This window comes from Bos taurus, chromosome 10 (genome assembly GCF_002263795.3).
Source record: "Bos taurus isolate L1 Dominette 01449 registration number 42190680 breed Hereford chromosome 10, ARS-UCD2.0, whole genome shotgun sequence".
NCBI classification, from domain to species: Eukaryota; Metazoa; Chordata; class Mammalia; order Artiodactyla; family Bovidae; genus Bos; species Bos taurus.
The window spans coordinates 26,874,485-26,946,573 of NC_037337.1; the positions used below are offsets into that span (position 1 = coordinate 26,874,485).

The 72,089-nt window shown below is 39.0% G+C and overlaps 4 protein-coding genes and 1 pseudogene across 5 annotated transcripts; all 5 read right to left on the reverse strand.

Moving 5' to 3' along the window:
- Positions 1-4,780: 4,780 nt before the first annotated feature.
- OR11H7 (olfactory receptor family 11 subfamily H member 7) lies at positions 4,781-6,962 on the reverse strand. The gene has a single exon (XM_002690663.5). It carries the CDS (start codon positions 5,723-5,725, stop codon positions 4,781-4,783), a length of 945 nt encoding a protein of 314 aa, XP_002690709.3. The 5' UTR covers positions 5,726-6,962.
- A 5,501-nt stretch (positions 6,963-12,463) lies between these two features.
- Positions 12,464-13,457, reverse strand: OR11H6 (olfactory receptor family 11 subfamily H member 6). The gene is given in 2 exon segments (XM_005211546.3): positions 12,464-13,438; positions 13,440-13,457. Coding segments are annotated over 2 exon segments (993 nt in total).
- On the reverse strand, positions 20,082-21,023 carry OR11H5P (olfactory receptor family 11 subfamily H member 5, pseudogene; annotated as a pseudogene).
- On the reverse strand, positions 36,620-37,555 carry OR11G2 (olfactory receptor family 11 subfamily G member 2). The gene has a single exon (NM_001390380.1). The coding sequence runs from the start codon at positions 37,553-37,555 to the stop codon at positions 36,620-36,622; it is 936 nt and encodes a 311-aa protein (NP_001377309.1).
- A 7,505-nt stretch (positions 37,556-45,060) lies between these two features.
- Positions 45,061-54,745, reverse strand: OR11G2C (olfactory receptor family 11 subfamily G member 2C). Of its 2 annotated transcripts, XM_059890796.1 has the most exons (3): positions 54,732-54,745; positions 51,430-52,316; positions 45,061-45,138 (listed from the first exon to the last, which is right to left on the reverse strand). In XM_059890796.1, the coding sequence occupies exons 1-3, from the start codon at positions 54,743-54,745 to the stop codon at positions 45,083-45,085; spliced, it is 957 nt and encodes a 318-aa protein (XP_059746779.1). In that variant the 3' UTR covers positions 45,061-45,082. The 2 variants fall into 2 exon arrangements, with proteins under 2 accessions (XP_059746779.1, XP_005211594.3); XM_005211537.5 differs by lacking the exon at positions 54,732-54,745 and having other exon boundaries at positions 51,430-52,363.
- Between the last annotated feature and the right edge of the window lie 17,344 nt (positions 54,746-72,089).

A 72,089-nucleotide genomic window follows, 5' to 3' on the forward strand; every position in this document is an offset into this window, starting at 1 on the left:
TTATTGTAAATAATGCTGCTTTGAACATTTGGGGTGCATGAATCTTTTAGAATTAGTATTTTTGCTTCCTTTAGATATACCTGGAGTAAAATTTCTGGGAGACAGTTTGACAGCTTCTTACAAAGTTAAGCATGCGTGTCCCATTTGATAAAGCAATTTCACCCTTAGTTTTTTGCCCAAAATAAAAAATGGATATCCCCCCAAAAGACTTGTACACAAATGTTTCTAGAAGTTTACTTCTAATGACCAATAATTGGAAACAAGCCAATGTCCATCAGTAGGTGAATGGATAAATTCCTCTCTGAGTTGAATCTGTCTTGGGACCTATTGGCTTCATGTACCTGGATGACTATATCTTTCCTAGGTTGGGAAGTTTTCAGCTATTATTTCTTGTTTATAAAATTTATTGATTTATTTTATTTTTGGCTGTGCTGAGTCTTCATTGCTGTACATGGGCTTTCTCTAGTTGTGGCAAGTGGGGCTACTCTGTAGTCGTGATGCCTGGGCTTCTCATTGTGATGGCCTCTCTTGTTGTGGAGTGTGGGCGTAGTTGCTCCACGGCATTTGAAATCTTCCCTGCTGCTGCTGTTAACTCACTTCAGTCGTGTCCGACTCTGCGCGACCCCATAGACGGCAACGCACCAGGCTCCCCCGTCCCTGGGACTCTCCAGGCAAGAGTACTGGAGTGGGGTGCCTTTCCCTACTAGGGGTCAAACATTTCCCCTGCACTGCAAGGTGAATTCTTAACCACTAGACCACCATGAAAGCCCTAGTGTGTCTAATATTTGTCTCAATTGATATCCTTTGCCCTGGGCGGCAGTGACTGGTTAATTTGCCTTTTTGTGTTTTTGAGGAATATCCTCCATGTGGCTGTTTCTCTGAAAGAATTCTAAGTTAGGTGAAATGAAGGCAAACCCTCTGTTGAAATGTTTTAGGGAACCCCTAGATAGGTCAAAACAAACAGGAAACTTTTGAGAATGAGGTCCATTCTGTTTCCTCTGGAACCAGGAATCCCTTCTAGGAATATGGCCTGCTATCTTTAAAATGCTTCTGAGCTGAGGCGATCTGGGCAAAGGTGATGTGGAGAAGGTAAGCTAAAATGTCACAGGGTTCTCCTACCATGTTTTGTTTGCCTTTTTTTTTTTTGATGAGTATTCATTTGGTTGTTGCAAATTTTTGAATATTTTCCAAAATTTTAATAAAGCTGTTTCTGATCATTTTTTGCCTGTATTTTCAGTTTCTCTGTAGAGAATGGGTCTTTGGAGTTTCCTGCTCTATCATTTTTACTGAGAGATGAGTGGTAAAGCTTAAGAAAAGCAAGAGAATTAACAGAAAAATTCTCTTTTCCCCTTTGTTGCATAGGGAGATTGATTTTGGTGACAGGTTCACAGGATGCTAATAAAATGTTGATAATATTCCATGTTTTTCTACTGTGAATAAAGAAATTCAAAGATATTTCTGAATTTCATATTCTTTAAACTTATAAAATTCTTTATAAATTACATAGATGTATATGTATGCATGGCATATCATATAATTTAAAAATGAAATTGTGATAGATTTATTATTGTCTCTAACAAGATCCTTCCTAGAACTGTTTTTTTTTTTTTTTTTTAATATCTTGAACCTATGTGAGAACAAGGCAGTTTAAAAATGAATCTAGCAATAGGGGAAAAATTAATGTAACCGTAGCCCACCAGACTCTGCTGTCCATGGAATTCTCCAGGCAAGAATACTGGAGTGGGTTGCCATTTCCTTCTCCAGAGGATCTTCCCTACCCAGGGATCAAACCTGGGTCTCTAACATTGCAGGCAGATTCTTTACCACCTGAGCCACCAGGAAAGCCCTATTGTTTATTCACAAAGAAGACAATATTAAGTTATGAGGCATATATGTTTGTATTCATTTGATTAGAAAGTTATAAAATTTTAAGAGAATTAAAAATATTTATATATTATAATCAGTTTAAAGAAATTAAAACCATTATATGTGTATGCATTTGCATGCTTATGTATGTTAGAAACTGACCAGTATTAAACTTGTTATTTGTAGGAAATGGGATTGTGAGAAAGGATGGGAACATTTACCCTTAATTTTACACTTGTATGTATTGTTTGAAAATTTTATGACAAGTGTACATTGTTTTGTAATAAAAGCGCACATCAAAATGTAGTTTTAAAACCAGATAGTATCTTAAATATTTAAAATGTAAATAACTAGTTAGCTTTGTGACCAAAACATTTAAATCTAGTGAGGACTGATCAAAAACTAGTTCACTCATCCATTTCCAAAAACTGCTTCTTTCACTACCTGCTTACTAGTTAGTTAACATTCTGATGCTTGGGATAAAAATGAAAAATAGTGTCCTTATCTTCAAAGGGCTTATAGTCTAAGGAAAGAGACACAAACACATAATAGACTTACCTCAAAGCATCTGCAAGTACAATGAGGGAATATGACCTGGTGTATTCTAGATGCATTACAGAGGGACACATAGTTGAACCTGGGGATATTAGAAAGGTTTTTCTGGTGGAAGTGATGTGTGAGTTGAATCTTAATGAAAGATATAAATACACATTCAACATCTAGTAAATTGCAACAGCAGGATACTTGTGACCTGTTGAGTTTTATTTATTTATTTATTTTTTCTCCCCGCCGCGCCAGGGGCAGCGTCCGGCTCCGCGGGGCCGACGCGAGGACCAGAGGCCAGTCGGGCTCCCGCCGCCGCGACACGGTCTCGTCACCAGGTCCGGCTTCCGTGGTTTCCGGGTAGAAAAAAACGCCATGGCCAACGCCGCCTTCACCTCCGACACCTGGCGTCCGACGGCGGCGCGGCGGGGACAAGACTCCTCCCTGTTGCGTTTTATACAAAATATTTCTGTTCCTTCTTCAGCTAATAAGTTCAGCTGAGTCATTAAAATATTGGGGCTCAATTAAGGTAGAACTGTGATCGATATTTCAAGCTGTCTTTAGTAGCTTTCCAAGCACATTTTTTGATTCCTTTTCCTATCCTTTTTTAGATCTCTCTACCCACCCTTGAAGCATAGTGCTCTCCAGTTGCCCAGAAGGACTTTCAAAGAGATACTTTTTGGTCTTCAGGTAAGAGTTTTATTCCATTTTGAAACTACAGCATTGTTTAAATATTTGTACTTGTAACTATTTAATCAGATGATTTGGACACTGGAGAGTATAAACATAAAGAAACTAGTTTTTTTGACCATGTCTACTGCAAATTCTTTCTGATGTTCTGTTTGTTTCCACCTGTGGGTATTATCTGGGACAAATATGATAGTTTTTCTGATTACTTTTAGTGTTAATACATGGATTTTTAAAATCCAGGTACAATCTGAAACCAAATTTTAATTTTTTGTACTAATTAAAACGTATTCCTCAAGACAGTCTGACTCAAGCTTCTACTTCTTTTGATCTGCTTCTTTCCCCTCTGCTCTTTCATCTCTCCCTTCCCACAAGTCTATTCTGCCTCTGGTTACTTTAGGTTTGAGAGGGGAGAGAAGTAATGGTAGAAAGGCTTCTCCTTTACTGGTATTGTTGTATTACAGGCGTGACAAAAGTTTGTATGTTAATTTTCATTTCATGGATTTATTTATTTTTTTGGTGAGGAGGGGAGCACCCTAAACTTAAGTTCCCCGATATGGGCAATACTTCATTGACTGACTACTTATTATTTCTTTCATTACTGGATTCTAGTGACCCATTCCATTTAGACTAACTTTGGGGATTGCCGTACTTCTCCAAGTAGTACTTTTGGGAGAGATCTCTTTCAAGACGTTTCAAATTTGTTACCTTCTATGAGTTTCAACAGCCAAAAATTTCTGTATTTGTGATATTATTGGTGAGAATTCAGTTTCCTCCAGTTATAGCCCAGTTCTTTCTACTTTGCTCTCATAGCCAGCTCTTTTATAGTCTTTACATTTTTTTCCCCCAGGTGTGAACTAGGGACAGAACATGTGTCTCTTAAACTCCAGGGGACAAGGCCAAGCCCTCTGAGTGGATCTCTTGATGTAATTTTAATTTTCCTTAGAGGATTGCATACTGACAACTCACCAACAATATTCTTACTCATAGTTTCAACCAAACTTCTAGCCCTCCCCTTGTATACTATTGATGAAGACGATGAACTAAAAATTGTAACACTGCTTAATAATCTTTTAGTGTATTCGACAGTGATGTGTGGGGTTTTGCCAAAAATTCAGGACAATGGACATCTTATGAGTTATGTGTCTTTAAAAAATGTATATGGTATGCCAGGTCTTAGCTGTGGCACATGGGATCTTTGTTGCCTGGTGCTGGATCTTTAGTTGTGCTTTGCAGGATCTAGTTCCCTGACCAGGGATCTCACCTGGGTCCCTTGCATTGGGAGCACAGAGTCTTAACCACAGGACCACCAGGGAAGTCCCTGTGTTATGTGTCCTTTAAACAAAGTGTTAGACAGCCATGTAAGCAAATAACCAATTTGACTTGTATCTTTTAAAGTTGTGTGGCCAGAGATTTCACATTGAAAAAGTTGAAATCTTCCTGGAAGCAAATATTAAGAATTTTTAAGAGTTATTTTTACCATATGGTCAGGTGGCAGTCTCTTCCTATGGAACCACATTTAGGAAACTAAAAGTGCATCAGAATATAATCAAATATGTGATGAATCTTGCTGTTCACAAAAGTACCATGATGACTATGAATAGAACCAAATCGGTTTGGATTGGAAGAAGAGGATTATTTTACCACTTGCAGGAAGAGAGTCATCGAGTTTCACAAAACCTTTTCATGAAGTTTGCATAATTCTCATTGCACAGAGGACCTGACGGAGGGCGAATTTCATGTCCCTATTGCGTAGGCTGTAGATGAGGGGATTTAAGACTGGTGTCACTACAGAGTATATCAGTGTGATGATTTTATGCATAGTAACTGAGTTGCCAGATGTGGGGCTCACGTACATCACCATAATGGTTCCATAGAACAGAGATACAACAACTAAGTGGGATCCACAGGTAGAGAAGGCCTTTCGCCGCCCAGCTGAGGAAGGAACCCGAAACACAGCTCTGAGCACCAAGGTATAGGATCCAAGGATGTACAAAATGGTCAGAATGATGATAAGAGAGCTCACAGAATGGAATACATGCTCTATTATGGGTGAGCTGGCACAGGACAATGCCATCAGAGGGTCCACATCACACAGAAAGTGATCAATGATGTTGGGACCACAATAGGGTAGTTGAGAAATGAAGAGAATAGGAACTGAATATCCTAAGAAACCAGTGAGCCAACAAAGAGACACTAGAATGGCACAGAGCTTCCCAGTCATGATGGTGGGATAGTGCAGTGGACGACAGATGGCAAGGTAGCGATCATAAGCCATGACACAGAGGAAGAAGCATTCAGTTGTGCCCAGGGAAAAGAAGAAGTAGAATTGAGTGAAGCAACCAGAGAAGGATATGGTTTTGGTTTTGGAGAGAAAATTGACCAGCATATTGGGGACTGTGCAGGTCACATACCAGATCTCTAGGAAGGAGAAGTTGGCCAGGAACACGTACATAGGGGTATGGAGTTGGTGGTGCCACCTCACAGCACAAATGATGGCTATGTTCCCAGTTAGAGTCAAGATGTAGATCAACAGAATCATTGAGAAGAAGATGATCTGCATTTTCCAGGGACCAGGAAAGCCCAACAAGACAAACTGTGTCACAGTAGATATCCCTGACTTATTCATGGTCTCCAGACTGTGGAGAGAAGACAGATAGACAACTCACTTTATTGCTAAGGCATTTGAAATTTTTCTTAGGGCAGGCAGTTTGATTCATTCAGGAAAATGTATCAAATATTCTAAAACATGTCTTGGGTAAATCTTGTCCTATTCTGAATAAGCCCTTTGGCCCTGACTCTTTGTAAATGTATAATTCTAGGCTGCTTGAACTTTTCTTTGCCAGTGGACCAAATCTGTTAAATGTCATCTTCTTTTCAAATAAAGAAATCTTGAAATAGAGATAAAAATTATCTGTCTTATGTCTTTCTTTTTTCAGTAAAAGCTTCATATATAAGGGCAATTAATGCCATTTAGTTCAAAATGAGAGGACACATATGCTATCATTTAAAAATAGATTGAATCTGACACTTCCTACAGATTTAAGTGACTTTAGCTCTGGCATTATTATTTCAGATTCTCTCTCTCTTTTTATTGAACTATTTTCATTAGGAGATTTTCTATCATTTTTTCCCTATGATATCAGAAGAAAATAAAAAAGAATATTCAGATAATAAATTATTTATATATTTTGCGATCTCTTATTTAAAGACAGTTATATTGCACCACAGCTCATTTACAACTTGGTATTTAATCTTTTATTTTTTGCACTGAAAGTCATTATTAATCACCCCATTATGATTAATTTCACATAATTTATCACAGGGCTTCCTTGGTTGCTCAGACAGTAAAAAGTCTGCCTGCAATGCAGGAGACCCAGGTTCGTTTCTTGGGTTGGGAAGATCCCCTGGAGAAAGGTATGGCAACCCACTCTAGTATTCTTGCCTGGAAAACCTCATGGACCAAGGAGCTTGGGTGGGCCATAGTCTATGAGGTCGCAAAGAGTTAGACATGACTGAGCCACTAACACTTAATTTATCTGGTTTCATATACACTTAAAATATATGTCATTAAAGATGAATATTCTTTGGAAGGACTGATACTGGAGCTGAAACTCTGATACTCTGGCCACCTGATGTGAAGAACTGACTCATTTGAAAAAACCCTGATGCTGGGAAAGATTGAAGGCAGGAGGAGAAGGGGATGACAGAGAATGAGATGGTTGGATGACATTACCAACTCAATGGACATGAGTTTGAGTAAACTCCAGGAGATGGTGATGGATAGGGAGGCCTGGCATGCTGCAGTCCACGGGGTCGCAAAGAGTCAGACATACTGAATTGAAGGATGAATATAACATATGAGATGTATTGCAAAAAAAAAAAAAAACAAAACACACTAAAATAACCAAGAGACTTCTAAAGCTCTTCTTATTGCTGTCATAAGTTCCCTTAAAATTCACTCTTTGAAAGATTGTATTTTAGTCTGTTTATTTATTTATGTACGTTGGCCACCTCATGCGAAGAGTTGACTCATTGGAAAAGACTCTGATGCTGGGAGGGATTGGGGGCAGGAGGAGAAGGGGACGACAGAGGATGAGATGGCTGGATGGCATCACTGACCCAATGGACGTGAGTTTGAGTGAACTCCGGGAGTTGGTGATGGACAGTGAGGCCTGGCATGCTGCGATGCATGGGGTTGCAAAGAGTCGGACATGACTGAGCAACTGAACTGAACTGAAAGATATTTATTTATTTGGCTGCACTGGGTTTTAGTTTGGCATGCAGGGTCTTTTGTTTGCAGCATAAGAACTCTTAGCTGTGGCATGTGGGGGTCTAGTTCCCTGACCAGGGATTGAACCCAGGCCCCCTGGATTGGTAATTCAGAATCTCAGCCACTGGGCCACCATGGAAGTCCCACTTTATTTAAACAATATCTCTCAATTTTCAAAATAGCAGAAAACAATTGAATCAAAGATGTTTTTAAAAATAATTACTTACCAACATTCCAAAATTTGCCCTTATTTCCTTTAAAATACCATCATCAAAGAAGATATCTTTTTAAGAATCAAACACAACTCAGAATAAAATTCATAATGATGACTTTAACATAATGAAATCTCTAGACATCTTTTAACAAGATATCTTTACCTTTTTTTTGACTAATAGGAAATTTTCCTTAAAAATGATTTTGGTAAAATGGTATATGAAAGTGAAAGTGAGGTGGTATATACAGAATATTTATAGTATTCATTTAACATAATCAAATAGAAAAAAATTCCTTCTATTCAGCGAGGTTATATATTTAATATATATGTCTTATTTAAAGATAAGCATATTTACAATGATATAGATGTTGCAGGCTCATTAAATTAGTAATGCATAAAGTGAACTATAATCCTCATTAGAAGCAAACATAAGCTTCCCATTGAGCTGGTTGTGTCAGAACAGTTTGTAGTCCTGTGAACAAGAAACCAGGAAGAGAAGGAAATTCAAGGATGGAGGTAAATTCTTTTTAATTTTTTAAACTGGGATGATTATGAAGAGCTAAACTAACTTGCATTGATGCCCATTTTGGTGAGACATTTGAAAGGATGGCTCCCCACTACTGGAACCTGGTGCTTTTTAAGCTAGTGTCCACTCTTCTTAACAACACAAGAAAGTGGTGAAACAAAGAGTAGCCACTTACCTCCGAAACAGCAGCAACAGATGACTTGAATTCACAGTCTGAGTCACAGACTATGACTCAAAAGCTTCAAGTATTTGGGCTACAGACCATGTTTTTGACATTAAACAAAACAAAACAAAACAAAACACCTTACAGAAAACTATCACTCAACTGTAGTGAAAGCATTGTAAATTAATTTCACAGATAATTTCCAACATAATTATGAGAAGCAATACTTAATATATTCACCATTAAACCCTAGGTGAATCTCAGTCTTCATGTACACTGATTTGATTTTATTATTAGAAGAATTTCTTAATGCTACTTTTCCTGAAGTTGCAGATGGGTGGACAAAGGTGGAGAAGCTAAGAGAGGACACCAAGAAAAGCCCTCCACTTCTATTTTCTCTTGGGTTCAGCCCCAGTGGTTGGAGCCACTTTCATACTATTTTGTTCAAAGTATCTATTGAAGTGATACCATTGCTGATGACCCAGCCACTTCCTAAAAAGGGAAAGACACGTGGATGACTTTGGTACCATTTAGTGAGCTTATTTTGGAGACCGTGAGTTCCATGGTGATCTAAAGTCTCTGAGTTTTTTTTTTTTTTGGTTCTTAAGCTGAAAGAGAAACCAATATTCTTTGATACTCAATCTCTTGAGTATATCATATGTATAGATGTATAGGAAAATAGGCCTACCTGTGGTGTGTAATAGCAGCAGTACCCAGCAGGGAAGATGTCTCCTAAATAGAATGACGCTTTCCTAGGTCATCCTGGGGAGTCCATAGGCTCTCCTTCACTGGTCTTAATGTGGAAGCCCTGGGTGAGACCCTCATGCGTATCTTATTTCACTTCTCTTGCACCATGAGATTCTGGTGGTCTGCTTCCTACAGAGTATGTTGTAACTATGTGCTGGTCTTCATGTGTGCATCATTTTGGCTGCTGTTGGGAATTCTCAGTTCTTTCTTTCTTAAATGTGATCCTATAACTTTTCATGTTTCCCCTATGGACCTTCTTACTTCTTTCCTGGAGGTTTGATTAATATTTCTGATAGGTTGGCTCATAGGGATTATTAGAAATAAGGTGCTACATTGACTCTGGGGGGACACTGTAGTCTTCTTAAGTCCGTGTTTTTCAAGCAAGTATATGTGATTTTGTGCTGTGGGATACAAAAAGTGCCTCAATAATACCATCTAAGGAAGGGACAGTTTTACTCAGAGGAGATAATTTTGTATTATGCCAAATATATGTATATGCCATGAAACAAAAAGTATAATTTTTAAGATGAAAATTTTAATTTAAAAGAAATATTGTCTCTATATGCCCCATGTTTTCTGACCACTGGTGCCAAACATGCTTTGGTGGTGGAAAGGTTTGATAAAAACTGCATTAGCATATTTCATCGTCTAGCATCAATAGGCCTATCTCCTTATTCTCCCTATGAACACCTAATTTCATTCCCAGTGTGGCCATAACTAAGGAGGTGTTCTCTCATTTTAAGTAGGTTAGCCTCTTAGTGTCTGACTTTCCTGTCACAGCATGGGGTTTGGGCACAAAAATGGAATTTGTTATCGGTATCAGTTCAGTTCAGTTCAGTTCAGTCTCTCAGTCGTGTCCGACTCTTTGCGACCCCATGAATCGCAGCACGCCAGGCCTCCCTGTCCATCACCAACTCCCGGAGTCCACTCAAACTCATGTCCACTGAGTCAGTGATGCCATCCAGCCATCTCATCCTCTGTCGTCCCCTTCTCCTCCTGCCCCCAATCCCTCCCAGCATCAAAGTCTTTTCCAATGAGTCAACTCTTCACATCAGGTGGCCAAAGTACTGTAGTTTCAGCTTCAGCGTCATTCCCTCCAAAGAAATCCCAGGGCTGATCTCCTTCAGAATGGACTGGTTGGATGTCCTTGCAGTCCAAGGGACTCTCAAGAGTCTTCTCCAACACCACAGTTCAAAAGCATCAATTCTTCAGTGCTCAGCTTTCTTCACAGTCCAACTCTCACATCCGTACATGACCACAGGAAAAACTATAGCCTTGATTAGACGGACCTTTGTTGGCAAAGTAATGTCTCTGCTTTTGAATATGCTATCTAGGTTGGTCATAAATTTCCTTCCAAGGAGTAAGCGTCTTTTAATTTCATGGCTGCAGTCACCATCTGCAGTGATTTTGGAGCCCAGAAAATAAAGTCTGACACTGTTTCCACTGTTTCCCCATCTATTTCCCATGAAGTGATGGGAACAGATGCCATGATCTTCGTTTTCTGAATGTTGAGCTTTAAGCGAACTTTTTCACTCTCCACTTTCACTTTCATCAAGAGGCTTTTGAGTTCCTCTTCACTTTCTGCCATAAGGGTGGTGTCATCTGCATATCTGAGGTTATTGATATTTCTCCCGGCAATCTTGATTTACAGCTTGTGTTTCTTCCAGTCCAGCGTTTCTCATGATGTACTCTGCATAGAAGTTAAATAAGCAGGGTGAGAATATACAGCCTTGACTTACTCCTTTTCCTATTTGGAACCAGTCTGTTGTTCCATGTCCAGTTCTACCTGTTACTTCCTGACCTGCATATAGGTTTCTCAAGAGGCAGGTCAGGTGGTCTAGTATTCCCATCTCTTTCAGAATGTTCCACAGTTTATTGTGATCCACACAGACAAAGGCTTTGGCATAGTCAATAAAGCAGAAATAGATGTTTTTCTGGAACTCTCTTGCTTTTTTGATGATCGAGTGGATGTTGGCAATTTGGTCTCTGGTTCCTCTGCCTTTTCTAAATCCAGCTTGAACATCTGGAAGTTCACGGTTCATATATTGCTGAAGCCTGGCTTGGAGAATTTTGAGCATTACTTTACTAGCGTGTGAGATGAGTGCAATTGTGCAGTAGTTTGAGCATTCTTTGGCATTGCCTTTCTTTGGGATTGGAATGAAACTGACCTTTTCCAGTCCTGTGGCCACTGCTGAGTTTTCCAAATTTGCTGGCATATTGAGTGCAGCACTTTCACAGCATCATCTTTCAGGATTTGAAATAGCTCAACTGGAATTCCATCACCTCCACTAGCTTTGTTGGTAGTGATGCTTTCTAAGGCCCACTTGACTTCACATTCCAGGATGTCTGGCTCTAGGTCAGTGATCACACCATCGCGTTTATCTTGGTTGTGAAGGTCCTTTTTGTACAGTTCTTCTGTGTATTCTTGCCACCTCTTCTTAATATCTTCTGCTTCTTTTAGGTCCATACCATTTCTGTCCTTTATCGAGCCCATCTTTGCATGAAGTGTGCCCTTAGTATCTCTAATTTTCTTGAAGAGATCTCATCTTTCCCATTCTGTTGTTTTCCTCTAATTCTTTGCATTGATCGCTGAGGAAGGCTTTCTTACCTCTTCTTGCTATTCTTTGGAACTCTGCATTCAGATGCTTATATCTTTCCTTTTCTCCTTTGCTTTTCGCTTTAATTTCCTCTAAATATTTTTCTTAGACTTTGTCTGATAGCCTTCTGAGAAGCACAAAAATATGTTTAAGGCATTGTTACTCCATACAATATGTGGTTATGGGATTGTCACAATGGATTTAGGAGGAAGCACTGTGAGTAAAAAGGCACAATTGGGAGAAAGATTATTCAAGGCAAAATAAGATTGATCATTGTGAAGTGCAGGGCCTTTGTGGATAAGCAGGAGAGAAGACTGAATGGACTATCTATTGAGTGAGCACTTGGAAGGCAGGAAGAAGAGTTTGTACTTTATCTGTAAGTGATAGAGGTATGAAGTATACTCTGTTTTTGGTGTGACGACAACCTCAAACAATGGATAATATCCATCACTATGTAGTTTATTTGGTGGCCTGTTGACCCATTTTCTTTAAGAATACTTATTTTCTGAATTTAGAGGATTGCACCCATTCTTGAAAGGCTCCCAGTAGGCATTCATTTGATTCTTTCACCAGATAAGGTTAAACCAGCAAAGATACATCACACTTACATAAAAAAATATCTATATAATAACACCATATAATTACTCAGTGATTTTGTACATGTTTAAAATGTTTATTCAGCATTTATCATTGAAGAGCTGAACTTGAACTGCTAAGGAACTGTGAAAAACAAGACTTTCCCTTTCTTGTGAGCCAAAATATGACTTATTGTAGCCATTCTCTATCATTGTTACTATAAATAGTTAAGGTCAGAAATGACTAATTCTGCTTCTTTTTTAAAGATGTCTCAGTTTTGATTAATTCTTAATCCCAGGACTTTCTTTAGGGCATCTTTCATGTCTTTGTTTCGGAGACTGTAGATAAGTGGATTTAAGAGCGGAGTCACTGCTGAGTATACCAAAGTGATGATTTTTTGCATTCCTGCTGGGTTTCCTGATGTTGGGCTCACATACATCACCATAAGGGTTCCATAGAACAAAGACACCACCATCAGGTGGGACCCGCATGTGGAGAAAGCTTTAGTTCTACCAGCATGAGAGGGAAAACGAAGCACAGCTCTGAGTACCAGGGTATAAGATCCCAAGATGGAAAGGAAGGGGCCAAAAATAATCACTGAGTTGAAGGTGTAGCAAATAAGCTCAGTGGAAGGAGCAGGGATGCAGGCCAGTGCAAACAATGGGCCTGGGTCACACACAAAGTGGTCGATGATGTTGGGTCCACAGAAGGGAAGTTGGGAGATAAGGACAATGGGGACTGGATAGCAGAGAAATCCACTCACCCAACAAACACAGACTAGGACCACACAGAACTTCCCAGTCATGATGGAGGGGTAATGCAGTGGGCAACAGATGGCCAGGTACCGATCATAGGCCATAACTGATAGGAAGAAACACTCTGTTGTACCAAGTGAAAAAAAGAAATAGAATTGGATGAAGCAGCCAGTGAAGGAGATGGTCTTGGTGTCAGAGAGGATGTTGATCAGCATGCTTGGGACAGTGGAGGAAACATACCAGATCTCTAGGAAGGCAAAGTTTCCCAAGAAGATGTACATGGGCGTGTGAAGCCGCCTGTCCCATTTCACTGCACAGACAACAGCCCCATTCCCCAGCAGCGTCAGGAGATAGACCACCAGGATTAATGAGAAGAAGAACATCTGCATCTCCCTTTCACCAGGGAAACCCAGAAGGACAAACTCAGTCACAAAATGCATTGTTGTGTTCTGGGATCCCAAAGCTGTTAGAGAAACTGAAGTTAACAGAGCAGTGAATAATCACGAACATTTGTAGATTTTGCTAACAAATAGCTTGGAAAGGTACAAAGGTTGGGGTTGCAAAGAGTTGGACACAACTGAGCAACTAACACTTTCATTTTTCACTTTCACTTTCAATATCCCTTTGAGCAGCAGGGAGGAGAATGCTTTATCCTTTTTTGTTTGTTTGTTTTAATAGATAAGAAAATGGAATACCAGAGATTTAACGAGTTTACGTGAATGTGCAAAACCAGTAACTTCTAGATACACTGGCCTATTTGGAGACTGGTTTGAAACAAATCCCACTTCATTTCAAATATTGCTATAACCCTGAGTCTTAGTAATGTTTCATCTTTTATGTTTAAATCATCATCCCTTGGATAGCCTACATACAAATATAAACTTTAGACAATCTTTTTTGCTTTGAAATAAAGTTGAGTATAGATCTGAAGCAAATAGCTGTAGAAGTCCAGTTAAAAAGCAGGTAAGAGTGGAAATGCAGGGTGGGAGTCTTAAGCCTGCTTGCTTTTGCTGTTCTCAGGGAGGTGCTGCAGATGCCCAGGATTCTACAAAATGGTTTGAAAACCATCTATCCATTTTTCTCTAGGTCACATTCTATTATGTGGCTTCTGGATTTGTTGAACAGTTCAGCCCAATCCCCTCCTAAGGAGCTGGTTCTCTCAAAGCACTATTTTTTGTTGGGGAAAAAAAAATCTCCTTTATTACTTGGGATTCCCCTTGTTGAAGCTACACAAAATAAGTCTAATCCCTCTTCCATTATGATGATGGTAGGGATGTAAATAACTGATGGCAGCTATCATGTCCTCTATACATGATTTCTTTTGGAAGCCATCATTTTCCTGGTATGTGTCCCTCAAGCTGCACTATTTCACATCATAACTGAGCTCTTGAGGTAACTTGCAGCTGAACATATCAATTTCTCTAGAATATAAACCACATGACTTCATTTTTGCTAGGAATTAAGCCCTAATTTGGAGAAGGCAATGGCACCCCACTCCAGTACTCTTGCCTGGAAAATCCTATGGACGGAGGAGCCTGGTAGGCTGCAGTCCATGGGGTCGCTAGGAGTCGGACACGACTGAGCGACTTCACTTTCACTTTTCACTTTCATGCATTGGAGAAGGAAATGGCAACCCACTCCAGTGTTCTTGCCTGGAGAATCCCAGGGACAGGGGAGCCTGGTGGGCTGCCATCTCTGGGGTCGCACAGAGTTGGACATGACTGAAGCGACTTAGCAGCAAGCCCTAAATACCATAACTTGTCTGCTCATTATCTTGCTTTTACCTAATTTAACTTAATAATGAATAGAGAGGTTACTTTAGGTTGTGCTAAGACCAGAAAGATGTTTCTCATATTGGCTGATTTAGGATTTGGGACAGGAATATAAACTTGGATAATTTGCTAAAAACCTTCCTAAAACTATTGGTATAGGTTCATTTCTATGTCCTAGAGTTTCCTGGTTAAAGATCAAATATTTGACTGGGTAAGCCACTATCAGTATTTTAAAATCCATAGTATATTAACTACAAAATAGGATAATTGGTTATATTATTAATGTCGTTGTTAAGATACTCACAAAGTTTCATCTTTTTGCAGTTTATACAATCTTCAGAGTGCAAAAGGCTTGACTCTCAGTAGTTCAGCAAACCTGGAGCAAACTCAGAGGATAAATGTTTTATTGCCAAGGTAGCTTTGGATACTTGTATTGATTAACAGTATTTTTAGAATGATTACAAAATTTGCCTCTATAAGCATGACTCATAAACATGAACATTTAATTTTTGTCCAAGCAGTTTAGTTCAATGGACTACAATTGTAATGACCATATGTATTAAAACTTATAGGAGAGTTATAATTTCCAATATGCTTTCCATAACTATACCTGTATTTGCTAGGCCACATGCTGTCATTTTGCTTGGAAAATACAGTTACTAGGCTTTCAGCAAAAAATGTTGAATAATGAATTTAAATTGTAACATGTTATTCATTTTACTTATTCATTTGTACATTTAATAAATGTTTATTTACTTTTTATTTTATTTCTAGCAGTGTGCAAATTCTGGAATAATGGTAAACATAGGAAATAAAACTCATCCCTTTCTGGAATTTATGGTTTATAAAAACTATCCATATTGTCACTTACATCTGTATAGTCACACTGTATGTGACTGGAACTTCCTTCAACTGTGTGTTTCACCATATACCCAACTATGTGCCGTGCACCTAAAAAAGACATCTATTCCAGTTAGAACTAAACTTAGATAAATCTACATAGTGAATGCAGTAGCATGATAAATTTTATTTGACATAGTGAGATATTTTTGGCTTTTTAAGACAGAAGGCAGTGACATGAGACATGAATTGATTAACTGTATTCATCTTCTGGAAAGTTCTTGGCACCAAGATGAGAAATATAATTTCAATTCATGGTTTTTGACCTGGAACCAAGCCTCATAAATCTTAACTCCCACTTGGTCATTTGACTTTATAATCTTTATGACCTTTTGATGTTTGTGCTGTAGTGAAATTTTAGTTACTGTGGAATATAGGATCAGAGAAACATGTATAAATGAGCTTCACAGGTCTCTGCATCCATTTCTACTGCCTCCACCTCCAAAGTATAACTATTATAAGCTCAAATGATGAATTTGTTTATTTATTTTGGCTGCCCTGTGTGGCATGTGGGACTTTAGTTCCCCTGACTAGGGATTGAACTTGTGCTCCCTGCAGTGGAAGTGCAGAGTCTTAACCACTGGACCGTCAGGGGGGTCTCTCAAATGATAAATGTAAGTCCACCTCGTACTACTCACCTCAAGTGATAAAACAGATGAACAGTCAGAGAGAAGAGGAGGAAAAAGGAACCTGGGCAGTTCTTTCTGTACGAACTAATAAGGAAGCCAGGTCCTCCTCTTTAACTCCAACCACTTGCTTAGGATTTAAGCTACCTTGCTCAGAGGAGAACACTTTAAAAATTATAATTGCAAGATTCTTCTTTCTTTAAATATTTATATTTTAAGGTTAACCTATAGATAAATCCAAAGGACAGAAGAGTCTGCTGGCCTACTTTTTTTTCAGTTTCTACTCATCACTTGTCACTGGCTGACAACTCTGAAAGAATAATAACAACCTGCTTTAATTGCTGTAGCTGGAGGTATTTGTCAATCAAAACTTCACTGACCAATATTAGAAAGAAAGTGATTCAAGACTCAGGCTGCATTCTAACTGAAGGATAGTTAATTCTCCCTCCAGAATATCCAAGACATTTGAGCACTATTTTCCTTAAGTGAGTTATATAGCGGGAATTCTGTGATACCAGAGTGAGCCCTTAATGTGAATATTTCACCCAAGACCTCCTTAGGAGTGTGTTGAGAGAAGAGAACTGCAGGCCTTAACACATTGTTCCTATAAAGAAAAAAGAGCTAACAGATTTACAGAAGAATAGTGTGCTCTTACAGCAGTGGGTGTACAGGAGGATGCAGGCAGACTTTCCTTACATACCTGATGATGTTTCTGTCTCCAAGAGGAGGATGTGAGAGAATTTAGAGCCACAAGATTGTCCTCATTACCCCATCTAAAAGCTCATTCATGGATGGATAAGAGCATTTGCGGCTCCAGAGACTTGTTTCCTTTAGTATTCTGAACAAGATGAAGTGTATTTTTCATGCCAGTGATTATTAAGTTTGCAAGTCTCTCTTGAATAGGATCCATAGTTCCCTAGTGTGCTCCTTGGTAGGCACCTGGTTGCTTATGCATGTGTCTCTGTGCATCCATCTAATCCTCCCTATATTTGTTTGTATTTCCCCAGTGGTTTAACTAGTGAGATACAGAGGTCTGGATAAATATCCAAGAGAAGCCAGGAAAATTTTCTTCTTTGTGGCGATAACCTTCCTCTAAAGAACTGATCTGAGTATAGGAAGGGAGGTAGAGAGTGGGACAGGTTAATGAGAGAGGAGATAAAAAAAAGAGAAAGAGAAAGAAAGAATGTGTGTGCATTTAAGAGTGTGTGTATGTATGTTTGTGTCTGTGATCTTTTCTCCAAAGTACATCCATTTCATTCTTGGTATTTAACCTGTAAGGACTTAAGTTAAAAAAATTCTTTGTCTATACAAAGATACTTAAATTTGTTATATTTGACATACAAGAAAGAATCTCCCTTTTAAATTTTAAGGATAATTTGAACACATTTGTTTGAAAAAATCGAGTTTTTTGTAAAAGTGGATGTGCAATGCTATTCACTGAGATAATACAATATTAGTGAAAATGAAAATTTAGCACTGTAAATGGTTCAGAGACAGGAAGTATGATTTCTTTCATTGATACCAGGTTAAGGAGAACAAACAAGCAGAGGCAGAGAACCTGAGGGGAAGAATTCAATCATAGCAAGAACTCAAGTAGAGAACACTACTGAGTTTACGAGTGAGGATGTATAAGGCCAGAACAATGTCTAAAAATGTCCCTGTCCCAACAGTGTTAACATCAATCGAGAGCCTGTTAAAATACAAATTCTCAGGTCCCACCCCTGCCTAGTGAATCAGAAACTCTCAGTGTGGGGCCCAGAAACCCCCTTTTTGGACAAACCTTTATGTGATTCTGCTGCATGCTGAAGTTTGACAACCACTGTATAGATCATTAAAGGCTGGGTTCAGGATGGGTATGTTTGAAGGAGCTTCTAAGTTTGGGAAGGATTTCAGTAGGATCAGGAATTAGTTGAGTGTGGTTTGGAGAAAGGATTAAGAATGATATTTGTAGGGATAATTGACATCTGAAGCTGAGTTTTAGATAATGTTGTATGTAGAAAACCAGGCTTAGAATTTTAGGCATCTAGGAGATTTTTGAAAGAGACCTGGGATAAGCAGGGAAATGGTGTAAAAAAGATTATTCAGGCATCATGTGCAAGGGAGTGACCTGGGATTAAAAAGGGGCACTGGGTTTGAATAGAGTTGAACCTAAAGAGGAGGTGGTGGGCTAAGAGATAGAAAACTAGGACACAGAAAATCTAGGTCCTGGCCTGAGTGCTTTTACTTACTAGCTGTAAGAGCCTGTTGAGTTCATTTCTTCAAATATTAGATACATATCTTCTTTGTGTTCTCCATAGGGCTGACGTGAGAATGAAATAATAAGAAAATATTTTGCAAATATCTATATAATCATAATATGATTGTGATTGAAGAGCCTCAGGAGTGGATTCTTAACTCCATTATCTCTCCAGTTTGTTATGGAAATATCATTCCAGAATTAGAATTTCCTTTCTGAGGGTCTAGGAGGACTTTCCATTCTTCTTGGGCAAACCAGTTCCTTGACTTTTACTCCTCCCCAAATATATATCCCCAAGATCAGTTTGCAGATACAAGTTCCTTTTAAAAGAAATACAAAGTTTTATTTGACAACTAGAAATAAAGAATTTTAAAAATGCCCATGCCTCTATTTAGTCTGTTGTCAATGAAACAACCATGGTGATGACCCTTTTAAAATATAATGGGATTCTACTACTCCTCTGCTCAAAACTCTGCTCAGAAAGGCTTTCCATCTCATTCAGAATTTAAAATTCTTACTATGGCTCACAAGGGCCTGTACAACTTGGCCCTCTGTATGCTCTCTTTGACTTCTCTGATATTTCCCTCTTAATCTCTCTATTCCAATCAAAACAATTTGTTGCTGCTGCTGCTGCTGCTGCTAAGTCGCTGGAACACAATCCTGCCTCAGGGTCTTATGGAGAACTTGCCTCCCTCTGCACGGAATGCTCTTCCCTCAGCTATGCACACAGCTCATTCCCTCATCTCCTTCAAGCTTTTGTTTAAATGGTACCTTCTCCCCCTGGCCTTCCCTGATGGTCCTATTTAAAATTTCAGCCTTTTCTCCCTCATTTCCTGTCTCCCTTTCCCTTTCTCCATATTGTTTATCACTTTCCAAAATAACTATATTTTTGCTTATTTTTTTATTGTCTGTCCCTCACTAGAAAATAAACTCCACACATAGAGTGTTTTGACCATTTTGGTCATAGTGTATTTCTAATGCCTCTGAGAGTATCTAGAATAAAGTAGATGCTCAATAAATTTTTGTTGAATTGTAAAAATTACTATTTTAAATGATGTTAAAACATAACTTATATAAGCATGAAACTTTTGGTCTGTCCCTAATCTAGAAGATTCTGGACCATGAGGAGCTAAGAGGACAGAAACTTTTTCTATTACTAAATCTTTTGGTTATGTATCCATTAGACATTTAAATTAGATTATTTATTCACTTTAAAGGATCTTGTACTGTCTTAAGAAATGCCTTCAGTACACTGATGATGATTCACCTAGGATAACTTTTCTTAGTCTAGCTTTACCTCCTTCCCCTAATAATCAAAACTAAAACAGTGTGTGGAATAGGACAAATATAATGCCCTCATATTACTATCTAAGAAGTTATTCATGTTGAAAATATTGTTACTATACTTAGGATGCCGTCTGAATCAGCTGTGGTTTAGCTCTGCCAGGTTAGTTGAGGAATGAAACATGGATGGAATCCACTAAAAACGTCTTCTTTACTGTGTGCACTGGAAAATTAACAGCAGTATATGAAATCTTTTTTAATTAATCTTTTATGCCTGGACAATGGTTTGCTTGTTCTCATGTAGATTAGTTTATGTTCATTCTATTTTCAGGACTTTCTTCAGTGCAGCCTTCATCTCCTTGTTTCTTAAGCTGTAAATCAGGGGGTTTAAGAAGGGAGTCACCACGGAATAGAACAAAGTTATAATCTTCTGACTTTCAGCTGGGTTATCAGCTGTAGGGCTCACATACATGGCCAAAAGAGCCCCGAAGAATAAGCACACCACTGTCAGATGTGATCCACAAGTAGAAAAGGCCTTCTGTCGGCCTGCTGCTGAAGGGACTTTAAACACAGTAATCAATAAAAGGGTATAGGAGCCAAGGATGTACAGAAGAGTTAGCACGATAATGAGGGAGCTGAGGACATACAAGACAATCTCAGTGACAGGAGCTGGGACACAGGACAGAGCCATCAGTGGGTCCATGTCACACACAAAGTGATCGATGGTATTGGGCCCACAGAAAGGCAACTGAGAGAGCTGCACGGTGGAGACAGAGTAACTAAGGAACCCAAATACCCAGCAAAGAGACAACAAAACAGAGCAGAGCTGTTGGGTCATGATGGTTGTGTAGTGCAATGGGCGGCAGATAGCAAGATACCGATCATATGCCATGATACAGAGCAAATATACCTCAGTTGTACCAAGGGAAGTAAAAAAATATAACTGGAGGAAACAGTCAACAAAAGAGATGGTTTTTGTTTCTGAGACGAAATGGATTAGCATACTGGGCACGGTGGAAGTAATGTACCAGATTTCAAGGAAAGCGAAATTCCCTAGGAGAATATACATTGGAGTGTGGAGCCTTTGGTCCCACCTCACAGCGCAAACAATGGTCCCATTTCCCACCACGGTAAATATATAGATTCCAAAGAACAGTGAAAAGAGGAAATACTGTAACTCTTGACAACCAGGGAAGCCTAGGAGGATAAACTCCGTCACGGTGCTTGCTGCTGAATTGTTCACGAATCCCAGGACTGCACAGAAGACAGAAAATACCAATATATAAGTTGCTTAGTTTCTTGAAAAACTTATAGGAAATCTATGCAAGGTATATATGTTGGCTGTTTTGCAATTAGTTTGGAATAACCCATGTATTAACTCCTATCTTATTTAAAAGCCACCAACAAACAAATTTCAATAAAATTGGGTTCATAACAATAGAATCGTTATATTACTTGGATTTTGTTTATCAAAGGATTAGGTTAAAAAAATCCTCTTTTCCCTTTGAAAATTTTGAAAACTCAGAAGCACTACCTTCTGTGAAAAGAAAAAGGTTATCAGTTTGTATTAGATTCATTTGTATTATTTTTTAGGGCCCAACATATGATATCATATAGTATTTGTCTTCCCTGTCTGGCTTATTTTACTAGGCATAATATTCTCTAGGTGCATTAACATTGGTGCAAGTGGCAATATTTCATTCTTTTTTTTTATGGCTGAGTTATATTCCATTCCATGTATGTATACAGGTAATATATGGGCTTCTCTGGTGGCTCAGGTAGTAAAGAATCTGCCTGAAATGCAGGAGACCTGGTTTCAATCCCTGGGTTGGGAAGATCTCCTGGAAAAGGGAATGGCTACACACTCCAGTATTCTTGCCTAGAGAATCCCATGGGTAGAGGAGTCTGGCAGGCTACAATCCATAGGATTGCAAAAGAGTTGAACATGACTGAGCAACTAACACACATGCACACATAGGTAACACACACACACATATCACATATATCACATATAGCTGTTGGTGGGTACTTGTATAAACTGTTTTTTTTAACTTCATATATTTTGTATTTTTTCCATGTCCAAATTATAACTCTGCAACATTAGTTCAGTGGCTGCCTTGTTTTCTGTAGATTTTATCAACTCCTTAGTGATAGATTTTGAGTTTTAGTGTTTTATATTATAATAAATGCCCTAATTAATATTCTTGAGCATATTATCTTAGTATACTTGATCCATAAAGTGAGTTTATAATGATTCAACATTTAATGATTAAACTAATCAATGTATTGTGTCCTAGTTTTTGATGATGAAGATTTTTAGATATCCTTTGATGCTCACCATTTACTGAAGTCAACAAAGCAAAACCCTTTTACATATAAGAAAAATTCCTGCTTAATAGTTCCATAGCACGTTATTCACATCCATACTAGAGCATATGCCATAATGACTGAATAATGTGTTGTGTTTCCTCTAGACTGAAAACTTTTATAATTCATGCTATGCTATGCTATGCTAAGTCATTTCAGTCGTGTCCGACTCTGTTCGACCCCATAGACGGCAGCCCACCAGGCTCCCCCGTCCCTGGGATTCTCCAGGCAAGAACACTGGAGTGGGCTGCCATTTCCTTCTCCAATGCATGAAAGTGAAAAGTGAAAGTGAAGTCGCTCAGTCGTGTCCGACTCTTAGTGATCCCATGGACTGCAGCCTACTAGGCTCCTCCGTCCATGGGATTTTCCAAGCAAGAGTACTGGAGTGGGGTGCCGTTACCTTCTCCGTTATAATTCATAAATGATGTTAAATTTATCTTTCTATTCTCAGTTGACTGAGTTTCTGGTGCTAGGTAGGCACTTGCTCAATGAATTAATGGTTGAATGAATTTTGAACTTGTCAATTCTGTCACTGAAAAGCTAACCTACTGAATTTATGAACATCACCATCACTGAGCCTCTAATCTGAACTCATTGGGCAGAGACTGTGACTGACCAAACCTAAGATCTAATCCCCACTGGCGTCATGTCCCTGTCATATGTGAGTGTCCATTCTAAATACAAGCCTCCCTAGTTACTTACCCTTTTCATACTGTTCATGGGGGTCTCAAGGCAAGAATACTGAAGTGGTTTGCCATTCTCCAGTGGACCACATTTTGTCATGTATGGATGTAGTATGGATGTAGATGTAGTATGGACGTAGTATGTAGTAGTCATGTATGGATGTGAGAGTTGGACTATAGAGAAAACTGAGCGACGAAGAATTGATGCTTTTGAACTGTGGTGTTGGAGAAGACTCTTGAGAGTCCCTCGGACTGCAAGGAGATCCAACCAGTCCATCCTAAAGGAAATCAGTCCTGAATATTCATTAGAAGGACTGATGCTGAAGCTGAAACTCCAATACTTTGGCCACTTGATGTGTAGAACTGACTCATTTGAAAAGACCCTGAATCTGGGAAAGATTGAAGGCAGGAGGAGAAGGGGATGACAGAGGATGAGATGGTTGGATGGCATCACCAACACAATGGACATGAGTTTGAGTGAACTCTGAGAGTTGGTGATGAACAGGGAAGCCTGACATGCAGCAGTCCATGGGGTCACAAAGAGTCAGACACAACTGAGTGACTGAACTGAACTGAACTGAGTTACTTACCCTCTTTTATATTTTCAGGCCTATTATAAACATTCTGTTCAGCACTTCTTCTTTTTTAACTAATTTTTCTTATTGAAGTCTAGTTGATCACTACTTCTACTTATTCCATCTTTTCCTTTTCCCTTTAGTATTCAAATCTTGTGAATGGAACTACTTACTCTCCATTCACTAATCCATTTAGCATTTGCTAAAGTCAGAAACTTGTCATTCAAACCACTTTCTAATTCTGTCAGTTCCTATATGCAATCAATCACCAACTCCTGTTGATTTTCCCTCCCAAATGTTTTTTAAATCTGTTCTTGGTATACAGGAGGTCAATGAGAAAGCAAAAAATGCTTTCTCTGTTTGGATGGACAAGTAGCAGAATGAACAGCTACATATATAACCAAAAAGAAAAATGAGCCTCCTTAGGAAGGGCTAAGTATGACATTTTTGGAAAAAAATGGATCCTCACATGGGATGGTGAGGAAAAAAGAGAACATTTACTCTGCAGCCTATGTGGTGACATACCACAACTGGATCAAGTTCACAACTGATTGACTGATTGACTAAATCCAATAATACTTAACTCAGTAGCCCTGTTGTATCACCATCAGTTCAGTTCAATCTCTCAGTCGTGTCCAACTCTTTGCGACCCCATGGACTGCAGCATGCCAGGCCTCCCTATCCATCATCAACTTCCAGAGTTTACTCAAATGCATATCCATTGAGTTGGTGATGCCATCCAACCACTGCATCCTCTGTCATCCCTTTCTCCTCCCACCTTCAATCTTTCCCAGCATCAGGGTCTTTTCAAATGAGTCATTTCTTCGCATCAGGTGGCCAAAATATTGGAGTTTCAGCTTCAACATCAGTCCTTCCAATCACTCAGGACTGATTTCCTTTAGGATGGACTGGTTGCATCCTAAGGGATGCAGTCCTTTGCAGTCCAAGGGACTCTCAAGAGTCTTCTCCAACACCACAAAAGCATCAATTCTTTGGCACTCAGCTTTCTTTGTAGTCCAACTCTCACATCCGTACATGACTACTGGAAAAACAATAGTCTTGACTAGACAGACCTTTGTTGGCAAAGTAATGTCTCTGCTTTTTAATATGCTATCTAGGTTGGTCATAACATTCCTTCTTTAAGGAAAATAAATAAAGTAATCTTGATTTGTGTTCAAATAGCATAACATACTGTGTGTTCTTGGGCAAGTTAATACCTTTTTTTCAGAGCTCCTGTGAAAATGCTGCTGATTATATTCAATATATGCTAAGTACAGTTCCTGGAATATAATTGGACCTAAAAAAATTCATAGCCATTGTTGTTAATAATATAGTACTGTCAACAAACATGATTACAAAGTATAAACTTTTTAGCATAATTATTTAAAAACCTAATCACTAAATCTTAATCACTAAGATTAAAAAGTTACTCAGTTCCAACATATCACACAACAAAGCTATGGGCAACTCTCTTTGGTCACTCAGATTGATTTTACTGAGCTCCTTGTATATTCTGGCACTTAAAAACATACAGTTTGGTATGATATAAAGGAAGAAGACATTGAAACATTGTGATTCAAGAAACAGAAAATAAATAAAGGGAGTGTGTTACATTATTTGCAATGTGTATGCGAGTAAGTGGGAATGTTACATTTAATTGGGGGCACTGTAGAAAATGAGTTACTGTGTGCTAAGTTGCTCAGTCATGTCCAACTCTTTGCAACCCCATGAACTGTCACCTGCCAGGCTTCTAGGTCCATGGGGTTCTCCAGGCAAGAATACTGGAGTGGGTTGCCACGTCCTCCTTTAGGGGATCTTCCTGACCCAAGAATTTAACCCACATCTCTTATGTCTCCTGCATTTGCAGGCAGGTTCTCCACCACTGCGTCACCTGGAAAGCCCATGAATTGCTTAGTACAACTCTAAATAGTCTTCTCAAACCAAATTAAAGCTGACTAAATTTCTGAATAATGAAACATTTTTTATGAATCACTAAACAAAAAAGTTTCAGGGGAAAAAAAGTTTCAGGGATTGTTAAACTGAGGGAGATGAGTAGCTGGACACTAGAGTCAACATTTCATATAACAAGCTTATTATGTTACTAGTGACTGAAACTTCATATCCAGAAACATAAAGCCACAAAAGTTTGCAAAAGTACATTAATATTCAAATGTAATTCCACTGTAGTAGGATCAATTTGTAGGTGTCTTAGAAAAAATACAGTGATGCCAAGACAGGAAGAAAAGTTACTTACCCTTCATGATAAGACTAATTATGGACAAAGCTGGGAATAAATACTGAGTCTATATCTTCTCACTGATGCTTTTTCCTTTACATGGAATCAAAACCCAGAGGCCTGATCCTGAGCATCCTACAATATACAAAGTTAAATGCTGAAACTCCCTTCCTGAATTACTCAAAAGAAACGGTTATAGCACAGGGCACTTCTGTTGGGCAATGTGATAGCCAATGAAAAGAATTACAGCCCTATAATCGGTCATGGAGACGTGGGCCTTAGGTGACATACTGATATTTTCATCAAGAGCTGCATAAGAGACCTCAGTCTACCCAAGGCAGCCAGATCTTTCACTTGCCTCACCCAGAAGAGACAATTCAACAGAGCTTTATATTTTGGTTACTTTTGCTATAGAGTGATTGAAAGAATGGGGTATAAACCTCATGAGGAGATTTCAATAAGGGAGGGTGCAGGTGAACGAAGGGAGGGGGAGTGTTGCTGAGACTCCCCAGTGAGCAATTAAAGTTTCTTTTTAGAGATTATTGTGAAGTCTTCAGAGTCCTCTTGGGCTGGTTTATGACTCCCCCGAGACTCCTTGGTGTAACATCCTTTTCTTATCCAAAGTTTTCATATAGTTTAGGTTAATTTGGCTTCCAGAGTGAAGACAGGGATAATGTCTTAAAGGCAATGCTGAGCTGTCTGTGAAGATTTATAGAGAATTTCTTTTTGTTTTCAGGAAGCATTTGTTTCTCTATGAAATATAAAGAATATTCACAATGTATATTGTTTATATTCTATGAGAGTGTATTTTCTTCACACACTTTACAATTATAAATTTTTGTTTCCAGTCCTCAATTACCGACAGATGACTACTTTTCCATTTGTTCTGTCTGTTCTTTGTTCCTTTATTTCTCCTTTTTTGTTTCTTTTGGATTATTCAAGTACTTTTGTTATTTTATTCTACATTTTTTATGATTTTAAACTATTTTTATTGTTGTAAAATATATATAACATAAAAATAATCATCTTAACCACTTTAAGTGTACAGTTCTGGACATTAATTACATTCATATTGTTATGCATCTATCACCAGCATTCATCTTCAGAACTTTTTCATTATCCCAAACTGAAATTCCAATGCCCATTAAATAATAACTTCCCATTCCACTTTCCCCTAGCCCCTGGCAACCGACTATTAGAATTTTTATCTTTGAATTTTATTACTCTAGGAAACATGTAAGTAGAATCACACAAAATTTGTGCTCTGTGATTGGCTTATTTCACCTATCATATTGTCTTCAAGGTTTATTCATGTTTTAGAACATGTCAGAATTTCCTTCCAAAGGTTGCATTGTTTGTGTATATAAAATTTTATTTATCTATTCATATCTGAAGAATACTTCGGTTGCTTTCACCATTTCACTATTGTGAATATTGCTGCTGTGAATATGAGTGTAAATTATCTGCTTGATTTCTTGCATTCAGTTCTTTTGTATATATACCCAGAAGTGGAATTGCTGAATCATTGGTAATCCATGGCTTTTAGGAACTGCTGTACTATTTTCCACAGACTGAAACATTTAATATTCCCACCAGCAATGTACATGTACTCCAATTTCTCCAGATTCTTGACAGTTTTTGCTGTTTGCTTCTATAATAACCCAGAGATAAAATTGCCAACATCCACTGGATAAAAGAGATGGCAAGAATACACAGAAGAACTGTGCATAAAAGATCTTCATGACCCGGATAATCACAATTGTGTGATCACTGACCTAGAGCCAGACATCCTGGAATGTGAAGTCAAGTGGGCCTTAGAAAGCATCACTATGAACAAAGATAGTGGAGGTGATAGAATTCCAGTTGAGCTATTCCAAATCCTGAAAGATGATGCTGTGAAAGTGCTGCACTCAATATGCCAGCAAATTTGGAAAACTCACCAGTGGTCACAGGACTGGAAAAGGTCAGTTTTCATTCCAATCTCAAAGAAAGGCAATGCCAAAGAATTCTCAAACTACCGCACAATTGCACTCATCTCACATTCTAGTAAAGTAATGCTTAAAATTCTCCAAGCCAGGCTTTAGCAATATGTGAACTGTGAACTTCCTGATGTTCAAGCTGCTTTTAGAAAAGGCAGAGGAACCAGAGATCAAATTGCCAACATCTGCTGGATCATCAAAAAAGCAAGAGAGTTCCAGAAAAGCATCTATTTCTGCTTTATTGACTATGCCAAAGCCTTGGACTGTGTGGATCACAATAAACTGTGGAACATTCTGAAAGAGATGGGAATACCAGACCACCTGATCTGCCTCTTGAGAAATTTGTATGCAGGTCAGGAAGCAACAGTTAGAACTGGACATGGAACAACAGACTGGTTCCAAATAGGAAAAGGAGTATGTCAAGGCTGTATATTGTCACCCTGCTTATTTAACTTATATGCAGAGTACATCATGAGAAATGCTGGACTGGAAGAAACACAAGCTGGAATCAAGATTGCCGGGAGAAATATCAATAACCTCAGATATGCAGATGACACCACCCTTATGGCAGAAAGTGAAGAGGAACTAAAAAGCCTCTTGATGAAAGTGAAAATGGAGAGTGAAAAAGTTGGCTTAATGCTCAACATTCAGAAAACTAAGATCATGGTATCGGGTCCCATCACTTCATGGGAAATAGATGGGGAAACAGTGGAAACAGTGTCAGACTTTATTTTTTGGGCTCCAAAATCACTGCAGATGGTGACTGCAGCCATTAAATTAAAAGACACTTACTCCTTGGAAGGAAAGTTATAACCAACCTAGATAGCATATTCAAAAGCAGACACATTACTTTGCCAACAAAGGTCCGTCTAGTCAAGGCTATGGTTTTTCCCGTGGTCATGTATGGATGTGAGAGTTGGACTGTGAAGAAGGCTGAGCGCCGAAGAATTGATGCTTTTGAACTGTGGTGTTGGAGAAGACTCTTGAGAGTCCCTTGGACTGCAAGGAGATCCAACCAGTCCATTCTGAAGGAGATCAGCCCTGGGATTTCTTTGGAAGGAATGATGCTAAAGCTGAAACTCCAGTACTTTGGCCACCTCATGCTAAGAGTTGACTCATTGGAAAAGACTCTGATGCTGTGAGGGATTGGGGGCAAGAGGAGAAGGGGACAACAGAGGATGAGACGGCTGGATGGCATCACTGACTCAATGGATGCGAGTCTGGGTGAACTCCGGGAGTTGGTGATGGACAGGGAGGCCTGGCGTGCTGCAATTCATGGGGTTGCAAAGAGTCAGACACGACTGAGTGACTGATCTGATCTGATTGGATAAAAAGCAAGAGAATTCCAGAAAAACATCTACTTCTGCTTCATTGATTATGCTAAAACTTTTGTGTGGATCACAACAAACTGTGGAAAATTCTTCAAGAGATGGGAATACCAGACCACCTTACCTGCCTCCTGGGAAACCTGTATGCAGGTCAAGAAGCAACAGTTAGAACCAGCCATGGAACAATGGACTGGTTCCAAATTGGGAAAGGTGTACCTCAAGGCTGTATATTGTCACTCTGCTTATTTAACTTATATGCAGTACATTATGGAAAATGCCAAGCTGGATGAAGTACAAGCTGGAATGAAGATTGCCAGGAGGACTATCAATAACCCCAGATATGCAGATGACACCACTCTTCTGAAAGAAAGTGAAGAACTCAAAAGTCTCTTGATGAAAGTGAAAGAGGAGACTGAAAAAGTTGGATTAAAACTCAACATTCAAAAAAATGAAGATCGTGGCATCTGGTCACATCATGTCATGGCAAATAGATGGGGAAACAATGGAAGCAGTGAAAGACTTTATTTTCTTGAGCTCTGAAATCAATGTGGATGGTGACTGCAGCCATGAAATTAAAAGACACTTGCTCCTGGGAAGAAAAGCGATAACAAATCTAGACAGCATATTAAAAACCAGAGACACTACTGTGTTGACAAAGGTCCGTATAGTCAAGGCTATGGTTTTTCCAGTAGTTATGTATGGATGTGAGAGTTGGACCATAACAAGGCTGAATATTAATGAATTGATGCTTTCAAGCTCAATTCTCAAGAAGACTCTTGAGAGTCCCTTGGACAGCAAGGAGATCCAACCAGTTAATCCTAAAGGAAATAAATCCTGAATATTCACTGGAAGGACTGATGCTGAAGCTGAAGCTCCAATACTTTGGCTACCTGATGAGAAATGTAGACTCATTGGAAAAGACCCTGATGCTGGGAAAGATTGAAGGCAAGAGAAGAAGGGGATGACAGAGGATGAGATGGTTGGATGGCATCACTGACTCAATGGCCATCAGTTTGAACAAACTGCGAGATGGTGAAGGACAGAGAAGCCTGGCATGCTGCAGTGCATGGGGTCACAAAGAGTTGGACATGACTGATCGACTGAACAACAGCAAAGAATATTCCTCTAGAGAGTGAAGACTGCCATCATATCTTGCCCACATAATGGGGTGTCACTCCTGGATCTTGCTTCAGACATGTAAGCTGCCCCAGCCATCAATCATTGATGTCTCTGTTGCTAAAAAAATATATCCTTCGTTTAAAGACAACTGTATTATTTTTTATTTAAAAAGTAAATCATGCAGTCATGTGGAAAAGAATTTAAAACATTCAGAATAAATCTTTTTTTCTGTCTTCCTCAGACACCAAATTCTCTTTATTGAAGCAAGCCCTGTAACCAGTCTGGATCTCCTTCAGAAGATGGTCTATACATTTATATTACAGGTATTTACACCCTGCAGCTCACTTTTTAAAAAATATTTATTTATTTTTAATTGATTGATGATTGGTTTACAATATTGGTTTGATTTGGCATACATTAGCATGAATTAATCATAGGTGTACATATGTCTCCTCCCTCTTGAATCTCCCTCCCTCAGCTCACTTTTTTTTTTACTCAATAATGTATCTTGAAGTAATTATGCAACATTACTTATAGAGCTACTTCATATTTTATGAAATTGAAGATATAGTATTCCATGGTATGACTAAACTACAGCTTATTTAATTCAGTTCAGTTCAGTCACTCAGTTGTGTCTGACTCTTTGCGACCCCATGAATCGCAGCACACCAGGCCTCCCTGTATATCACCAACTCCCAGAGTTCACTCAAACTCATGTGCATCGAGTTGATAATGCCATCCAGCCATCTCATCCTCTGTCGTCCCCTTCTCTTCCTGTCCCTAATCCCTCCCAGCATCAGAGTCTTTTCCAATGAGTCAACTTTTCGCATAAGGTGGCCAAAGTATTGGAGTTTCAGCTTCAACATCAGTCCTTCCAATGAACACCCAGGACTGATCTCCTTTAGGATGGACTAGTTGGATCCCCTTGCAGTCCAAGGGACTCTCAAGAGTCTTCTCCAACACCACAGTTCAAAAGCATCAATTCTTCGGCGCTCAGCTTTCTTCCCAGTCCAACTCTCACATCCATACATGATCACTGGAAAAACCATAGCCTTGAGTAGATGAACCTTTGTTGGCAAAGTAATGTCTCTGCTTTTTAATATGCTATCTTGGTTGGTCATAACTTTCCTTCCAAGGAGTAAGCATCTTTTAAGTTCATGGCTGCAGTCACCATCTGCAGTGATTTTGGAGCTCCCAAAAATAAAGTCTGACACTGTTTCCCTAGGGATCTATTTCCCATGAAGTGATGGGACCAGATACCATGATCTTAATTTTCTAAATGTTGAGCTTTAAGCCAACTTTTCCACTCTCCACTTTCACTTTCATCAAGAGGCTTTTGAGTTCCTCTTCACTTTCTGCCATAAGGGTGGTGTCATCTGCATATCTGAGGTTATTGATATTTCTCCCGGCAATCTTGATTCCAGCTTCCAGCCCAGTGTTTCTCATGATGTACCCTGCATATAAGTTAAATAAGTAGGATGACAATATACAGCCTTGACGTACTCCTTTTCCTATTTGGAACCAGTCTGTTATTCCATGTCCAGTTTTAACTGTTGCTTCCTGAGCTGTATACAGGTTTCTCAAGAGGCAGATCAGGTGGTCTGGTATTCCCATCTTTTTCAGAATGTTCCACAGTTTATTGTGATCCACACTGTCAAAGGCTTTGGCATGGTCAATAAAGCAGAAATAGATGTTTTTTTGAAACTCTCTTGCTTTTTTGATGATCCAGCAGATGTTGGCAATTTGATTTCTGATTCCTCTGCCTTTTCTAAAAGCAGCTTGAACATCTGGAAGTTCGTGCTTCATGTATTGCTGAAGCCTGGCTTGGAGAATTTTGAGCATTACTTTACTAGCGTGGGAGATGAGTACAATTGTGTGGTAGTCAGAGCATTCTTTGGCATTGCCTTTCTTTGGGATTTGAATGAAAAGTTATGTAATTAGTTTTCCATTAATGGCAATTGACATTTTACTCAACATTTTGCTATTACAACAATGATACAATGAACATTTTTACACTTTCATAATTTCCTATGTGTGTGAAAAAAGCCATAGGCTAAGCACCTTAGAAGCTGCATTGCTGGGCTCCAGGGCATAGGCTTTTTAAATTTTGACTGTCCTAAATACAGTGTAAAACTTATACTCCCACCAACTAAGTGTGAGAGAACTCATTTCACATTCTCAACCATATAGTGTGTTATCAAACTTCCTGATCTTTGTCACTCCCCAGGTTAAACATGAGATACTATCTAATGATATTCTCTCTTTATCTTTTTATGAATGACTTAGTGATATTTCTATATGTTTAAGAATCTTTTCTATATGTTACTTGTTTGTATCTTTTTTCTTATTTTCCTATTACAATGTTGTTCTGTTCTCTTACTGTTTATAGAGCTTTATATATATTAAGGAAACAATATATAAGTGGCAAATCATTGAGATTATTGAAGGGGAAATAATTGAGAAGTTCTAAAGTTAAAAATATAGGATTGTTTACTGAACAGAAAAGGCAGATGAACAGCGTGGTGGATAGGACATTTTTATTTTTTCACCATTAAAATATTATCCTTAGAAAATCACTCCTGAAACCCAGTTCTCATTTTCTTCATCTGCAGAATCAGGTAGCTGAATTGATAAATATATACAGTAATAGGATAACTTTTCTTTCAGGATCTAGGAGGTACTTCAAGGAGAGCTAGTCCAAGTTACTAATAAAAATCCTGAGTAAACAATTTTACTGATCTATAATTCTTTTTCATTATAGGGGACTGGAATGCAAAAGTAGGATGAAGAAATACCTGGAGTAACAGGCAAATTTGGCCTTGGAGTACAGAGTGAAGCAGGGCAAAGTTTAATAAAGTCTTGCCAGGAGAACGTACTGGTCATAGCAAACACCGTTTTCCAACAACATAAGAGAAGACTCTACACATGGACATCACCAGATGGTCAACACCAAAATCAGATTGATTATATTCTTTGCACCCAATAATGGAGAAGCTCTATACAGTCAGCAAAAACAAGACTGGGAGCTGACTGTGGCTCAGATCATGAACTCCTTATTGCCAAATTCAGACTGAAGTTGAATAAGGTAGGGAAAATCACTAGAGCATTCAGGTATGACCTAAATCAAATCCCTTATGACTATACAGTGGAACTGACAAATAGATTCAAGGGATTAGATCTTATAGACAGAGTGCCTGATGAACTATGGATGGACATTGTACAGGAGACAGGGATCAAGACCATCCCCATGGAAAAGAAATTGAAAAAAGCAAAATGGCTGTCTGAGGAGGCCTTACAAAGAGCTGTGAAAAGAAGAGAAGCAAAAGGCAGAGGAGAAAAGGAAAGATATACTCATTTGAATGTAGAGTTCAAAGAATAGCAAGGAGAGATAAGAAAGCCTTCCTCAGTGATCAAGGCAAAGAATAGAGGAAAACAACAGAATGGGAAAGACTAGAGATCTCTTCAACAAAATTAGAGATCCAAGGGAACATTTCATGCAAAGATGGGCACAATAAAGGACAGATACAGTATGCATCTAACAGAAGCAGAAGATATTAAGAAGAGGTGGTAAGAATACACAGAAGAACTGTACAAAAAAGATCTTCATGACCAAGATAATCACGATGGTGTGATCATTGACCTAGAGCCAGACATCTTGGAATGCAAAGTCAAGTGGGCCTTAGGAAGCATCACTACGAACAAAGCTAGTGGAGGTGATGGAATTCCAGTTGAGCTATTTCAAATCCTGAAAGATGATGCTGTGAAAGTGCTGCACTCAATATGCCAGCAAATTTGGAAAACTCAGCAGTGGACACGGAACTGGAAAAGGTCAGTTTTCATTCCAATCCCAAAGAAAGGTAATGCCAAAGAATGCTCAAACTACTGCACAATTGCACTCATCTCACATGCTAGCAAAGTAATGCTCAAAATTCTCCAAGCCAGGCTTCAACAGTACATGAACCATGAACTTCTAGATGTTCAAGCTGGATTTAGAAAAGGCAGAGGAACCAGAGACCAAATTTCCAACATCCACTGGATCATTGAAAAAAACAGGAGAGTTCCAGAAAAACATCTATTTCTGCTTCATTGACTATGCCAAAGCCTTTGATATTCTTTAATATTTCAACTCTTTGATATTCTTTAATAATTCATTTCTTCAATATTCTTTATTGACTATGCCAAAGCCTTTAATATTCAAAGTCTGATATTCAGGGAATATCAGACCACCTGACCTGCCTCCTGAGAAATCTGTATGCAGGTCAGGAAGCAACATTTCAAAATGGACATGGAACAACAGACTGGTTCCAAATTGGGAAAGAAGTACGTCAAGGTTGTATAATGTCACCCTGCTTATTTAACTTCTATGCAGAGTACATCATGAGAAACGCTGGGCTGGATGAAGCACAAGCTGGAATCAAGATCACCAGGAGATATATCAATAACCTCATATATTCAGATAACACTACCCTTATGGCAAAAAGCAAAGAAGAACTAAAGAGTCTCTTGATGAAAGTTAAAGAGGAGAATGAAAAAGTTGGCTTAAAACTCAACATTCAAAAAATGAAGATCATGGCATCTGGTCCCATCACTTCATGGAAAACAGATGGGGAAACAGTGCAAACAGTAGCAGACTTTATTTTTTTGGGCTCCAAAATCACTGCAGATGGTGACTGCAGCCATGAAATTACAAGACGCTTGCTCCTTGGAAGGAAAGTTATGACCAAGCTAGACAGCATATTAAAAAGCAGAGACATTACTTTGCCAACAAAGGTCTGTCTAGTCAAAGGTATGGTTTTTCCAGTAGTCATGTATGAATGTGAGTGTTGGACTATAAAGAAGCTGAGAGCTGAAGAATTGATGCTTTTGAACTGTGGTGTTGGAGAAGACTCTTGAGAATCCCTTGGACTGCAAGGAGATCCAACCAGTCCATCCTAAAGGAAATCAGTCCTGAATATTCATTAGAAGGAACTGACATTAGAAGGAACTGCAAAGAACTGACTCATTTGAAAAGATCCTGATACTGGGAAAGATTGAAGGCAGGAGGAGAAGGAGACGACAGAGGATGAGATGGTTGGATCGCATCAATGACTCAATGGACATGAGTTTGAGTAAGCTCTGAGAGTTGGTGATGGACAGGGAGGCCTGGTGTGCTGCAGTCCATGGGGTTGCAAAGTGTTGGACTCGACTGAGTGACTGAACTGAACTGACCTGAACAATTCCTGAGCACCTCTCCCTTAAAACAGTTAGGCCTAAATTTGTCTCTGGGTTACTGGTTTTCCTTATTTTATTGAAATCAACCCTTCTCCTTGCCCACCTTGTTTGCAGGGTAGAACACTCAGGAATCTGGAGGTGCTTGCAGTGAAAAGAAAATCAGGCCTTTGCATGTTTATGCCAGTCCCTGTATTCACTTGTCTCTGATTTGTGGGTTTTTGCATGATTATGCTACAAGATCATCTTCTGAAAGTGAGGGGAGAAGTGAGAAAGTATGGAACTTAGATGTAATAGAAAACAACTTTTGGTTATAGTCATGACTAATCAGCTTGGATTAAACTTACCCTTCTACTAAAAGTAACTACAAAATCTGGGGAAATTACATAAAACAAGCCTTTGAAGGCACTAGAGAGAAGTCCACAGACATGACTTCAAGGGCTTTAATTCCAGGGGAGGGAGGAATAAGAAGAGGAGCTCCACATTTACCTTGAGTGTTTCTCCCCTAGGATGATAATCACTGCATTGGGGAGTAAGGGGACATGGAGGTATCTGAGAAAGAACAGCGAGAAGGAAGAATAAAGTCTCAGCAGAAAGCAGTTGTTTCTTTGAACTAAGAATATAAGGGATTTGGTGTTTGTGGCTGTCAGAGAAACTGGTGTTTGAGAAAAATACTGGAGACAGGAGGACCACGGAGAAGTGAGGGTCAAAATGTGATGTAGTTTCCTTTCTAGGCATTTTTTGATTTCTCAGTCATTCATGTGCAAGATGAGATTTCAAGAAGTCTAGCAGACAGAAGAAACTGGGAGTTTAAAGAGCTCAGCAGAGGTCTTAGGAGTCATGGGTTTCAGAATATAGGAATAGAAAGTCAGGGCTCTCTAAGGTGGAGGTGTCCTGAAAACAGTTCAGGTGTGCGATTGAAATCTCAGAATGGTCATGTTCCTGACTAAGGATCACGTCCCAGAAATAAGAGCAAAGCTGTTTTAGACTGTTTTTATTACACCTCAAAATAAATACTCCTTAAATGAGATCAAAGTGATCTGCTTTACTCTATCTTTTGGTAAAAGAAACCTTTCTTTACTACATTATTTTAAAAAATTTTAAAAATATAATGTTCAGCATTTGGTAAAAAATGAGGTATATAAGAAACAGGACAAAAAAAAAAAAAAAGAAACAGGACAAATGAGCAAGAACCAAGAGAATAAATAAGCAACAGATACGTGTTCACAGGTGACTGAAATTTTAGTCAGTATTAGGATGAACGATTATCTGAAAAAAAAATTTTTTTTTTAAACCTGAAAATGAGGTAAACACAATTTAAGTCTCTAATTGCTCAAGAACTCTTTTGATTAACATTTTTTATAGTCTAAGAAATTTCTGCAGGGCCTTTTTCATATCTTTGTTTCTAAGACTATATATTACGGGGTTAAGAAGTGGTGTCACAACAGAATAAAACAGAGTCACAATCTTCTGGATTCCACCTTCATGCTCAGATGTTGGACTCCCATACATTACAAGGACTGAGCCATAAAACAGTGAAACCACAGCCAGATGAGACCCACAGGTGGAGAAAGCCTTTTTTCGCCCAGCTGCTGAAGGGACTTTCAATACAGCTCTCAGGACCAGAGCATAAGACCCCATGATGAAGAGAAAAGGAATGATGAGGGGCACAGGACTTAAAGTGGAGAAGACAAGCTCTATCACAGGAGGTTTTTCGCAAGTGAGTGCTAGAAGAGGACCTGGGTCACACAGGAAGTGGTCAATGATTGCAGATCCACAGAACGACATTTGGGAGATGATGATGATGGGAATCAAGAACCAGAGGAAACCAAGTACCCAGCAGCTGATTATAAGATTGGCACAGAGACGTCCAGTCATGAGAGTAGGGTAGTGTAGAGGCCAGCAGATGGCAAGGTATCGATCAAATGCCATAATAGCCAAGAAAAAGCATTCTGTAGAACCCAAGGAGAAGAAAAAGTAGAACTGGAGAAAGCACCCAGAGAAGGAGATGAGCTTGTTGTCAGAGAGGAAGTTGGCCAACATGTTGGGGACAGTGGAGGTGACATACCAGATCTCCAGGAAGGAGAAGTTTGCGAGCAGGATGTACATGGGGGTGTGGAGTCTCTGATCCCAGGACACAGCACAGATGATAGAACCGTTGCCCATGAGGGTCAGGAGGTAGAGAGCAGAGAAGAGCACAAAGAGGAGAATCTGCCCCTCCTTGGGGCAAGGGAAGCCCAGGAGGATGAAGCCAGTGATGGTGCTGGAGGTGTTGGGGGTGTTGGAGATTTTCATGGATCTGGGAGCTGTGAAAGGACCAGCAAATATCAAATGAGTTTGTATAGAGATATCAGGACCCAAATTTATATTTAAATCATCTTGGAAAAGTAAATAAGGATTTATATATTAATAGCTATTTTTTCCCTTGTAAACTGGGTTAACTATTCTCGTTCACATTTTCATCATGGATTCAAGAAAATATTTGATCAGAATTGGTAAACTCTTGAAGGAAAGTGTGGTAGAGGTATTTGAACATTAGACTTTGTTCTTAATAGAGAATCTGTCTGACTATCTATCTATCTACCTACTACCTAGCTACCTACCATCCTACCGCCTATCTAGTTTCTCAGAAAAATAGGGACAGAAAAGAATAATTCTGCTGTGAATAAAGGTCCTTTATGGTTTCTAAAAATGATTGTAAGTCCAGTACTAATTCAGAGGAAGGTAGCTTTTTTGATGTTCAATTAAAAACAATTGTTACTTATAATGCTTAGGTATTTTTGACCAGGGTTGTTCTGCTGGGGTTCCTGAAATTTCATTTAGGGGTAAGCATCTGTTTAATCTAATAAATGACCTTTCAGATTAAATATTTAAGAACTGTTTTTATTTATTTATTTGTGATGAAACATTTCAGTATAGTATTTCTTCCCTTTCCTTTACCCTCACACCTAATTCATCAGCAATTTCTGTTAGTCTGTCTCTAAAATAAGTCTCATGTCCATTCACCTCTCTCTAATTCAAGCCATCATCTTCTTTTCTTCACTGGACCACTGTGATACTGTCCTAACTGGGTTTCTTGTTTCTCATCCTTGTCTCTCTACAATTTGTGATCCATACCATGGCCAGAATGACTCAAAAAAAAAAAAAAAAAGAAAATCAGATCACACAAATTTCAAATAGCTTCCCAATGTACTTAGGATCAAACAAATTTTCAAACTAGGGTCTTTGAATTGACCCTTATTCATATCTCCAACAGAGAAGGCAATGACACCCCACTCCAGTACTCTTGCCTGGAAAATCCCATGGACGGAGGAGCCTGGTAGGCTGCAGTCCATGGGGTCGCTAAGAGTCGGACACGACTTCACTTTCACTTTTCACTTTCATGCATTGGAGAAGAAAATGGCAACCCACTCCAGTATTCTTGCCTGGAGAATCCCAGGGACGGGGGAGCCTGGTGGGCTGCCGTCTATGGGGTCGCACAGAGTCGGACACGACTGAATCGACTTAGCAGCAGCAGCAGCAGCATATCTCCAAACTCTCCTCATGATTCTGTTAGTCAAATATACTTTTCCTGTGTCTCTCATGCACACGCATACACACAGAAACACACACTATGTAAGGGAGATATACACACCCTATACTAACATAAACATTGCAAATATAAAACAGGTTTCAATAAACAGTGGGGTAGCAGGATGTATTCCATACCATGTGCTCTACTGATCCTACTGCAAACTGCATGTGTTTGGATTATAATACCTACGCTAGGCAGCATAACAGTAGAGAGGGACTCACTTTGTAATACTCTGCACCAGGGGTCAGCAAATATACATTAGTCTTCTATGGATTTTTATTATTATTATTTTTTTTATTTTCCACATAAACTTTATTTTTTATTTTTTTTTTACAATTTTTAAAGACTATTTTACTTTCTTATAGATAGGAATCTTTAAATTCCCATATGATTTTGGATTTTTTGTTTGTTTGTTTTTCCCAGTGTGCTAATTTTATCTTTTGTTTTTTAAAATTTTATTTTATTTTTATGGGGAGGGAGGAGGGAGGAGGGTTCAGGAGGGGGAGCACATGTATACCTGTGATGGATTCATTTTGATGTTTGGCAAAACTAATACAATTACGTAAAGTTTAAAAATAAAATAAAATTAAAAAAATTTTTTTATTTTATTTTTAAACTTTACAATATTGTATTAGTTTTGCCAAACATCGAAATGAATCCGCCACAGGTATACTTGTGCTCCCCATCCTGAACCCCCCTCCCTCCTCCCTCCCCACACCCTCCCTCTGGGTTGTCCCAGTGCACCAGCCCCAAGCATCCAGTATCGTGCATCGAACCTGGACTGGCGACTCATTTCATACATGATATTATACATGTTTCAATGCCATTCTCCCAAATCTCCCCACCCTCTCCCTCTCCCACAGAGTCCATAAGACTGATCTATACATCAGTGTCTCTTTTGCTGTCTCGTACACAGGGTTATTGTTACCATCTTTCTAAATTCCATGTATATGCGTTAGTATACTGTATTGGTGTTTTTCTTTCTGGCTTACTTCACTCTGTATAATAGGCTCCATTTAAATTAAAAAGTAAAAATTCTTAGCTCACTGGCTATACAAAAGCAGGCCATATTTGACCTGTTGCCATAATTTGCTGAGCCCTGGTCAATACATTTATAGAGACAGGAAAGCAAAGACATTCATTTTACTGTAGAACAATGGAAACTCTTTGGTCCATGGTGTGACCTTATCAGAAATGGAGGAGACCTCTAGAGGGCAGCTGGAATCAGCCTGTTCTACTCTCACAGATTTTTTTGGACCAGTTTAAGTATAAAAATTCAGTTTCCAAAGTCATCAGGATTGTCTTTCTCTTTCTGTTTCTTTACACACACACACACACACACACACACACACACACACACGCATGCACTGCTTCCTTCCTCCACACAATACTTCAGTGATATAACATTGGCCTTCTTTCAGTTTCTAGAAGCAGCAGTACTTTCCTGACTAAGTGTCTTTCTTGTTGGCCTTCATGGTTACTCTTGATTCCTACTGCTCAGCACACTATGAGGAAGAGGGTATGTACTTTGTAAACGTTTTTTTAAAGAAATGAACAATTGTGAACAATGTAGAGAATATAAACAGATACTGTAGAAATATTTACCAATTACTTCATTTGAGCTTCAGATAGCTTGTGAGATGAAATCTTAGGAAATGAATTATACAAGAACAGGCTCCAAGTGATCTGGGTAATGAGAGTGCTGGCCCAGACTTGAGATGAATCCTTTCAAAGAAGTAATGGAAGCTAATGTTCTGTGTGGAAGACCATGTCCCACCACAAGTGGCTTACTCTCTGTTTCTGGAGATAATTATGGTGCCCCAGGTGTGGCTGTTAAAATAGGAGAGGAGGAAGATGGGAGGAAATTCTAGGGTTCAGCCTCATAACAAAGTAGCTTGTTGGCTCTAGTGGAGTCTTCTATTGTCTATAAACTTTGTTTTCTTAATTTTTAAAATTTTTATTCTCTATTTTTAATTGAAGTATAGTTGATTTACAGTGTTGTGCTAATTTCTGCTGTACAGCAAAGTCACTCAGTTATACACATATATACGTTCTCTTTAATATTCTTTTCCATTATGGTTTATCATAAACCACAATGGATATAGTTCCCTGTGCTACACAATAGGACCTTATTGTTTTTCCGTTGCTTGAAAAATTTGTTCCATTTTGTTTACCCATTCTAAATGTAATAGTTTGTATCTACTAACCCCAAACATCCTGCCCATGCCTCTCTCTCCCTCTTCCCCCTTGGCAACCACAACTCTGTTCTTTGTAGCTTTCTTTTCTTTATATGAGAAAGGAATAGTACTGTATGATTTTTAATTACTTTCATTATAGCATGCTTACTCCTATTCCAAGTATACTGCAAGGACACATGATATCAAGGCTGTGAGATCTATAAGATCTAGAAGTGATATTGTAGTTACATCTATCTCTTACATGAGAAAATCAGTTGGATAGATCCAGGCCAGTTCCCTCTCAGGGCAGTTTTACTTTGAGAGTCTGACAATATGCCCTAGAAAATAAGAAAGATGTGAAAAATGATTCTGTGTGTGCCATTATCATTTCATGCTCAACTTAACCAAATTGACTATGGATGAAAAAAATATTTCTAACAAGATTGTATTGTTTGTTAATTACCCTTAATTAATTTCCTCCTCTGTACAGAGTAGCTGTGGTTTCACCTAGCACAAAGGGGATTCTGGAGCTGTCCAGAGAGGCAGGAAGTGTCCCCTGAATTGGTTGTAGAAAGTGCTGTGGCAGAAAGAGTGGGGATATGCAAATAGTGGTGTCAGAGCTGTGTGATGTACACAGGATATTTGGACTGAGTCATTAACAAAGCCAAACAAGAAAAACTACATACTCACCTGCGTTATATCTTGGAAAGGTTGGGTTAAACTCAATCTTGAATAGTCAGGTCATCAGCTATACTATATAAAATGAAGGAAAGATGTTTCTCTGATATTTTACTTTTTCCTCAGGGCTAGTTTAAGAAGGCACAATGGGGTGGAAGCATTATTGGCCTGCTATTGCAATAGCACATCCATCTATTTCATTTAGTTTGGTCAGGAGATAGCACACCTGTCCCATGCAGTGCAGGAGACCTGAGTTTAATCCCTGGGTTGGGAAGATACCCTGGAGAAAGGAGTGTGAGCCCACTCCAGTATTCTTGTCTGGAGAATCTCATGGACAGAGGAGCCTGACAGGGTACAATCCATAGGGTCGCAAAGAGTTAGATACAACTGAGTGTGCATGTGCACACGCACACACACACACACACACACACACACACACGATATACAAGACCTGGATGAACTTTTTGGCCAATCTGCTTCCCTAGTGGCTCAGAGGTTAAAGCATCTGACCGCGATGCGGGATACCTGGATTCGATCCCTGGGTCAGGAAGATCCCCTGGAGAAGGAAATGGCAACCCACTCCAGTATTCTTGCCTGGAGAATCCCATGGACAGAGGAGCTTGGTGGGCTACAGTCCACGGGGTCGCAGAGTCGGACATGACTGAGCGACTTCACTTTCACCTTCACTTTTTTTCAATATCATATATAACTAAAGCAAAGTAAAGGAACTCATATTTAGAGGGTAGTAGGATGGCGGAGCCTGGTGGGCTACAGTCCATGGGGTCGCGAAGAGTCGGACACGACTGAGCCACTTCACTTTCACTTTTCACTTTCATGCATTGGAGAAGAAAATGGCAACCCACTCCAGTGTTCTTGCCTGGAGAATCCCAGGGACGGCGGAGCCTGGTGGGCTGCCGTCTATGGGGTCACACAGAGTCGGACACAACTGAAGCGACTTAGCAGCAGCAGTAGCAGCAGTTTCTCTTTTTAATATTTACTTTCCCCTCTAAGAAAATGGACAAAGAGGGCAATCCAGACCTGAAGTTTCTCTGAATGTCTGGTCTTTCTGGAGAGAAAGGTTGGTCTTCTCTACAGAAACCACCAAGCAGTGAAGCAGTAGAAATAAGGTGACAATCTTTTTGTGTTTGCTGGAGGATGGAGAGATTCTAAGCAGAGGCTCCAGGGAGTGAGGATCCATGAGGATCAATTTACCACTTCCAGAAGAAGGCCTGTGTTAGGAGAATGTTCTTTACTAGTTATTCCCTTCCTCTGGGGCCTGCCTTCTCTGGAGACTCTGATCCTTCTATTTTACCTTTGACTCCTAATAGAGTGGAAAATGTTACTTTTTAAAGCCTCCCAATTCTCAGGGATGGCAAGAGATTTCATCAATGTGTAAGACAACTCGGATTGCCTGTTGGGTGTTAAAGGAAAGTCTATAAAAATAACACAGTGTGGTGGCCATGATGTAAGAAACTGTTCCTGGGCCTCTAGTGAATGCTATCAATTATGAGTTTTGGAAACAGAGCCGCCTTTGATTTTCTAGAAAGAAGAGATAGGTGGGCTGAAGGTATGATGTGACCTCAGCCATAGAGGGCTGTGCAGCTAGTTGCCCCAGGAATCCGTCCCCTTCCAAGGCCTCCCTGGTTGTTTTATAGAGCTTTCCTTTCTCACTTGTGCTTGAGCCCTGTGAGTGTCAAGCAGATGTTTTGAGGTCCACTTGTCAGGTCTGAGAGAGGCCAGAGCAGAACATTCCTTAGCTCTACTCAGGGATTGCATCAGGGAGTTGGATCTAAGCTTCCTCATCTTGATGGAGGTACAGATGTCTTAGCATAATCCACTTCTTGTCCCTTTCTCTCCAATTTGTGAAAGATTTTCATGTCAAAGACTTATCAGGTCATTTCACTTCCTTGTTTGAACAGCTTTGTTGTTTTCCTCTGTCCACAACATGAGATTCAAAATTGCCAAATAAAAACTTTTGCACTGGAGCCTTAACCTATTGCTATTGTTACCTATTGCTATTGTTTAACTGTTGTTAAATTTTTATATTTTTACCTTTTCTCCACTATTTCCTGTAGAAGTCCTTGTGTCAACAGTTACATCAAATTGCTTAGACACACAGTGGAAGCCCATATATTTTTGTTGAATGAATAATCTTACCCTCTGAAAAGCAGGCAAAATCCCTCGGCATTGATGACTACTAGTGTGAGAATTAAGCCCTGTGAAGTGAGGATCCCAGGAGATTATTTATTCATGCAGAAGTAAAGAGCTAACTCACTAAATGTTCTCTTTGCCTTATTTTTTAAAATCTTTCCTGTCATTTTCCCCCTCAGCTCAGACAGTTTATCACAAAATTATTTTTTTAATTTTTATTTTATATTGAAACATAGTTGGTTAATGATGTTATGTTAGTTCAGGTATACAGCAAAGTGATTCAGTTATACATATACATGTATCTGTTCTTTTAAAAATTCTTTTCCCATATAGGTTATTACAGAATATTGAGAGTTTCCTGTGCTATACAGTAGGTCCTTGCTGGTTATCTATTTTAAATATAGCAGTGTGTACATGTTAATCCCAAACTCCCCGTCTATCCCTGCCTGCCACCCTTCTGCCCTGGTAATCATAAGTTCATTCTCTAAGTCTGTGAATCTGTTTCTGTTTTGTAAATAAGTTCATTTGTATAATTAAAAAAAATTTTCACATATAAGCAATATCATGTGATATTTATCTTTCTCTGTAAGACTTACTTCACTTACTACTATAATCTTCAGATTTATTCATGTTGCTTCAGATGGCATTGGTTCCTTCTTTTTAATGGCTGAGTAATATTCCATTGTATATGCATATCATATCTACTTTATCCATTCATCTGTTGATAGACATTTAGGTTGCTTCCATGTCTTGGTTATTGTAAGCAGCATTTTAATGAACATTGGTGTACATGTACCTTTTGAGCCATATTTTTCTCAGGATATATGCCCAGAAGTGGAATTACTAGATCATATCAAGATTGCCGGGAGAAATATCAATAACCTCAGATATACAGATGATGCCACCCTTATGGCAGAAAGTGAAGAGGAACTAAAAAGCCTCTTGATGAAAGTGAAAGAGGAGAGTGAAAAAATTGGCTTAAAGCTCAACATTCAGAAAACGAAGATCATGGCATCTGGTCCCATCACTTCGTGGGAAATAGATGGGGAAACAGTGGAAACAGTGTCAGACTTTATTTTTCTGGGCTCCAAAATCACTACAGATGGTGACTGCAGCCATGAAATTAAAAGACGCTTACTCCTTGGAAGGAAAGTTATGACCACCCTAGATAGCATATTCAAAAGCAGAGACATTACTTTGCCAACAAGATCTGTCTAGTCAAGGCTATGGTTTTTCCAGTGGTCATGTATGGATGTGAGAGTTGGACTGTGAAGAAAGCTGAGCACCAAATAATAGATGCTTTTGAACTGTGGTGTCGGAGAAGACTCTTGAGAGTCCCTTGGACTGCAAGGAGATCCAATCACTCCACCCTAAAGGAGATCAGTCCTGGGTGTTCATTGGAAGGACTGATGTTGAAGCTGAAACTCCAATACTTTGGCCACCTCATGCAAAGAGTTGACTCATAGGAAAAGACCCTGATGTGAGGAGGGATTGGGGGCAGGAGGAGAAGGGGATGACAGAGGATGAGATGGCTGGATGGCATCACTGACTCGATGGACATGAGTTTGGGTAAACTTCAGGAGTTGGTGTTGGACAGAGAGGCTGGGGTTGGAAAGAGTTGGACACAACTGAGCGAATGAACTGAACTGATGGTAGTTCTATTTTTAATTTTTAAGGAACCTCCGTATTGTTCTCCATAATGGCTGTACCAATTTACATTCCACCAACAGTGTAGGAGGGTTCGGTTTCCTCCGCACCTCCTTCAGCATATTTTGTTTTTGGATTTTTGGTGGTGATGGCCTACTGACTGATATGAGGTAACATCTCATCATAGTTTTGAGTTAAATTCTCTAATAGCTAGCAATGTTGAGCATCTTTTCATGTGCTTCTTGGCCTTTTGTGTGTCTTTTTTGTATAGATATCTATGCATTTATGTCTTCTGCCCATTTTTTTTAATTGTTTTTTTTTTTTCATGATATTGAGCTGCATGAGCTGTTTTTAAATTTTGATGACTAATCCTTTGTTGTTGGCATCATTTGCAAATATTTTCTCCTATTCTGTGGAATTTTTTTTTTTAGTTTATTTATGGTTTCTGTTGCTGTGCAAAAGCTTTTGAGTTTAATTGGGTCCCATTAGTTTTTTTTTTTTTTCATTCTCATTACTCTAGGAGATGGTGTGAAAAAGATATTCTGCATTTTATGTCAGAGTTCTGCCTATGTTTTCCTGTAAGAGTTTTATAGTATTTGGTCTTACATTTAGGTCTTTAATCCATTTGAATTTATTTTTCTGTATGTTGTTAAAGAATGTTCTAATTGCATTTTTTTTACATGTAGCTGTCCAGTTTCCTCAGCACCATTTATTGACGAGAATGTCTTTCCTTCACTATATAGTCATTTGTCCTTTGTCTTAGATTAATGACCATAGGTGTGTGGATTTATTTCTGAGCTTTCTATCCTGTTCCATTGATCTATATTTCTATTTTTGTACCAGCACCATACTGTCTCAGTTACTGTAGCTTTGTACTCCGGTCTGAGGTCAAAAAGTCGGATTCCTCCAGCTCTGTTATCCTTTCTCAAGATTGCTTTGGCTACGCATAGTCTTTTGTGTTTCCATATAAATTTCAAGAATTTTCTTCCTGTATTAAATGTGAAAAAACAGGATGGTTTATCAGTACAACATGGTTATTTACCCTTGTGATTACGTGCCTGACTGGGAGCTGTGATGTGCTGCTGATGCCCAGCATCACAACAGAGTATCTTACCATGTATCACTAGCCTGGGAAAAGATTATAATTAAAAATTCAAAGTATGGTTTCTACCAAATGAATATTTCTTTCATGCAGTTGTAAAGTTGAAAAATCACAGGTCAAACTACCATTAAGTCATGGGCAGTCAATACTTAATATTGCAGCATTTGACAATAAAGCATAAAATTGGGGAAAAAAAACCAAAATAGAAAAAGACCTCCACATTACTGCTCAAACATCGCCATTTAAAGTATTTTTATACTTTTTTGTATTGTTTTCTGAAGACTGGATTTAACTTTTCTGCACGTGTTGTATTTACAATATTATACTATACTAATTCACTAAGTTCTTATCAGCCATTTCCCATAAATACTTCCTAATTGTGGCTCAGCAGGAAAGAATCAGCCTGCCAATGCAGGAAAATTCCTTGTAGAAGGAAATGGCAACCCACTCCAGTATTCTTGCCTGGGAAATCCCATGGACAAGGAGCCTGGAGGGCTACAGCCTACGGGGTTGCAAAGAGTTGGACACAACTTAGCGACTAAACAACAACTATACTTATTCACTAAGTTATCAGCCTTTTCCCATAAGCTCATCCTAATAGCTGAATATTATTCAGCTGTAGAGGCACAAGGGGAATTTCCCCCACTTTCACTCAATAGCATATATATGTATATATATAAAATTCTGTTACAACAAATTAATAATGATGAAGAATGTAAGTTTTGGACTTAGAGAGACTTGGTTGAATCTCTGCTTTCTGAGTTGTTATTAGACTGCATTACTGGTAAATTGTTATCTGTTCTCTCCAGGCCTTAGTTTTCTATTCTGTAAAACAGATGAAATAGTAATGGCTCATATAATGTTATAATGAAGACTAAAAAAGAAAGTGTATATAAAATGCTTAACTTGGAAGCTTACATATGATAACCTAACATCAGGAGACACCATGGCATAACAATTTATAGTATGGTTTCTGGAGTCATAGTTCTTTAATTCAACCTGGTTCCAACACTCTTAACTGTTTGGTAAACTTACTTACTCAATCAAGGCTTAGTCACCTCATTTATAAAAAGATACTGATGGTGTACTTGAGGCTGTACAATTCTTTTTTTTTTTTTTGGAGTTTTAATTAAAAAAATTTTTTTTATTTTGATAAAGGATGTACACAGGTGTACACGTGTGTGGGGGAGCACATGTACACCCAAGGCTGTACAATTCTTGAATGGCTAAAGTGGAAGTTAATTTCAGGCACATTGCAAGTTAGCTGAATTTAGTAGAAATGCAGACAATAATTTACTTGATTATCATGATACCTATATAAAGACTTTAATCTTAAATTTCCTCAATGAAAACCTTCTCAGTAAGTATATGAAACTTGTTCTCAGTCATGTCTTTTATGAAATTAGTATTAACCAAAACTCATGAATAGTTCTTCCTATAGAAGCGTCCTGTGGAAGACTGGTTTTATTAATTATATATCTCTAGTCTACTATAGAAAATGAACATATGCAGTATGCTTAATGCTGTTGTTTAGTCACTAAGTCATGTCTGACTACTTTGTGAGCCCATGGACTGTAGCTCACTAGACTCTTTTCTCCTTGGGATTTCCCAGGTAAGATAATTGGAGTAGGTTGCCATTTCCTTCCCTAGGGAATCTTTCTGACCCAGGTATCAAACTTGGAGATAATTGCATACTATTAGGCTAAAAATAAAAGCACTTTGTATGGAAACTTATATAATAATGATTTGATTTTTGAAAGATAATGAAAAAATCCTTATATATAATTAAATATGTGTATATAATTAGGATCTTGGAGAATAGTATGAAGCACGCACACTAGGTCGTTATTACTGTTGATCTAGTAGAGATGGGATGTGTGAAAACTAGATTGTGGGTGAAGTGATGGTAGTAGGGAGTGGGAAGGAAAAAATTAAGGAGTCTGTCATAAAAACAGCATGTACAATATCTGATTGTATAAAACTTATATGAGTGTGTGTATGTGTATAAAATAATACATGAAAGATTGTTCACTTAAATATTAATGGTGTTTACCTGAGGGTGATGGGTTTAGATAACTTTTAATTTTAAATATTTTAATACTTTTTCTCTTGCTTGATAACTATAATAATAAGCATTTATTATATATTGAGAAAAGATCCAGCTACTTTTTTTCTGGTTCTGGCTATGAGAGCCAAGTCATTTTCTGGTTTTTTCCCTTCCCATCTCATTTTTAAAAGTTGACGTACTGTTGATTTATAATATCAGTTTCAGGTGTACAACATCATGATTGGGTATTTTTAATATAATATACTCCATGTAAAATTGTTATAAAATATTGGCTATACTCCTTGTGCTGTACAATGTATTCTTGTCGCTTATTTTATACATAGTAGTTTGTACCTATTAATACCCTACCCCTTCCCTCTCTTCACTGGTAACCACTAGTTTGTTCTCCAAATGCATGAATGTGTTTCTGTTTTTTTGCATTCATTCAAAATATTCATTCATTTGTTTTAGTTTTGGGATTCCAGATATATATGATAATACTCAGTATTTGTCTTTCTCTGAGTTATTATGCATAATATCCTCCAGGTCCATCTATGTTGTTATAAATGACAAAATTTCATTCTATTTTTAGCTGAATAGTATTCTATTCTATACACACACACACACACACACCTTCTATCTTCTTTATTCATTCATCTGTACATCATAAACACTTAGGCTACTACCATATCATGGCTCATGTAAATATTGCTGCCAAGAACATTTGGGTGAATTTATGTTTTTGAATTAGTGTTTTCATTTTCTTCAGATAAACACCCAGGAGTAGAATCGCAAGATCATATGGTAGTTCAATTTTTTAGTTTTTGAGACTCCCTCCATACTGTTTTCTATAGTGGCTGCACCAGTTTATACTCCTACCAACAGTGTACAAATGTCCCCATGTCCTGGCCACCATTGATTATTTATCTTTTGGATATTTATCTTTTGGAACCAGTTCATTACATATCCAGTACTAACTGTTGCTTCTGGACCTGCATACGGGTTTTGCAGGAGGCAGGCCAGGTGGTCTGGTATTCCCATCTCTTTAAGAATTTTCCAGAGTTTGTTGCGATCCACACAGTCAAAGGCTTTGGCATAGTCAATGAAGCAGAAGTAGGTGTTCTTCTGGAATTCTCTTGCTTTTTCTATGATCCAGTGTATGTTGTCAATTTGATCTCTAGTTCCTCTGCCTTTTCTAAGTCCAGCTTGAACATCTGAAAGTTCTTGATTCATGAACCTGTTGAAGCCTGGCTTGAAGAATTTTGAGCATTACTCTGCTAGCATGTGAAGTGAGTGCAGTTGTGCAGTAGTTTGAACAATGAGTGAAATGTGCAGTAGTTTTACAGTGTAATCTGTAAAAATACTGGATTTCTATGCTGTACACCTGAAACTGATATAAGATTGCAAATCAACTATATACCAATGAAAAAATGGCCTAAATCTGTTCTCTGTGGTTTTGCTTTTTCATATCTTACTGTAAGTAAACTCCCCTTCCCCTCCCCCCAACCCTCGCCTCTGCCCCAAGAATCTGGAGCTGCCTGCATTGAAAAAAAGCGGATCTACTTCCTAGATTTGCATTTGTACCAGTCCCTGTGTTCACTGTTCTTTGTTTTGTAGGTTTTTGCATATTTATGGTATAAGATCATCTTCTGAAACTGAGAATAGTAATGAGAATGTCTGGAATTTAACTATAAAAGACAAGAATCTCTGACTGTGGTCATGACTAAACAGCTTGCATTAAACTAATCATTCTACAAAAAATAACTATAAAACCTTGACAAAATACATAAGAAGAACATTCTAAGGCACTAGAAAGCAGTTAACACAGAAAAGACTTCATGGGATACAATTCCAAGAAGGGAGCAACAAGGAGATGAGTTCCACATTCATCTTGGGGGTTTTCCCCTGAGAAATAGCAATCAGTAGGGCAGGAAAATGTAGATAGGAAGGCATATGGGAAAGATTGGGGTGAAGGAAGAATACTGTCTCAGCAAAAAGCAGTAGATTCTCCTCAGACTGAACTGAGGAAATAAAGGTTTGGTGCTATGGCCAGTAAGGCACTTGGGGTTTGAGAAACAAATTCTGGAAAAGGAGGACCACAGAGAAGGAAGATCAAAGGGTACTATAATCTCCTTTCAAGGCATTTTTTATTTCTCAGCTAGCCATTTAGATACAAGATGAGATTTTTAAAAAATCTAGCAGAAAGCAGAAATTGGGAGTCTAAAGAGCTGAGCAGATGTTTTAGGAGTCATGATTTTTCAGAGTACAAAAATAGGAATTCAGGGATTGCTAAGGTGGAGGTATCCTAAAAACAGTCCAGGTTTGCAGCTGAGATCTCAGAAAGGTCATATTCCCGAGTAAGAGTCACATCCCAGAAATAAGAGCAAAAGTGGGTTAGGTTATTTTTACAACATGAATCCTTAAATGGGATCAAACTGATCTGTTTTTACTCTATCTGCTACTTGAGGAAAATTTAACCTTTGTTGCATTACTATATCCATTGTCTTTACAATGTCAAAAATATAATGTGCAGCATTCAATGAAAAATATGGAAGCATATGAAGAAACAGGACAAATGATCAGGAACCAAGAGAAGAAAAAATCAACAGACAACATGCTCACAAGATACTGAAATTTTGGTCAATACTCTAATGAAAAATTTTCTGAAAATGTTTTTAAGCTGAAAATAAGTTAAATAGAATATTTATAAAAGTTTGCAAATTAGTAAATAAAAATTTGGGCTCTACTTGCTAAAGAGTCTTTTTGGTTAATAGTTTTATAGTCTCAGAAATTTCTTCAGGGCCTTTTTCATATCTTTGTTCCTAAGACTATAGATTATTGGATTAAGAAGTGGGGTGACAACAGAATAAAACAGAGTCACAGTCATCTGCATTCTAGCACCATGCTCAGATGCTGGGCTCCCATACATGACCACTACTGAACCATAGAACAGTGAAACCACAGTCAGATGAGACCCACACGTGGAGAAAGCCTTCCTTCGTCCAGCTGTTGAAGGAACTTTCAATACAGCTTTTATGACCAAAGCATAAGACCCCATGATGAAGAGAAAAAGAATGATGAGGGGAATAGGACATAGAGTGGAGAAGACAAGCTCCATCACAGGAGCTTTTTTGCAGGTGAGTGCTAGAAGAGGACCTGGGTCACACAGGAAATGGTCAATGATCCCAGATCCACAGAAAGACATTTGGGAGATGATAATGATGGGAATCAAAAACCAGAGAAAACCAAGTACCCAGCAGCTGATCACAAAATTGGTGCAGAGACATCCAGTCATGATGGTGGGGTACTGTAGAGGTCGGCAGATGGCAAGGTATCGATCAAATGCCATAATAGCTAAGAAAAAGCATTCTGTAGAACCCAAGGAGAAGAAAAAGTAGAACTGGAGAAAGCACCCAGAGAAGGAGATGAGCTTGTCATCAGAGAGGAAGTTTGCCAACATGTTGGGGACAGTGGAGGTGACATACCAGATCTCCAGGAAGGAGAAGTTGGTGAGCAGGATGTACATGGGGGTGTGGAGTCTCTGATCCCAGCGCACAGCACAGATGATAGAACCGTTGCCCATGAGGGTCAGGAGGTAGAGAGCAGAGAAGAGCATAAAGAGGAGAATCTGCCCCTCCCTGGGGCAAGGGAAGCCCAGGAGGATGAAGCCAGTGATGGTGCTGGAGGTGTTGGGGGTGTTGGAGATTTTCATGGATCTGGGAGCTGTGAAAGGACCAGCAAATATCAAATGAGTTTGTATAGACATGAGGACTCAGATTTATACTTAAATCATCTTGGGAAAGATATAAGGACTTGCATGCCTGAGTGCTAAGTCACTTTAGTCATGTCCAACTCTTTACAACCCTAGGAACTGTAGCCCACCAGGTTCCTCTGTCCACAGAATTCTCTAGGCAAGAATACTAGGATGGGTTGCCATGCTGTCCTCCAGGCGATCTTCCCAACCCAGGGATCGAACCCACATCTTTTATGTCTCCTGCATTGACCGGCAGGTTCTTTACCACTAATGCCACTTGGGAAGCCCATAAGGACTTATGTATCAATAATTTTTTTCTTGAAAGATGAAATATTGACCTGGGTTTCCTCTTTATTCTCATTTATATTTTCATCCTGGATTCCAGAAAATTTCTGGTCAGAATAGATAAACCCTTCTAGCAAAGTGTTGTAGTGGTATTTGAAGATTATATAGACTTGATAGAGAATATACATATAAGTGTATTACCTTTAGGGCTTCCCAGGTGGCGCTAGTGGTAAAGAACCCATCTGCCCATGCAGGAGACATAAGAGACAAAGGCTCAATCCTAGGGTCAGGAAGATCCCCTGGTGGAGGGCATGGCAATCCACTCCAGTATTCTTGCCTGGAGAATCTTCATGGATAGAGAAGCCTGGTAGGCTACAGTCCATAGGGTCACAAAGAGTCAGACACGACTGAAGTGACTTAGCATGCATGCATATAACTATTACATTTAATAGAGTCTATCTATCAATCTATCTACCAACCAACCTACTGGTCTATTGTCACAAAAGTGGAATGAATTTATTCCACTTTTCAAAGAGGTGACATCATTGCATTTGTGCCCATGAACAGTATGAAAAGGCAAAATGATAGGATACTGAAAGAGAAACTCCCCAGGTCAGTAGGTGCCCAATATGCTACTGGAGATCAGTGGAGAAATAACTCCAGAAAGAATGGAGGGATGGAGCCAAAGCAAAAAGAATACCCAGCTGTGGATGTGACTGGTGATAGAAGCAAGGTTCAATGCAATAAAGAGCAATATGCATAGGAATCTGGTATGTCAGGTCCATGAATCAAGGCAAATTGGAAGTGGTCAAACAAGAGATGGCAAGAATGAATGTCGACATTCTAGGAATCAGCGAACTGAAATGGACTGGAATGGGTGAATTTAACTCAGATGACCATTATATCTACTACTGCGGGCAGGAATCCCTCAGAAGAAATGGAGTAGCCATCATAGTCAACAAAAGAGTCCGAAATGCAGTACTTGGATGCAATCTCAAAAATGACAGAATGATCTCTGTTCGTTTCCAAGGCAAACCATTCAATATCACAGTAATCCAAGTCTATGCCCCAACCAGTAACACGGAAGAAGCTGAAGTTGAACGGTTCTATGAAGACCTACAAGACCTTTTAGAACCAACACACAAAAAAGATGTCCTTTTCATTATAGGAGACTGGAACGCAAAAGTAGGAAGTCAAGAAACACCTGAAGTAATGGGCAAATTTGGCCTTGGAATACGGAATGAAGCAGGGCAAAGACTAAGAGAGTTTTGCCAAGAAAATGCACTGGTCATAACAAACACCCTCTTCCAACAACACAAGAGAAGACTCTATACATGGACATCACCAGATGGTCAACACCAAAATCAGATTGATTATATTCTTTGCAGCCAAAGATGGAGAAGCTCTATACAGTCAGCAAAAACAAGACCAGGAGCTGACTGTGGCTCAGACCATGAACTCCTTATTGCCAAATTCAGACTGAAATTGAAGAAAGTAGGAAAAACCACTAAACCATTCAGGTATGACCTAAATCAAATCCCTTATGATTATACAGTGGAAGTGAGAAATAGATTTAAGGGCCTAGATCTGATAGACAGAGTGCCTGATGAGCTATGGAATGAGGTTCGTGACATTATACAGGAGACAGGGATCAAGACCATCCCCATGGAAAAGAAATGCAAAAAAGCAAAATGGCTGTCTTGGGAGGCCTTACAAATAGCTGTGAAGAGAAGCGAAAAGCAAAGGAGAAAAGGAAAGATATAAGCATCTGAATGCAGAGTTCCAAAGAATAGCAAGAAGAGATAAGAAAGCCTTCTTCAGCGATCAATGCAAAGAAATAGAGGAGAACAACAGAATGGGAAAGACTAGAGATCTCTTCAAGAAAATCAGAGATACCAAAGGAGCATTTCATGCAAAGATAGGCTCGATAACGGACAGAAATGTTATGGACCTAACAGAAGCAGAAAATATTAAGAAGAGATGGCACAAATACACAGAAGAACTGTACAAAAAAGGTCTTCACAACCCAGATAATCATGATGGTGTGATCACTGACCTAGAGCCAGACATCCTGGAATGTGAAGTCAAGTGGGCCTTACAAAGCATCACTACGAACAAAGCTAGTGGAGGTGATGGAATTCCAGTTGAGCTATTCCAAATCCTGAAAGATGATGCTGTGAAAGTGCTGAACTCAATATGCCAGCAAATTTGGAAAACTCAGCAGTGGCCACAGGACTGGAAAAGGTCAGTTTCATTCCAATCCCAAAGAAAGGCAATGCCAAAGAATGCCCAAACTACCGCACAATTGCACTCATCTCACACGCTAGTAAAGTAATGCTTAAAATTCTCCAAGCCAGGCTTCAGCAATATGTGAACCATGAACTTCCTGATGTTCAAACTGGTTTTAGAAAAGGCAGAGGAACCAGAGATCAAATTGCCAACATCTGCTGGATCATGGAAAAAGCAAGAGAGTTCCAGAAAAACATCTATTTCTGCTTTATTGACTATGCCAAAGCCTTTGACTGTGTGGATCACAATAAACTGTGGAAAATTCTGAAAGAGATGGGAATACCAGACCACCTGACCTGCTTCTTGAGAAATTTGTATGCGGGTCAGGAAGCAACAGTTAGAACTGGACATGGAACAACAGACTGGTTCCAAATAGGAAAAGGAGTACGTCAAGGCTGTATATTCTCACCCTGCTTATTTAATTTATATGCAGAGTACATCATGAGAAACGCTGGACTGGAAGAAACACAAGCTGGAATCAAGATTGCTGGGAGAAATATCAATAACCTCAGATATGCAGATGACACCACCCTTATGGCAGAAAGTGAAGAGGAACTCAAAAGCCTCTTGATGAAGGTGAAAGTGGAGAGTGAAAAAGTTGGCTTAAAGCTCAACATTCAGAAAACGAAGATCATGGCATCCGGTCCCATCACTTCATGGGAAATAGATGGGGAAACAGTGGAAACAGTGTCAGACTTTATTTTTTGGGGCTCCAAAATCACTGCAGATGGTGATTGCAGCCATGAAATTAAAAGACGCTTACTCCTTGGAAGGAAAGTTAGGACCAACCTAGATAGCATATTGAAAAGCAGAGACATTACTTTTCCAACAAAGGTTCATCTAGTCAAGGCTATGGTTTTTCCTGTGGTCATATATGGATGTGAGTGTTGGACTGTGAAGAAAGCTGAGTGCCGAAGAATTGATGCTTTTGAACTGTGGTGTTGGAGAAGACTCTTGAGAGTCCCTTGGACTGCAAGGAGATCCAACCAGTCCATTCTGAAGGAGACCAGCCCTGGGATTTCTTTGGAAGGACTGATGCTAAAGCTGAAACTCCAGTACTTGGCCACCTCATGTGAAGAGTTGACTCATTGGAAAAGACTCTGATGCTGGGAGGGATTGGGGGCAAGAGGAGAAGAGGATGACAGAGGATGAGATGGCTGGATGGCATCACTGACTCGATGGACGTGAGTCTGAGTGAACTCTGGGAGTTGGTGATGGACAGGGAGGCCTGGCATGCTGCGATTCATGGGGTCGCAAAGAGTCAGACACGACTGAGCGACTGATCTGATCTGATCTGATGTTGCACATTTATACATTATCTTACAGGGTTCTGATTGATATCAAGATCAATGTGCAAGATTATTTAACAAAAGTATTCTCATTTAGAACAACAGAAAAAGACATGTTGCAGATATGCAAACTTCAAAAGGTACTCTGCCTTGAGATGCTCCAAGTAGTTACTGGACAGACCTATGTTGCCATGTAACATAAATTAATGGAACTTTTTTTTTTTAATGGAACTTTTTGAGTTACTTTTTCATGTGACTTTTGAAGCAGCCTTTATTTCAAACTAAATGATTTAAATTATTAATTTCATAATGTTTTACACTAATCATCTGTAATCATCAGATAACAACCATCAGATCAACTAGGGGAAATTAGCCTTGATTTCTATTGTGTTAAAAAGGCAATCCTAGTCATTCACAGTGGACAAGTGTGTAAGAATTATTAACAGAGCATGTAAAACAGGTCTATACTTACCTGGAACAGAGATATGAAAATTTCCAAGCTACAGTTATTGATATATTTCTATCCCAATGATATGAGCTATGAATATTACTGATAACAGGGAATTCTAAATATTTAAAGAGCAGTGGATTTGTAAGGATTCAAAACTAAAATTTTGCTTATCCTCCAGTAACTACTTGGAGCATCTCAAGGCAGAGTAGCTTTTAAAGTTTGCATATCTGCAACATGTCTTTTTCTCTTGTTCTAAGTGAGAATACTTTTGTTAAATAATCTTGCACATTGATCTTGAAATCAATCAGAACCCTGTAAGATAATGTATAAATGTGCAATATAAAGAAAATCTATGTTCCCTACCCCTTGTTCTATTGTAAATCCATATTTTGCATTTTGAAGTTTGACACAGGGACTCAGGAAGTCTAATAATTTCCTACCAGAAATATTCAATTTCTGAGAAACCTCCAGGATCAGGAGCAAAAGGTGGTGGCAGCAAGGTGTCATCCCTTCTCATGTAAAGGTGTGGCTGCTTACATGATGTGTTGGAGGAGGAATACAATTGTGTTGGTTGGAGGCAGGGGAACAAGGCTGTGACAGAGATTCTAATACAATACATATTCTTTAAAAACCCTTTCTGGGTCATTTTAAACAGGATTCCCTGATTCCTATCGTATGAGGGATGCTTGAGGCCAATAAAATTCTTGCAGATCTGCCAGATTGTCTTTTAGAGCATATAACTGGACTGGAATAAGATTTAATGGACTCTATTTGGTGAAGGGGAGAGTGTGTAGGTTCTGGTACCTATACCATGCAATTCCATTTACTATCTTTTTCTCTTTGGCTTTTAAAATCATTTTTCTAGGGGTCCAGTAAATTTCTGAGACCACACATTTATTTTTTTATAAAGGAGATTGAAGGAAGACAGCAGAAAAGTATAATAGCTGAGTGACTTTTAAGTCACTCTGTACCAGTTTCACTCATGATCAATGACAGTAATCATTTACCCTTCTTTTTTTTGCTTCTTACCCTGGCTTTTGTAGTGTATTTACAAAGTTATATTAGTCGCATGAGCCCATTGATTAGTATAGAATAAAATTAGGGACACAAAAGAATAATTCTGCTATGTGAAAAGGTTCTTACTGAGTTCTAAGTATTTTAGAATCTAAAGATAAATCTAGATTTGCCAGCCGGGATTAACCCTAACTTTGCCAGAATCCTTTGCTCCACATTAACACTGCAGGCTGATGCTCATTATGAAATGTCCTAACAAAGTCTGTGTCTGTGCAAAAAAAAGCATGTCTATAATTCTTGTACCGATTCAGAGGAAAGTATTATGATCAATTAAAAACAATTGTTAAGTATTTTTGACCGAGTTTGTTTTGCTGGTGTTCCTGAAATTTCATTTTAGGAGTAAGCATCTGCTCAACAATCATATAATTGACCTCTTCAATTGAATGCTGAATAACTTTTTTGGTGACATTTATGTCAGTGTAGTTTTTCTCCATTATGTAACCCTCACATTGATTCCATCAGAAATTATTGTTAGTTTTTCTCGTGTCTAACACTCTCTTATTTAAGCTATCATCTTTCCTTCCCTGGATCACTGTGATACTGTTCTCACTGGCTCCTGCCTCTAGATAGTGTGTTATCCCTGTCATGGCCAGAGTGCTCTTTAAAAAAGAAAGTCAGATCAGTCCCTTTGCTTGTGCACATACTTCAGTTAGCTTCCCAAAGCACTGAAAATAAAATCTTCAAACCACACTATTAGATGACCCCTTGTAACATTTCCAACCTCATCTCATGACTGTATTAATCAATCATATACATACTGTATCTCTCAAACACATACATACACACACACAAAACATTCTGTTTTGCAAAGGACTCTGAAGTTTGAATTTAATATAACTCTGATGTGTTATATTAGCACAGTTTCTGACTAAGAGAAAGTTAGTCTTCTATTGATTTTTTAATTTAAATTCAAAATATAAGAATTCTTTTTTTTATTTTATTTTATTTTTAAACTTTACAATATTGTATTGGTTTTGCCAAAATATCGAAATGAATCCGCCACAGGTATACACGTGTTCCCCATCCTGAACCCCCCTTCCTCCTCCCTCCCCATACCATCCCTCTGGGTCGTCCCAGTGCACCAGCCCCAAGCATCCAGTATCGTGCATCGAACCTGGACTGGCGACTCGTTTCATACATGATATTATACATGTTTCAATGCCATTCTCCCAAATCTTCCTCTTAGCTCACTGTCTATACAAGAATGGGCAGCAGGCCAGACCTGGACCACTGGCCATCATTTGCTGACTCCTGTTCCATGCATTTTTAAGGATAGGAAAGCAACGGTCATCACTAAACTGTGGAGCAATAGAAGCTCCTTGGTCCAGCAAGAATCTTACTAGATAGAAAGGGAGGAGACCACTAGAGGCAGCTAGAATCAGCCTAGTCTTCTCAGGGAGCACCTTTGGGCCAGCTTTAGCTTAATTAAAAAGATGAGCTTCCAAAGCCATTTGCCTCTTTCTCTCTCTGTCTCTACACACACACACACACACACACATACACACACACACACATACACTCATGCATGCACAGCTTCCCTCTTCCCCACAGTACTTCAGTAATATAACACTGGCCTTCTTTCAGTTTCTAGAAATAGCCAAGTACTTTTCTGACCCAGGGTCTTTGTTCTTGTTGTCCTCCATGGTCATTCGTAATTAGTTCTCAGCACAGTATGAAGAAGATAGTATACATTTGTAATTTTTTTTGAAAGAAATGATTGTCCTTACTGTTACCAACATAGAGAATATAAATAGATAATATGGAGATATCTACCAATTACTTTCTTTGAGCTTCAAAGAGCCAGTGAGATGAAGTTTTCGGAAATAAATTATATAAGAAACGGCTCCAAATGATCTGAGACTATGAGAGTATTGGCCCAGACATGAGAGGACTCCATTCAAAGGAAGTAATGGGAGCTAAGGTTCTGTGTGGAACAACATGTCCCACCCTAGTTGGCAAACTCTGTATTGCTAGAGATAATAATGGTCTCCAGCTGTAGATGTCAAAATAGGAGATAGGGAGGGTAGGATGGAAATTCCAGGTTTAGCATCATGACAGAGTTGCTTAGTGGCTCTAGTGGAGTCCTACTGTCTATAAACTTTGGTTTCTTTATGTGAAAAGGGAGTAGGGTTATATAATTTTTAATGACCTTTCATTATAACATGCTTACTCCTACTCCAAGTATACTACAAGTACACATGATATGAAGGTTTTATAGATCTTTTTTTTAAATTTTATTTTATTCTTAAACTTTAAAATATTGTATTAGTTTTGCCAAATATCGAAATGAATCTGCCACAGGTATACCCGCGTTCCCCATCCTGAACCCTCCTCCCTCCTCCCTCCCCTACCCTCCCTCTGGGTCGTCCCAGTGCACCAGCCCCAAGCATCCAGTACCGTGCATCGAACCTGGACTGGTGACTCGTTTCATACATGATATTATACATGTTTCAATGCTATTCTCCCAAATCTCCCCACCCTCTCCCTTTCCCACAGAGTCCATAAGACTGATCTATACATCGGTGTCTCTTTTGCTGTCTCGTACACAGGGTACTAGAGGTGATACTTTATTTACATTTATGTCTCAGATGAGAAAATCCATTAGTTTGTCACGTTTACACGAGGCAAAAATATCCAGGTGATTCCCTCTAGGGCAATTCTACCTTGAGAGTCTGACAAAGCTGCCTTAGAAAATAAGAAAAGTGTGAAAAAATGATTCTTTGTGTTTCCTCACCATTTCATGCTCAACATAACTATAAATTGTCACTGGGTGAAAAAAGATATTTTGAATAAAACATATCATTTGTTACTCACCTTTTATTACTTCACTCCTTTGTACAGAAGAGCTGTGGTGTTCATCTGACACAAGGGGAAGCTGGAGCTGTCCAGAGAGGCAGGACAGTTCCCCTGAATTAGCTGCAGAAAGCTCTGTGGCAGAGGGAGTGGGAATATGCATACAGTGGTGTCAAAGTTGTGTTGTGTATGCAGGATGTTTCGACTGAGTTTATTAACAAAGCCAAGCAAGATAAACTACTCCCTGACCTCCATGCTATCTTGGAAAGGTTGGGTTAAACCCAATCTAGATTCGCCAGATTCTCAGATGTAATATATAAGATGAAGGAAAGATATTTCTCTGAAATTTTGCTTTTCCCCCAGGGCTAGGCCACAAAGGCACAATGGGGTAGAGGCATCATGTCCTGCTCTCACAATAGCACAGCCATCTGCTTCATTTGGTTTGGTCAGGAGATGTCACAGCTGTCCCATTTCTGCAGTGCTTTTGAAAACAAGAAAAACTCTCATTTCTGAGAAGTGGTAGGCAGCTACAGCATAATAGAAGAGCAAAGGATTTGGAGTAAGGAGTTGAGGGTATGATATACAACATACAAACTATTTCTAGTTCTTCCAACTGTAAAATGGGTACAGCAGCTCTTTCACCAAAGTACTGAGGACTCTGGATGATAAAACATGTGGAACCTTGGCTAGGGCCTGACACACTGCAATGCGTAGGAATTTTAGCTGTGTAATGTACAGGTGAAGCGAAGTAAAAGGAAGCCTTACTTAGAGGATAGTAGTTTTCTCATTCTTTTATATTTATTTCTCCTTTCTTGAACAAGAGGACTATCCAGACCTGAAGTTTCTCCTAGTGTCTGGTCTTCCTGGAGAGGAGAGTTGGTCTTCTCTACAGAAACCATCAAGGGGTGAAGGAGTAGAAATTGGGTGAAGATCTTTCTGTGGCTTGCTGAAGGATGCGAAAATTATAAGCAGAGACTCCAAGAGTGAGAATTCATGAGGATCTATTTGCCATTTCCAGAAGGATCTCTGTGTTAGGAGACTGTTCTTACTAGTTATTCCCTTCCTCTGGGACCTGTCTTCTCAGGAGACTGTGGTCCTTCTACCTATGTCTCCCAGTAGAGTAGAAAACATTACTTTTTCCAGCCCCAAACTTGTCAGTGATGGCATGAGAATTCATCAGTCTTTTGCCAATATGAGCCAACTCAGAGTGCCGTTCAAGGGGAAGTCTATTAAAAAAACAGTGTGGTGGCTGTTACGTGGAAGATGTTCCTGGGCCTCTAGTGAGTGCTGTCAATTATGGGTTTGGGGAACAAAGTCTTCTCTGATTCTCCTGAAGGAAGAGATGGGTTGGAGGTATGATGTGACCTCAGCCATAGAGGGCTGTGCAGTTACTCCAGGAATCAATCCCCTTCCAGGACCTCCCTGTTTGTTTTATAGATCTACCCTTTCTCATTTGTGGTTGAGCCCTGTGAGTCTCAAGCAGGTGTCTCAAGCAGGTGTCTTGATGGTTAGCTCAGGTCCAAGAGAAGCCAGAACAGAACATTCCTTAGCTCTAGGGTTGCATCAGGGAGTTGGATCTAAAGCTTCCTCATCTTGACAGAGGTACAGGTGTTTTAGCACAACCCATTTCTTGTCCCTCTGTCCCATTTGTGAAGGAGTTTCAGGTCAATGACTTATCAGGTCGTTTAACTTCCTTGTTTGAACTGCTTTGATGTTTCCCTCTGTTTACAACATGAGATTTGAAATTGGCAAACAAGGACCATTGCAATTCAGCTGTAACTATTGTTACTCTTGTTGTTAAAGTTAATATATATATATATATATTTATAACTTTTTATTATATTGAAGTATAACCGATTAAAAGTGTTGTGATAGTTTCAGACGCGTAGCAAGGGAATCAAGCTATACATATACCTGTATCCATTCTTCCCCAAAGTCCCTTCCTATCCAGGCTGCCACATAATATTGAGCAGAGTTCCCTGTGCTAAACAGTAGGCCCATATTTTATATTTTTCATTTTTTCCCCACTATTTCTTGCAGAAGTCCTTGTGTCACAGTTGGATTAGATTGCTTAGACACACAGTGGAATATCATATATTTCGGTGGGGTGAATAATTTTACCCTCTGAAAAGCAGACAAGAACACTGTGAATTGATGACTACCAATGGGAGAGTTAAGCCCTGTGGAGTGAGGATCCCAGGAGATTAACTTAATCATGCAGAAGGGAGATAACTTATGAAGTGTTCTCTTTGCTTGCTTTCTTTCTTTTTCTCTTTTTTGGTAGCCTCTCCTGTCATGTTTCCCCCAGCTCAAAATATTTTCTCATAGCATTTCTGAAGGTGGTATTAGTACAGTAACAGAGCTCATTGGTTGCTGGTCCCTATTCCCTTTGTATTTTTTCCTCCTTTCCACTTCAGTGCAACTGCAAGCTTCTACATTTGTTTTCCTGAGAGTTTTTTCATAACTGGGAAACCTGCTTTGGCTGCTCATTTTTCATTCTTTCAGGCTGGAAGTTAATGACCTCCACACTTTCTGAAAGACAAATTGGAATTGGAGTATCAGTATCCCAGCTCCTTTGGCAAAATATTGGGATAAGTCTGGAATGTCTAATTGCCTACCTTGGGATCCTCCAGAGGGATTAACTGCATTTACGTCCAATGGGAGTTGGTTTGACTATTTACCCTTTGTCCGAAGACTTCTCTTCCTTATTTGACTTTTCTCTATCAGTCTTCCCTTCATTACCTTAATGAACTCTGCATTGGAATCTTTGTCTCAGGATTTATTTTGGGGACACCAATAAAGACATAGGGGCTGGTATATTTGGTCTAGTCACCATTTGTGACACTTTTTAGATAATCAAGTTTGTATCCAGTTTTAAACAAATTTAAATATTCTTCCATTAAGCTTTCTAACAACTTAAATATTGGTATTGTCAGGTGGGTGCTGTTTGTTATAATGGTTCCTTTAAGAGTACTATCATCAAACAGATTAATTATAAAAAATGTTTAACTCAGTCACAAAAAGGAATGATGTACCAAAATATGCTACAACTTGGGCTACTTTGGGAACTTTATGCTTAGTAAAAGAAGGCAGTCACAAGAAGTCACATATTGTATAATTCCTTCATATGGGCTGTCCAGACTAGGCAAACCCATAGAGACAGGGAGCAGGTTAGTGGCTGCCAGGTTATGTGGGGGGGGTTGAGGAGGCGGGAGTGACTTACTGTAATGGATATGAGGTGTTATTCTGGGGTGATGAACAAGCTTTGAAATTACAGAAGAGTGGTGGCTGCACCACACTGTGAATGCACTAAATACCACTAAATTGTATACATTAAGATGGCTGATTGTATGCTATATGAATTTTGCCTCAATTAAAAAAATTAAATCCTTAAATTTAATCTAAAAAAAAAAAAAGTACTATCATCAAAACACCACCTATCTGCAGTCAGGCCTTTTTACTGTGGAAGATGGAGCATGATTGTAGATTTTCCAGGTAAAGGAATAATGGATTCATGTTACAGGTCACTGATTTTTTTCTCTTAATTGGTTATTAGTAATAAGCTTTCTTATAAGAGAAGTTTCAAAAGATAATATTCCACTGAGGACACCGCTTGATTAACATGCCACTTGTGAGCATAATGCTGTTGCCTCTTCTCTTAGAGAGCCCAGAAGATTGCTGTATGACTCAGTGGCGGATGTCTGAAGTATAGATCCATTTTCTTGTAGAGCATGTGCAGTAGAGACTACTTCATTCTGTAGCCAAGCCAACTGGTTTCTGATAAGCTTTCAAGTCACGTTGTTACAGACCATTTACTAGAACGTCTGTACCACTGGTTAATTCAGTACTATAAACAATTACAGAATGATACCACTACTTTTTTTCATACTCCTGTCTGGTGTCAGGTTACCCGTCATCATTTTCTGGTTTTAAATCGCATATGGTAGGACAGAGGAGCCTGGCGGGCTATAGTCCATGGGGTTGCAAAGAGTTGGACACTACTGAGCACACACACATGGTTGGTTTGAGTAAATCTTTTCCTCGTTTTCTTCATTTTCTTTCCTCCTTTCTCCTTCCCTTTCCCTTTCTCCTTCCCTTTCCCTTTCTCTGTTTCTCTCCTTCCCCTGTCTTGTTCTCTTCCTCCCTCCCTGTCCTTCTTTCTCTTTGTCCTCACTGCCTCACTTTCTCCCCTCTTTTCGTGCCTTCTTCCATGCTCCGTGGGCTTCCCTTGTGGCTCAACTGGTAAGGAATCTGCCTGCAATGTGGGAGACCTGGGTTCAATCCCTGGGTTGGGAAGATCCCCTGGAGAAGGGAAAGGCTACCCACTCCAGTATTCTGGCCTGGAGAATTTCATGAACTGTATGGTCCATGATGTGGCAAAGAGTTGGACACGACTGAGAGACTTTCACTTTCCATGCTGTGTGCTTAGTTGTTCCGTGCCCTAATCTTTGTGACCCCATAGGCTGAGGCCCCCAGGATCCTCTGTCCATGGGGATTCTCCAAGCCACAATACTGGGGTGGGTTGCCATGCCCTCCTCCAGGGGATCCTCCCAATCCAGAGATCGAACCCAGGTCTCCCTCATTGCAGGCAGGTTCTTTACTGTCTGAGCCACCAGGGAAGCCCAAGAATACTGAAGTGGGTAGCTTATCCCTTCTGCAGGGGATCTTCCTGATCCAGGAATGGAAGCGGGGTCTTCTGCATTGCAGGTGGATTCTTTACCAGCTGAGCTACCAGGGAAGCCCTTCTTCTTCCAGACCTACATACATGATATATATTTATACATATTTTCTTCATGCATACATCTGTTGATGGACATTTAAGTTGTTTTCATATCTTAGCTATTGAGAATAGAGCTGCAATGAACATGGTAGTGCAGATGTCTCTTCAAGGTGTGATTTCAGTTTCTTTGGATAAGTAGTCAGAAGAGGGGTTCTTGGGTCATATGGTACTTGTAGTTTTAATTCTTTCAGGAAGCTTTGGATTGTCTGTTGATAGCCCTATCTTTCGTTTATCACTTTATCTCCATCCAATGATTAAAAGAAAGTTAATTTATAAATAAACTTAATAAGTAAATAAGCTTAATGAGTAAATGCACTTAATAAATAAAACACTTCCTCTTTAGATTTGTTGAACTGTGAGTTAAAGACTGCCCATAAACCCCTCTGGTGTAACTTCTCCATTCCCTGCCTAAGCAAAAATATAGAATAATCTTGATAAAAATAAATGCAAATTGGTTAGGATTTAACAGTAATTAGAACAGCTTGTGGATTTTAGAAATGTTAGATTCAATTTTACCTTTTACATAGAGGAGACTGAGGCTCAGAGCATTTTAATCATTTTTTGCAGTGCACAGCTAGTAAATGACAAAACTAGAATTCAAACCTAGGTCATGGGTGTTTGGGTCCATTGCTCTTTGAGCCTATGTCAATGAGTTGTTGGGGCAATGATTGCATTCTTGTGTGTTGCCTGCACAGTTCACAACATATTTATCAATATTCAATCCAACACTCTGTCCTTCTCTGGCTTCTTTTCTCACTTCTGCTTCATTTTCCTACACACAACTGAATGGTACTGGCTCTCTCTTTCTCTGCTAATGACTCGTACCTGAACGTCTGCTGCACTATCCCAGCATGGGTGGCTCTGTGTATTCCAGTGTTCTTGTGTTTGCTCATTCATGTCCTTATGTGCTTAATTCTCAGTTCTCCCTAACAGTATTTATCACTTTCTTTGTGACGTGGACCCACTGATGCCCTGTCCTGTACCCTCATTCCAGTCATAAATTACATATTTCATTCCTTGAGTTCTACATCTAGGAGTTCATTTAAAATGCAGACAATAATCACATCATGATATTGGTTTATTCTGTAGTGAAATCAATCTCAAACCCTGTAATCTCTAACCTACTCAACAATAATCTGGATCTTACAGATCTTTGTGGAATGAGAATTAATCAGAGCTCATGAATTGCCTTTGGATAGCCCTGTAGTTAACACCACCTTTTTCTGGTGTATGGGATTATAAGCTCTTTTGACAATCCAAATTGATTAATTTTTATTCTTTATAAATCTCTAGCTATTAGTACAAGGAAAAAATGTTCAGTATGTGTAATAAAATTTTAGTAAAGATACTATGAGCACAAAATGAAATAGTAGAGAAAAATATTTGCAACACAATTGACAGATAAATTGTTAATATCTAAAATAAATTAAAAAAATTTTCTTGAGCAAAATATGAAAAATTAAAAATGGATAAGGATGCTAACAAGCAAAAAGTAGAGAAAATCCACTGGCCAACGTCATAAGGAAAAAAATGCTCAATTATCACTAGTAAAAGAAGTGGACTGTCTCTTTTAACCCACCAAACTGGCAAAATTTAAAGTAATTGTGTTAGCTCCTAAGGGTGAATGGGTACTTATACTAATAGTGGAAACGTGATTGTGCATAGCCTTGAGTGAAAGCAATCTAACAATATCTAAATATTAAGTGTACTGATCTTTGATCCAAAAATATCAATACATTCCTAGAACTCTATCTTATAAAAATAAAGGTATAAGTAGTTTAGAATAAGGGCTTCCCTGGTGGCTCAGATGGTAAAGAACCTGCGTGCAATGTGGCAGATCTGGGTTGGATCCCTGGATTGGGAAAATCGTCTGGAGGAGGGCCTGGAGACCCACTCCAGTTTTCTTGCCTGGAGAATCCCCATGGACAGAGGAGCCTGGGAGACTACAGTCCATGGGGCCACAAAGAGTTGTGTGAATGTGTGTATAAGCATACAATTACATGTGCACTAAGATTAATGTGGAAGGATACACATTAGATTATTCATACTGATTATTTAACTAGAGTGTGAGGTAATTGTGGAGAGAAGTGGGGAAAGAATAAAGGTAACAAGAGAGGAAAAGAACAAGTACATGTACGCCCACGTACGCCCATGGCTGATCCGTGTCAATACACAGCAAAAACCTCTACAGCTTTGTAAAGTAATTAGCCTCCAATTAAAATAAATAAATAAATTTTTAAAAATTAAAAAAAAATGAAGATGCTGCACAGAGAGACAACTTGTCTGTTACGACCATATATGTAAAATTATATGTGTGTATGTGTATAATCATATGTATATAAATCATATGCATTAATGTAAATTATATACTCTCTCTATACTATACATATGCACATAACACATCTAAAGAGATGAATAACTAAAATTTAATGATATGGAACTCTGGACAGTGGAATTTAGGTGACTGAAATATATTTATACTTCACTATTTAAAAAGAGTTTAAAATGCCATAAATGCTGGAGAGGATGTGGAGAAAAGGGAATGCTCTTGCACTGTTGGTGGGAATTTAAATTGATACAGCCACTATGGAAGACAGTATGGAGATTCCTTTAAAAACTAGAAATAAAACCACCATATGACCCAGCAATCCTACTCCTAGGTATATATCCTAAGGAAACCAAAATTGAAAAAGACACATGTATCCCATGTGCAGTAAACAGTGCTGCTCATTGCAGCACTATTAACAATAGCTAGAACATGGAAGCAACCTAGATGTCCACTGACGGATGAATGGATGAAGAAGTTGTGGTACATACACACAATGGAATATTACTCAGCCATAAAAAGGAACACATTTGAGTCAGTTCTGATGAGGTGGATGAACTTAGAACCTATTATGCAGAGTGAAGTGAGTCAGAAAGAGAAAGATAAACACCGTATTCTAACACATATATACAGAATCTAGAAAAATGGTACTGAAGAATTTATTTACAGGAGAGTAGTGGAGAAATAGACATAGGGAATAGACTTATGAACATGGGGAGAGGGGAGGAGAGGGTGAGATGCATGGAAAAAGTTAACATGGAAACTTACATTACCATAAGTAAAATAGATAGCCAATGGGAATTTGCCGTATGGCTCAGGAAACTCAAACAGGGGCTCTGTATTAACCTAGAGGGGTGAGATGGGGCAGGAGGTGGGAGGGAGGTTCAAAAGGGAGAGGATATATGTATACCTATGGCTGATTCATGTTGAGGTTTGACAGAAAACAACAAAATTCCATAAAGAAATTATTCAATTAAAAAAATAAATGTTTAAAATAAACAAGTATTATGTAAATAAGAAAGAAAATCGGGATTCTATTATCAAACAATTACTATGTTACAAATGCATTTGAGATAAAATGCTGAATGTAAGCTGCTGTGCAAAGAGCTGAAGCAATTTTCAGCTTTCCTGCTTCCTACCCTCAGGGAAATCATATAATACACTATTATTATATCATATTTATATGATAAAATAATTATTTTGTCATATAATACAGTTAGAAATCTTTTGCTTGTAGTAGCAATAAACTGTAAACCATGAGACAGGTTTTCTTTAAGAGGCTCAGAGACCCTTTCTATGAATGTCTATCAGGGACACACCTGATCTTTACCTTTCCCCTGTAGTCCATGAGCCATAGTTACCTGTGTGAAATACTTCATTCTCCTGCTCTCTCACCACTTACCTCTCCACTGTTTGCATAGACTGTTCCCTAGTTGACCCTGTAACAACAAATCTTTTTCTTGGTCATAGCACATTTCACAGTTTAATTTTTTCTCATCCTAGACTGTCCATGAGGGACTGTCCATGAGGGACTGAAATGTGATTTACTGACTTATCTGATTCATTTCCTAGATATATACTTGATGTATTACAAGTATTCACTAAATGCTTTTAATGAACTAGTGAATAATAAGGAATGTAAATATAATAGCCCTGACACTAGACCAATTAACACTTTACATGCATGCTAAGTCGTTTCAGTTGTGTCCGACTCTGCGACCCTGTGAACTGTACCCAGCCCAGTGTTTCTCATGATGTTCTCTGCATATAAGTTAAATAAGCAGGGTGACAATACACAGCCTTGATGTACTCCTTTTCCTATTTGGAACCAGTCTGTTGTTCCGTGGCCAGTTCTAACTGTTGCTTCCTGACCTGCATATAGGTTTCTCAAGAGGCGGGTCAGGTCGTCTGGTATTCCCATCTCTTTCAGAATTTTCCACAGTTTATTGTGACCCACACAGTCAAAGGCTTTGGCATAGTCAGTAAAGCAGAAATAGATGTTTTTCTGGAACTCTCTTGCTTTTTCCATGATCCAGCGGATGTTGGCAATTTGATCTCTGTTTCCTCTGCCTTTTCTAAAAGCAGCTTGAACATCTGGAAGTTCACAGTTCATATATTGCTGAAGCCTGGCTTGGAGAATTTTGAGCATTACTTTACTAGCGTGTGAGAAGAGTGCAATTGTGCGGTAGTTTGAGCATTCTTTGGCATTCATCATGAGAAATGCTGGGCTGCAAAAAGCACGAGCTGGAATCAAGATTGCCAGGAGAAATATCAATAACCTCAGATATGCAGATGACACCACCCTTATGGCAGAAAGTGAAGAGGAACTCAAAAGCCTCTTGATGAAAGTGAAAGAGGAGAGTGAAAAAGTTGGCTTAAAGCTCAACATTCAGAAAACTAAGATCACGGCATCCGGTCCCATCACTTTATGGGAAAGAGATGAGGAAACAGTGGAAACAGTGTCAGACTTTATTTTTTGGGTGGCTGTTTTTTGTAGTTTGGCTACCTCATGCGAAGAGTTGACTCATTGGAAAAGACTCTGATGCTGGGAGGGATTGGAGGCGGGAGGAGAAGGGGACGAGAGAGGATGAGATGGCTGGATGGCATCACTGACTCGATGGACGTGAGTCTGAGTGAACTCTGGGAGTTGGTGATGGACAGAGAGGCCTGGCGTGCTGCAATTCATGGGGTCGCAAAGAGTCAGACTCGACTGAGCAACTGAACTGAACTGAACTGAACTGTAGCCACCAGGGACAGATTCCTCTGTCAATGGGATTCTCCAGGCAAGAATACTGGAGTGAGTTGTCATGCCCTCCTCCAGAGGATCTTCCACACCCAGGGACTGAATGCAAGTCTCCCAGGTCTCCTACATTGGCAGGTGGGTTCTTTACCGTTAGTGCCACCTGGTGGAACTAGGTGAACACTTTAAAAAACACTTAAAGTTTATTTCCTCCCACACATCTTCAGTTGTTGTTCAGTTGCTCAGTTGTGTCCGACTCTGCGACCCCATGGACTGCAGCACGCCCGGCTTTCCTGTCCATCACCATGTCCCGGAGCTTGCTCAGGCTCATGTCCATTGAGTCAGTGATGCCATCCAACCATCTCATCCTCTGTCATCCCCTTGTCCTCCCGCCTTCAATCCTTCCCAGCATCAGGGTCTTTTCCAATGAGTCAGTTCTTTGCATCAGGTGGCCAAAGTATTGGAGCTTCAGCTGCAGCATCAGTCCTTCCAATGAATATTCAGGATTTATTTCCTTTTGAATTGAATGGTTTGATCTCCGTGCAGTCCAAGGGACTCTCAAGAATCTTCTCCAACACCACAGTTCAAAAGAATAAATTCTTTTTCTCTCAGCCTTCCTTATGGTCCAACTCTCACTTCCATACATGACAACTAGGAAAACCGTAGCCTTGACTAGATGGATCTTTGTTGGTGAAGTAATGTCTCTGCTTTATAATATGCAGCTATGTTTGTCATAGCTTTTCTTCCAAGGAGAAAGTTTCTTTTAATTTCATGGGCTGCAGTCACCATCTGCAGTGATTTTGGAGCCCAAAAAATAAAGTCTGTCACTATTTCCTTTGTTTCCCTATCTATTTGCCATAAAGTGATGGGACCAGATGCCATGATCTTCTTTTTCTGAATGTTGAGTTTTAAGTAATCTATTTCACTGCTGTCTTTCACTTTCATCAAGAGGCTCTTTAGCTCTTCTTTGCTTTCTGCCATAAGGGTGGTGTTATCTGCCTATCTGAGGTTATTGATATTTCTCCGGGCAATCTTGATTCCAGCTTGTGCTTCATCCAGCCTGGCATTTTGCATGATGTACTCTGCGCATAAGTTATATAAGCAGGGTGACGATAAACAGCCTTGATGTACTCCTTTCCCAATTTTGAAATTGAAAAACATCTTCAGAGAACAAAATAATTTCCCATATTTTCCTTCCAGAACCTAGAAGGCTGAATGAAATGATGTTTGTGGGGTTTTGGGTCCTGGCTCCTTTGTTTGCATTGGAGACAGCCTGTGCCTTGCCATAGATTCCCCAAAAACCCAGGAATTGTGGGAGACTGTTTCTTAGGCTCCAGTTCTCAGAAAACTTACCAGTAGAGCTATCATTATTACCTATAAAATTTTGTTTCAAAGATACCAAAGAGTGAAAATAAGTCTTTTTTCCTTCTCTTGAATTTAAGACATCCTCTTGCCAAATGAAACCATGGTTAGGTTTCTTATTTATCTTATGAAAGATATTCCTTTTTTTTAAACCGTGAGGAAAAATTTATAATCTCATCAGTAAATGACAACTTACATGCTATGCATCATTTATTCACTTAATAACAAATATAAGTTGGAGGTATTTCCATATCTGTATATCTAAAATTCTCTCATTTAAGAAATGCTACATCGTATTCCATTGCATGAA

Coding starts and splice junctions, on each gene's coding strand:
- OR11G2C (XM_005211537.5), bottom strand. CDS start 52,348: ATGAAAATCTCCAACACCCCCAACACCTCCAGCACCATCACTGGCTTC. Junction 45,139..51,429: donor TATGAAAAAGGCCCTGAAGA/AATTTCTGAGAC, acceptor CAGTTCAAAAGC/ATCTATTATTTGGTGCTCAG.
- OR11G2 (NM_001390380.1), bottom strand. CDS start 37,555: ATGAAAATCTCCAACACCCCCAACACCTCCAGCACCATCACTGGCTTC.
- OR11H7 (XM_002690663.5), bottom strand. CDS start 5,725: ATGAATAAGTCAGGGATATCTACTGTGACACAGTTTGTCTTGTTGGGC.